Source organism: Carassius carassius, chromosome 6 (assembly GCF_963082965.1).
Source record: "Carassius carassius chromosome 6, fCarCar2.1, whole genome shotgun sequence".
NCBI classification, from domain to species: domain Eukaryota; kingdom Metazoa; phylum Chordata; class Actinopteri; order Cypriniformes; family Cyprinidae; genus Carassius; species Carassius carassius.
The window spans coordinates 17,301,716-17,373,804 of record NC_081760.1 but is presented as its reverse complement, the minus strand read 5'-3'; the positions used below and the strand labels follow the sequence as shown (position 1 = coordinate 17,373,804).

General features: G+C 38.5%; 2 protein-coding genes, 1 long non-coding RNA gene and 2 pseudogenes across 9 annotated transcripts in view; 2 read left to right on the top strand and 3 right to left on the bottom strand.

Moving 5' to 3' along the window:
- Window positions 1-5,439, top strand: part of LOC132142437 (uncharacterized) — a 53,780-nt gene extending 48,341 nt beyond the window's left edge. The window contains exon 2 of the long non-coding RNA XR_009434073.1: window positions 5,254-5,439. This is a non-coding gene — a long non-coding RNA (uncharacterized LOC132142437). The remainder of the gene's footprint in view (window positions 1-5,253) is intronic.
- The window catches only part of rasa3 (RAS p21 protein activator 3), a 120,369-nt gene extending 104,374 nt beyond the window's left edge, over window positions 1-15,995 (bottom strand). For 2 of the 6 annotated variants that reach the window (XR_009434070.1, XM_059552291.1), the window contains exon 1: window positions 15,807-15,991. Coding sequence is in view for 5 of the 6 variants with exons in the window: in XM_059552291.1 (XP_059408274.1) it covers window positions 15,807-15,861 (55 nt within the window). In the remaining variant the exon portion in view is untranslated. Of the gene's footprint in view, window positions 1-15,806 lie in introns of all 6 variants that reach the window. The other 4 variants (XM_059552294.1, XM_059552295.1, XM_059552296.1 and 1 more) reach the window with 3 other exon arrangements.
- Window positions 15,996-24,517: 8,522 nt separating this feature from the next.
- Window positions 24,518-59,404, top strand: tpp2 (tripeptidyl peptidase 2). 2 transcript variants are annotated; one of them, XM_059552289.1, is made up of 29 exons: window positions 24,518-24,765; window positions 25,609-25,737; window positions 26,494-26,589; window positions 26,693-26,797; window positions 26,992-27,116; window positions 33,231-33,394; window positions 33,469-33,623; window positions 34,832-34,908; window positions 35,165-35,292; window positions 35,644-35,892; window positions 36,808-36,923; window positions 37,000-37,171; window positions 38,433-38,590; window positions 38,670-38,746; window positions 38,824-38,930; window positions 39,039-39,193; window positions 39,309-39,425; window positions 39,996-40,096; window positions 40,185-40,281; window positions 40,408-40,545; window positions 42,567-42,811; window positions 42,886-42,964; window positions 46,202-46,240; window positions 48,092-48,240; window positions 48,319-48,415; window positions 48,490-48,620; window positions 49,742-49,949; window positions 50,029-50,148; window positions 57,927-59,404. In XM_059552289.1, the coding sequence occupies exons 1-29, from the start codon at window positions 24,601-24,603 to the stop codon at window positions 58,014-58,016; spliced, it is 3,789 nt and encodes a 1,262-aa protein (XP_059408272.1). In that variant the 5' UTR covers window positions 24,518-24,600; the 3' UTR covers window positions 58,017-59,404. The 2 variants fall into 2 exon arrangements, with proteins under 2 accessions (XP_059408272.1, XP_059408273.1); XM_059552290.1 differs by lacking the exon at window positions 46,202-46,240.
- A 7,304-nt stretch (window positions 59,405-66,708) lies between these two features.
- LOC132142094 (protein-lysine methyltransferase METTL21C-like) lies at window positions 66,709-67,686 on the bottom strand (annotated as a pseudogene).
- On the bottom strand, window positions 67,683-69,641 carry LOC132142092 (protein-lysine methyltransferase METTL21C-like; annotated as a pseudogene).
- Window positions 69,642-72,089: the final 2,448 nt, after the last annotated feature.

Below are 72,089 nucleotides of genomic sequence, written 5' to 3'. Positions count from 1 at the left end.
ATATCATCTTGACTATAGACAGATACATCTGCTTACATATCTATCATCGATACACGATACACGGCACAACCCTACTCCCTACTCCCTCAGTAGGGGTTTACTTCACTTCAGAACATGGACTGGAATTGGGAACCACTGATGTAGCCTATTGTAGTAATGTTGTCTCTGGTATTCTGGTCTGTGAGCATAAATGCATTCAGGGGGCGTGGCTTTAGACGGCGATTGCAGGGAGGGTGGGACGTTCACTTTCAGTGCTATCAGGCTAATGTTAGCATTTCCAAGATCTCCTATTGCACCTTTAAAAAAAAAAAAAAAAGGAAATAGTGTCACGGGAGGAGCCAACGACAGACACAGTGGGTGTTGCGTCAGGCCTCGGAGAGGCTTTTATTAACAGAAAATAAAACAAAGGGGGAGAGTGTCCAAAATAAACTGGGGATCTGGTGTCCTCATCGTGCTGCAGGGTTCATGTGGGTCGGGCAGTGTTCATGGAGGAAGGGTCCAGGTAAGGGGCAGAGTCCGGCGGGCACACGCGCTCCCTTCTTCGGTCTGGGGCATGACGAGCAGCGGCTCGTTGGCCGCGGCGCTTACAGGGGATGGACGACCCGGCATCCTGGCCCATCGTCCGTGTAAACGGGGGCGGATCGCGGGTCCGGCGGCTCACATCTCTGGTGGCGCAGGAGTCCCTCAACACAACCTTCCTGGACCCACGAGGACACCATTGTGCATGCCGGGGAAGAGACCTATTAAACAGCGGCGGTGATGAGGCTCCACTTTCTTCAGGTGTGCCCCATCACACGCCGCCAGCCCTGGCTCATCCAGCACCCCTCCTCTCTCACACACCCACTCCTGTCGGGAGCCTGGTGAAGGGCGACGATTTAGGACGGGGTGCCGATGATAATTAGGGAGGAGGCAGCTGACTCGTCACAATAGGCAGTAATAAAATAAGAACAAATAAAAAAAATGCAAACAAAAGCGCAAACACAAATAAATGCAAAAGAATAAAGAGAGCTATGAAACTTAGTTTTTCAGGTTAAGTAAGTTTTTAATCAGGTAAGACACCGGTTCTCAATTCTAGTCTTCGCGCCCCCTTGCTCTGCACATTTTTTTGTCTCTTTTTGTTAATACCCCTGATTCAGATAATTAGCTCGTTAGAAGTGAGCTATGTGCATGAACTGCGTTTCCATTAACATGGTTTCTACAACAGTGTTCATTGCGCCATACTCCCTGAGCAGGGGAAATCTGTTGAAGTTTACTTCACTTCTGAACATTCATTCACTGATTTGGGCTGTGCAACATCTACACAGACGGACAAGTGTGACATCATATACCTCGGTAAATAAATACAATTTAAATTCACATCTCGCACACTTCAATGCACTTTTAATGGAACGTATATGTTCGCTTCGAACTGGAATCATGGGGGAATATCCTGTGATGTCCACTTCGCAGGGCACTTACAGTACGTTCGAATAGAACAAATGTCTGAAGCATTAAGAGAGACATACAAAATGTGCAGAGCAGGGGGACGCAAGGACTGGAATTGAGAACCGCTGAGGTAAGAAATACTCCAGAAATTAAAATAAACAAATGTACATTTTTATCAAAGGTAATTTCTGTAGTCTTCATTGTAAAAATTAAATACAAATTAATGCTTACCATTAAAGTTATAAAACATATTCAGTCAAGAGCAGAAAGAGATTTTCTTTGATTAACATTACAGAAAGCAGTAGGAATAAATATACTATTTAACTTTCCAAAACTGATTATGTTTAACTGGATACTTGCCAAGATGCACATTTTGACATAATTTTGTATATATTTAAACATTTTAGCGCAGTTAGACACTCATTTTGGTATTTGTTGCTCACAAGCTGTTTGAGACTGAGCGCGGCTTGTGCACTCCACTAATAATAGTCATATAATAACTAATAATAATATAGATTAGTGGTGGTGCGAACGCTTTTCTGTAAGGGTGAAACCTTCAGAAAAGACTAAAATAGTGCGCAATACAAGCACCATTTAACTGGAACGAATTAGACGTGTGTGAGGGAGAAGTGGTCGTTGGAAAAAAGAGAGTGAGAATGCGTGGCTTACGTGACGTTATTGCCTGTGCTGCTGGCAACAAAACGGATCGGCTCGAATTTGGAAAGAAGTGAGACTGATCCGGGACAATGCATTACCATCACCTATCTCAAATGGATCAATGACACTCCCAATTGAGACTGTAGATAGAAATGCACTTATAAGTCGCCAATCTGCCGTAAAGCAAGAAGAAGAAAAAGAAGACACCTCAAGTGCAGGCTGAAGAAGAAAAGGCAAACACGCTCAGGACAGTTAAGACATTGTGATGAATATCAGAGGTTAAAAAAAACTATATAAATACTGTTCAGTTTCTTGCACAGACCCATCATTCTGTGTCTTTACACATCAATGTATCATCACGAGCCGCAGGGTTTAATTTGGTTTTGTTTGTGTATGGTGTTTTTGGACTCTCTAAGCCGTGATTCCCATTCACTTACATTATAGGACTGACAGACTGCAATGGTTTCAGTTAAAAATCTCGGTTTGTGTACTACTGAAGAAACAAAGTCACCTACATCTTGGATACCCTTAGGGTAAGCAGATAAACATCAAATTTTCATTTTTGGGTGAACTATCCCTTTAACAGTGCAACAGTTGACTAGCAGAGCGAGACATTACTGTACATATGGCCAACCAACTAGACATGAGACTTTCTGTAAAGCAGGGTGTGACAGCCGATAACATCTACCACAGACGAGATTTCACTCAGAGAATACACTGGGTTCCTCTGTTGTTTGAAGGTGTGTCGTGGAGCATCGAACCAAGACGGGACTGTGGCTACTTCTCCAAAACATGCACAATTCTGTCAAATGCTGGTGAAGCAAAAATAACAAACTGCCACACAGGGACATGTAGATGTTAGCAAACAACACTTGCAATCATAAATCAAGCACAATTGGATTTATTCTACTCATATCTATCAAAGTACAATGTAATACCATTATGGTTACTCCACCCCAAAATGAAAATTTTGTCATTAATCACTTAATCTCCCAGTTTCCATCCAAAATATCTTAAATTGTGTTCTGAAGACGAACAAAGCTTTTACAGGTTTGGAATGACATGGGGGTAAGTGATTAAACCTCTGAAGGGTGTTTTTTGGGCCTGGAGAAGTTTTGTCATGCCCTGACATTTGTGCTTTTTTCAGTTTTTTATAAACATCTAAATGGCTAAAGTCTAATCTCACTGTAATCAGCCCAAACTGGGCTATAATAATATGTGAGCAGCATGTATGTACATGATTGTGTTTTTGAGAAAACAATGTTTATGCATGGTTAGTGAAAAACTAAAAATGTTAAATCACTTGAATAAGGCCATAAAACACATACAGAAAATTGGTTCCATTGGACTTTTGAGAACTGGAGCTTGTAGCCTAGAATTTTTCTTTCTAAATTATGTGAAAATCATCTTGTTTACGCACTCACAGAAAACAATATATTGATTTACATTTTCTAAGACACATTTTGCGAGTAGGCGTCAACTATGATGAATATCATTGTGATGTACACCTGGGAAGACAAAGGCCCGTATATGAGCTGCATAATGAGCCATTCAGTCAGGTTTGACACTGAGAGGGAGGAGTTACAAAAAAGAATGTAAGGACAAAATAAATGTATATTAATATTTAATTATCCCACAAAATAATGTAATATTCACTTGCGAGTGCAGTTAAACAGTTTATTAGGAACAATCAAAGCTGACCTTCAAAGCTGAATTTTTTGCATCATTACTCCAGTCACACAATCCTTCAGAAATCCTTTTAACAATCAGATTTTCTACAAAAAAAAAAAAAAAAAACCTTTATTGTTATTATTATTATCATTATTATTATTATTAATGTTGAAAAGAGCTGAGATTATTTTTTCAGGTTTTTTGGATAAATTAAAAGAACAGCATTGTTTGTTACATTTCTTACATTTACATTTATTTGTTACATTTATATTATTCACATCAAGCTTTTGAATGGTATAGTAGTGTATATTGTTATTGAAACTTCATAATGTTTCACTTAATTATACACTTAGTCTGGAAATATAGTTTGGAAAAAGTCTAACTAATAAAACGTTTACACGTTATGTTAAAACTAGTACAAGTATATACAGTCGTGGCCAAAAGTTTTGAGAATTACATAAATATTAGTTTTCAAAAAGTTTGCTGCTAAACTGCTTTTAGATCTTTGTTTCAGTTGTTTCTGTGATGTACTGAAATATAATAACAAGCACTTCATATGTTTCAAAGGCTTTTATCGACAATTACATGACATTTATGCAAAGAGTCAGTATTTGCAGTGTTGGCCCTTCTAGTGTTGGGCGATATGGTCATTTTTCAAATCGTCATATCGTCAGCCTGTGAGATCGACAATACACAATATTATCGAGCATGGGTGGAGCAAGAGAGAGACTCTTTGTTCTTGTCATAGCATAACTATTTGGTGTTTTAAAGAGAGAGAGCCTATGGAGTCACCAATAATCAAAAAAAAAATTACTTTCAAACATACTGACTGATTTAACCAACGTTAAATATAAAAATACTGTATTTAAAACAGCTAGTTCATACATAGTCGGACGCAACTGTCATAGTAATCAGGGAAGTTATCAGGGAAGTTATCAGTCTAAATGTTCTGCAAAATCAGTCAATGGTGAAAATCAATAGCAGATTTCATTTAAAGTCCAACAGTTAAACACTAATATTGGGCATAAACGAAAAAGTTAAATATAAAGTATTTAAAACAGGTAAGTTGATATATTTGTAGTAAAGTTGAATTGAACTGATGCATCAGTCATACAGCGCTCCGGACCGCGCGCCTCATGACGAGTCTGACGCACCGTCACAGAAACAAGAATTAGATGCATTCTAACATAACTGTGGCATTAAACTAAGTTAGTGAGGGCTCGTTTAATCTATTGCACATACAGTATATAGGCCATTTAGATTACTTGTTAAAGTGCAATGAAACACCTTATATCTGCAGACGATGTATGTCTGTTTGTGGATGGTGACTTAGTAACGGCCAAAACTCTGTATTTTGCATGCATCACATTATAGTGCGGTGTGCATGAAAATAATAACAAGGCGGCAGATTGAACTTATTATCCATAGTGGTTCTCACGTAGTCCTTCTACGTCATCACCACATAGTGAGTGTTATAAGTTAAGTGATCAGTCTTTAAAGGGGGGGTGAAATGCTATTTCATGCATACTGAGTTTTTTACACTGTTAAAGAGTTGGATTCCCATGCTAAACATAGACAAAGTTTCAAAAATTAAGTTGTACGTTTGAAGGAGTATTTTTGTTCCAAAAATACTCCTTCCGGTTTGTCACAAGTTTCGGAAAGTTTTTTTTGAGTATGGGTCTGTGTGACGTTAGATAGAGTGGAATTTCCTTATATGGGTCCTAAGGGAACTTCTTCCGTAGAGCAGAGCGGAGCAGAGACATTCACTGATCAGAGCAAGAGCGTCGCGAAATGTCACAAAAGAAGTGTGTTTTTGGTTGCGAGGGCAAGACAACCCTGCACAGATTACCATAAAAAAAAAACATTAAGGGACCAGTGGACGGAGTTTATTTTTACAGAGCATCGACGGAGTTGTGCAAGTGTTTTTGTTTGTTCCCTGCATTTCGAAGATGCTTGTTTTACAAACAAGGCCCAGTTTGACGCCGGATTTGCATATCGTTTATTTCTTAAGGATGATGCAATCCCAATTAAAAAGGGTCACGATCGTGTGTTGGAACCGCAGGCGGTGAGTAAAACTGCTTCAAATATCTCTGTGTTGTTAACTTGGCTATCGGCACGTAAGCACATCAAGTAAACCTTGTACACCTTTAAAGAAAAAAAAAAGACGACAAAGTGGAACTTAGTCATTTTCCAAAACCGCTAAGCAAATATACACAGTTTCAATACATACCACATAGAGACGTCCTGCTGTAGTCATTGCTGCTGCTGCTCTCGTTCAGTTTCAGCCTCGTGATCTGATTCTGGATCATAAATAAACGGCTGAATCTGACTGTTAGCCATGGTTTGTTTTGGATGATGGTTTTTTTTTTTCAGGACCTCTGCAATTCGACTAGGCATGCTCTCAATCAACTTCTGGGCCAAATCCTGACTGATAGCAACCCATTCTTTCATAATCACTTCTTGGAGTTTGTCAGAATTAGTGGGTTTTTGTTTGTCCACCCGCCTCTTGAGGATTGACCACAAGTTCTCAATGGGATTAAGATCTGGGGAGTTTTCAGGCCATGGACCCAAAATTTCAACATTCTGGTCCCCGAGCCACTTAGTTATCACTTTTGCCTTATGGCACGGTGCTCCATCGTGCTGGAAAATGCATTGTTCTTCACCGAACTGTTGTTGGATTGGTGGAAGAAGTTGCTGTTGGAGGGTGTTTTGGTACCATTCTTTATTCACGGCTGTGTTTTTGGGCAGAATTGTGAGTGAGCCCACTCCCTTGGATGAGAAGCAACCACACACATGAATGGTGTCAGGATGTTTTACTGTTGGCATGACACAGGACTGATGGTAGCGCTCACCTTTTCTTTTCCGGACAAGCCTTTTTCCAGATGCCCCAAACAATTGGAAAGGGGCTTCATTGGAGAATATGACTTTGCCCCAGTCCTCAGCAGTCCATTCACTATACTTTCTGCAGAAGATCAATCTGTCCCAGATGTTTTTTTTTTGGAGAGAAGTGGCTTCTTTGCTGCCCTTCTTGACACCAGGCCATCTTCCAAAAGTCTTCGCCTCACTGTGCGTGCAGATGCGCTCACACCTGCCTGCTGCCATTCCTGAGCAAGCTCTGCACTGGTGGCACTCCGATCCCGCAGCTAAATCCTCTTTAGGAGACGATCCTGGCGCTTACTGGACTTTCTTGGATGCCTTCTTTACAAGAATTGAACCTCTTTCCTTGAAGTTCTTGATGATCCTATAAATTGTTGATTTAGGTGCAATCTTAGTAGCCACAATATCCTTGCCTGTGAAGCCATTTTTATGCAATGCAATGATGGCTGCACGCGTTTCTTTGCAGGTCACCATGGTTAACAATGGAAGAACAATGATTTCAAGCATCACCCTCCTTTTAACATGTCAAGTCTGCCATTCTAACCCAATCACCCTGACATAATGATCTCCAGCCCTGTGCTCGACATTATTCTCACCTGAGTTAACAAGACGATTACTGAAATGATCTCAGCAGGTCCTTTAATGACAGCAATGAAAAGCAGTGGAAAGGTTTTTTTGGGATTAAGTTAATTTTCATGGCAAAGAAGGACTATGCAATTCATCTGATCACTCTTTAAACATTCTGGAGTATATGCAAATTGCTATTATAAAAACTTAAGCAGCAACTTTTCCAATTTCCAATATTTATGTAATTCTCAAAACTTTTGGCCACGACTGTACATAAAAAAAAGACTTACTCCTGTTTATGATCTCTGCTGAATAAAGTGCTTCATTCTTTTTTTTCTGAGGAAATCCAAAACACAAATCCTGAGGTAATCCACATCACATCTTTTTGGGGTGAATTATGTCTTATTGCTCTCATTGCAAAGCAAACAGTAAAATACAAAAAACTTGAAGAACAGCGTATTCAAACCGTGCGCTTCAGTGAAACATTAGAATCTGAATAGCGCGTTCAGCGCGGGGGCGTGGTCACATTAGATATAATGAAGGGAAACGTGAAAAACGGACATCACGTTGTTTTCATATGGATTACTTTATCACAGAATATTTGTTTTCGGCAGCACTTGTTTAGTTTAAAAGTAGACATGTCAGGCTTTCTATAGATATATCTCTCAGGCCATCCTTAAAAATATTTTGGTTTGCAGTAACAGTAATTAAAAAAAAAAAAGGCTCGGTAGGTCGGTCTATTTTTTTTTTTTTTTCAAATTTCAATGTAAAAAAATAAAAGAAAAATTTTGGTGATGGTGATGACGTAGGTATGAATTTAAACAAATTAGCATATCGTGATAGGTAATATAAGGAAGCTGCCTTATGAGCCCCGGTACTTCACAGTCCGTGTTCCATTCCATCTCGCCGCGCGCACAGCCGTATCTACACAAATTTCAAAGGCGGACGAGCTCGACATGCAGTATCTCGTGTCTCATCTTTCACCTCGTGTACGCGCACCGTTCTCAAAAAATGCCCACACGCGGATGACGAAAAGGACATAATGCAGACAGTGTGCGGACGGCCGAAGTATACTTGATCTTTATCAGTGGCGCACGAGATGCGATGACGATGTATGTGGCATTGCATTATAAGGTTATGTTAGCCTATCCAGTTGAAGCCACTAAAAAAAAAAAGAATAAAAAAAAAAGAGAACATCAATGTGGAGAAGATCTTGTTTACATCAAAACTGAAACCAAGCCGTTCACACAGAACGCGTATTTCGCACATTTTCAAGAGGGACACCGTTGGACTCGCGTCTCGCACAAGAGAGCCGCATGTTTAGAAAGACATGTGGGCTTCTTCGGGTCAAAAAAGACCGAAACCATGTACGTTTTAAATTTTTAAATTTTTTTGCTTCATCGGAGGGGGATGAAACTTGGTGACTTTTGTTGTATTACCTATGTGAACGCACAAAAAAATCAAGGAGATGATTCTGATATGTTAAAGGGTCGTAAAAAAAAATTGCACACTTAGCTTCCTACGGGTCAAAAATGACCCACATAGGAAATGAATGGGAAATACAAGAAAATCCGAAAACTCAGAGAAACTTTGGTGGTACAAACTACAGATCAGCCACTGTGCAGAAAAAAAGTGTACAGCAATGAAGGGGTGACACTCTAAAACATCAAGAGTGCAAATAAGACACCCTCCCCCCCACACACACACACCCACACACACAAACACACACACACACAGAGAAATTAACTGGTAAGACTGAAACAGCAAATTTTGCTATATTTTACTATATAATCATAATAACTCCAAAACTATAGCAAGGAGAGTCAAAAGGTAGGTATCGTTTGAAAGAACTCTTTTTAAATTTTTCAAAAATATAAATTAGATTACATTTAGACATTGTCCTGCAGAGAAATTGCGGATAAAAGACAAAATATATATATAATTTGTATTATGATTTTGCATATCTTTCTTATTTGTCATGGAATAACTCAGGAAGGAAATAAGGTAGGAGGAAAATTCTTTTTTAGTGAAGTCCCCCTACATGTTAGCTGCATCTGGATAAAAAATAATAATAATTTGGATAAAGGAATCAAAAGTTACAGCATTTGGAACAGAGATAGCCTTTTTGTACAGTCTTTGACGCCCCCTCATGGGCAATTGTTTCTCCATGAAGAATATCTAGTCATAAAAGCAATAGATTATGTTAATTTTAGGCTCATTGTAATTGTAATAATATGCTGTAAAAAATGAAGTGCCATTTTCAATGATCTGTGAATGTTTCATGAGCTGTATGATGTTTTTGACACATTGCAGTACATTATTTTATAGATTATGAAAAAAAAAGAAATTGTATTTATCACCAAATAACTCAGCAATACTTAAGATTTTTTCAAAGTGGATACATTCACTGTAAAGGTCATACCCTAAGCTTTCAAATGACATCAACTTTGTGTTAATCAAGGCAATATTTTTGAAAAATATGGTAATGAATATTTTCGCAGCTAGGTGGCGCCTGCTGGCGGTACACTCGGTTTTAGAGGGATTACTCAGCACTCGTTAAGAGTTAATAAATGTGATTAGATGCATTAAAAAGCTGAGATCCTAAGCTTTAAAATGATATATAGATTGTGTTGTTCCATTCAGTGGTTGCTTAGTAATTCGATTTTTTTTCTTTCCAAATGGGAATAAAAAAAATAAATAAAAAAAAGCTATGGCAGCCTATAGGCGGTTACAGGACATTACACACATTTATTATATTTTAAAGCCACTGGATGGCGCTCTTCTCACTTGAATTTTTTTTTATTTTAGGCCTGCACTCTATTTTGATGTGCAATGGTGCATTTATTGAAAAAAAATTAAAATTAAAATAAAATAAAAATATATATATTAATTCTAATGGAAAAAATTGCTCATAAAAATATATAATTAATGCAAAGTATCATAAAAATCTTTAAAAATTCTAAATAATATACAAAAAATATTATTGAACAAAAATATATTTGATTGGTTTTCCTGGGAAAAAAAAAGTTACATTTTTAAGGCTTCGGTCTTTTTTGACCCGGAGGAAGCTAAGTGTAACCCATTTACGAAGAAGCCCAGAGGGTTAATTTAATTTTCTAAAAATATCTCGAGACTTTATGTTGGGTTTTTGTTCCCCATCCCACTGCATTTCATGTTTTTAAATGAAAAAAAATAATTCTGTGTGACTGGTTTTCCGTCCTTTTTATTTATTTAACAATGCATGTATACATGACGCTGTTTTTTTTATAGTTCTTTAAGTAACTTAATTAATAATAATTGTTCATAAAAATTATTTTAAATATTATGTTGTTTTTTCACAGTCATTTATTCTAATGCTTTGAATAAACGTGCAGTAATATTTTGCACGATGCGCTATCTTGAGCCTCAGAAGAAAAGCAAAAAGCTTTTCTTCACCCTAACTGAAATTATTATGCATTTTAAATTCGAATACAATTCGAATTTTGATCATATTTAAGTAAAAAATTCGAATTAGGTTTTTCAGCTATTTTGACAGCCCTAGGCGATTCTAGCCTGAATCTGTATCTGTATGCATGAGACTGTCTGAATACCGGCAGAATTCACATTTCTGTTGTAAAAAGAGAAACAGTGTGCAGAAGTATTATTTGCTGTTATGCGTGTGTCTGAAGCTGCAGTTGCTGTGTGATGCGTGTTCCAAAAAAAAAAAAAAAAAACCTGGACGCGCTCCGAGAGAAGGTGGTTAAAATCAATTTCCTAATTTCCTATTTTCGTTTTCGAAATTTGTGTTGGTTGGTCCAATCGATTCGTGCAATAGATTTTCGAACATAGTGAAAGACACGGTTTTAGACTAGACGAGAGAAGGAATAGGAAAAGATCTGGGCACAGTTTTTACATAACTTCGTGCCAAGTTAAAGCGGTGTAGAGCTGTTTTAATGCATTTTTTAGATGTATTATGGTGCCCGAGCCTGTATGACTGTGAACAGTGACCGCGAACATTTTGTTTACTGAAGCTGCAGCCATCATTACCAAGCGCGAACCGTTGACTCTGATAGTGAATGAGAATATGAGACGAAGCGCAGGCACAGTGTGACATCCGTTATAGACGTCACAGGTTTTTTTTTTAATTAAGGAAGATAGCCTTCGTTTGTATGTAGGCCTAGAAAATTTCTATATTTACAATACTTACTTTAATATTAGAGCTGAAACAACGAATCGATTTAATCGATTAAAAAAATAGTTGTCAACTAATTTAGTCATCGATTCGTTGCTAAATAACTTTTATTTGCCGTAAGCGGCTCATTTCGTGCATATTTCAAATCTGCGGTGACCAAAGTGTGGCAGTAATGAGCCACCGGAGGTTTTACTCAGCCAGTACAACAGGAGAAGTAGCGAATAGCCAATAGCTGGCCTTGTTTTATGTCACGTGCTTCCTGAACAGCGTCTCTGCAGCCAGAGACATGATGTCTGCAGCATTCAGCGTGATGTGGGAGTACTTTACATTGAGCCTTTAAAAAAGAAGAGTAACCTGTAAACTCTGCACTACTGCACTGTTTAAGGGGACGTTCACATATCGCGTCTTTTGCGCGCTCAAGTTCGTTATTTCCAACACCGCACCGCATCGAGTTAAAAACATTTAAACTTTTCCGAATGCCGCAACCGCACCGCGGGTCATGTGACAAGAACTAACCAATCAGCTTCATCCTTTCCCGTAACAACGTTAAAAGCTCAGTCAAGATGAAAGGAACAGCTGATCATAGTTGTATATGGATTTCCATTTTGAAATAAATTTAGTAGCAGATTTTAGTAGCACATTTTTTGAGCTGCAAATCCATTTATCCTTTGCTGAAATTTCCCCGTCTTCAAGGAGAGAGCACGTCATGGTTGCTTAGCAAAGGCAGACGCCTCAGGGGCGCTTCTGCCCGAGCGCTTTGGAAAGGAGGAGAAAGCGGTGCACCTAGCGTTTTCCACGCGTTTTTAGGCGAGATATGTGAACGGCCCCTAAGACTTTTATTTGTGCAGATTCTCCAGTACAATGTTGTTTGCAAATGTTTAGTCGTAAAAGCTGATAACATTGCTTTTTAACAGTTAACATTTAAAGCTTTACAAACATGTTCTGTGATCAGTTTGTCGTTTACCAGTTCAAAATTCAGTCGTGCAGCCTAATTATGACTGAATGAGAGAGGTAAATGTAGATATTTGAAATGCACTTTTTTTTCTAAGTATTATTCACTGCTCTTTTTCACACAGCAGGTTTTTTGTGTGTGTCCTATTTTTTTTTCTGGACAACCTTCTGATGGATTTTACTTTAAATTGTGAGTTCCATTCAGGTTTCATGCCATTGGCACTTTTTTTGAAGGATTGTTTACAATTTCACAGCAAAAGCTATAAAGCTGTTTCCCAGTAAATAATTAAATACAATGCACTGCAATTTTATTCTGTTTTATCCTTATTCTTCGTGAAAATATGTTCTGAAAGATTCCTTAATAAGCTTTGTTCAGGATGTTAAACTACTTTAGTTGATTTTCTCTAAGGACTGCCATGGTGAAAACATTATTTTAAATCTCCTTGTGAAATTTGCTAGAGTATGGGTCAGTGTTCTGATTGCAGAAGAGTTCGACAAAGGATTACTAACACAATAAAACAACTCCAGGTATATTTTTGATGAGGATATGACAGTGCAAAATGGTTAAAATCTCTTAAATCTATTTATGATAAAGACCATTTATTAATAATTTACTTGGGGAAAAAATGGAAAAAACTAAAATATAAGTACACAAACCGATTAATCGATTAATCGTAAAAATAATCGACAGATTAATCGATTATCAAAATAATCGTTAGTTGCAGCCCTATTAAATATAATTAATATTATTTTATTGCTTTTGCATTAGTAGTTTGAAGAGTTAAAAAAAAAATTGGTCGGTCTTAACGCAAATTTACAATCGGCAAGTCGGTCGGACTAAAAGCAAAAAAACAAAAAACAAATTGAGTCGGTCCTAAATTGACAGGGTCGGTCGGGTTACGGCAAACAAGAATATTTTTAAGGATGGCCTCATGTCTCTTAATTGAGTATTCACTGAGTTACAGTTCATTTTAATGACGCGTTTCTAAATGAAGATCGTCGCAGACAAAAGCTGCAGACAGCACACCTTGTTTGTTATCTTTATTTTATAAATGCACAAAGTTTGGTTGTTATTATGTCTGCATACCAAAAAGTGGACCATTTACAGATTCGATTGATGTATTGCTCTTATCTGTACGATCAAAACTGAAAGTGTAATTTAAGTTCTTTTCAGGGTTATCTGGAGAAAATGCCTCATAACGTGTATACGTGTTAATAGACTCCAAAGGGTTAATGACAAAACTTTAATTTTGGGTTGCAGTAGGGATGGGACGGTATGAAAATTTAATATCACGATTATAGTGACTAAAATTATCACGATTATCAATATTATCACGGTTTTGTTGAAACGAGATGAAAGTGTTCAAAAATAGTTGATGCTCACACTGAAAACATTTCAGCAAGTTTTATATTTAATAATCAACAAACAACTAATAAAACAAGCAACTCTATGCACTTAATTTAAAGAAAGATTAAATTCTGTGGCATTTCCTTCCTTACAATGAAAAGTGTAGAAGCATAGAAAAGCATAGAAAAGTCACTGACTCTGCATTCCTTCTCGAAAAAAACCAAAAAAAACATTGTGCGCTGCGCTTGCGTCAGACTGTTGCTGGCTGGACATGATTTAATAGTGAGTTATTAAAACCGCGATAATCAAACACGGTTTTAATGATAATTCATTTTTAAACGATATTACTAACCTTCAGCACATTTTATCATGGTTATCAATAAAACCGGTTATCGTCCCATCCCTAGGTTGCAGTATCCCTTTAATTGTATTTTAAGTAAAACATTTTTTAATGCTTTTAGTTTTAGTTAACTACAATAACCCTGGTAGAGGGTCAGTGATTCTAACACATTATGTTCAAGAACTGATGTTTGTCTTACAGTTTTAAAATAACATACTATTTCAGTTTTTCTATTTCAAAATTTCACATTTAGTTCATTGTGTTACTGATTTACAAGCCATTTCTGAGTGAAAATAAGGTGACACTTTACTTGAAGCCTTTTTTTTTTAAATAAAGCATTATGTTGTAATGCATTATATCTTTTTATAAAAAAGTTTAACCAGAGTGAGAATGCATCATAATATTTACAGATTCCTTGTTACATCTGAAATTTGTTGTTTGTCATGTGTTTTAATGCATAATACTTTCTAAAGGTGTAACTATGAATAGATAAGGTTTGGTTACAGTTATTCATGTGCTCATTATGAGGTGTGTTACAAGGCATAATTAATGCACTAAAAAACTTTTATGATGCATTATACATTAAGGCTTAAAGTTTTAGATTAGATTACATTTAACTTTATTGTCAATGTGCAAAGTACCAGTCCTAGTACAACCCAAAGTGAGTGATATTTAAATGCAGTTACTTGACCTCATATAAACCTTTCCAGCTGTACTGTGGTACATATGAAAATGAAGAGTCTGACGCTCACAGCCAAACACGTGCCCAGGCGACGCAAGCTCCTGCAGCCTGAGTGCGTTTACTGTGCCGTACAGAGATTAGATTAGACATGTGGGACTGTCTGTGTGTGTGTTCTGCTTTAATCTGAGTCAAACAACAACTCAATGACAGCAGCAAACACGCATTCACCTTTTGCATAAGACCTGTATGCACCTGAGAAACAGAACAACAATATCACATACATGCACACACGCGCGCGCGCACACACACACACCTAGAGAGAGAGAGAGAGAGAGAGAGAGAGAGAGAGAGAGAGAGAGAGAGAGAGACTTCACAACAAAAATGTTCAATTTTAAATGTCATGGACACTCAAAAAGAAATTGAAAGAGACAAATGGCACAGAGAGCATCTTCCCAGTGTTTATCGTGTTCAAACCACATGCCAGCAGTCAAACTGAGAAAACAGAACACATGTTTGTCTGTCTCTCGGACCAGTTAGACAATAACATGTATTTCTGTGTGAGTCGGAAAGAATGATTTCATCAGAATGTTCTACTTGTTGCAATGCCAGTATAAATGATTTCATATGCAGAACAAACTGAGAAAAAAAAGAAAGAAAAAAAAACAACAACCGCCGTAATGTTTTTAAGTCCTGGGCTAAAAATGCTCTGCTGCTTCTAAACATCCAAAGCTGCTGCAGGGAGACCACCACATCTGTGCACTAATCTGTGTCTATGTGAGTTAAAATATGTGTAAAACACGAATATAACGATCTGAACGCACAGATATCAGAGTTTTCACGCATCTGGATTTGCAGCTATTCGAGTCTCACTGTATTCAAACTAAACCGAAGCGTCATTCAAACACATATGAGACTAGTAACCATGTGACATGATTAAAAAATGCTTTATACATATCTGTACTGACAGCTAAATGACAATATTACGCATTCATTTGTGTTTTTATCTATGTTCACAGATTCTCACAATGGACAGTGAGCGCGCAGAGCGCGACGGTGCGATTTCAGTCAGAGTATGGAAAGCGGTCTCGCGCAGAAATGCTCGCGCAACAGAACTTACCGATTTTTATTTTGACACTCTGGAAAACCCGAAGACCTTCCTCTTCGACCGCCATTCTCGCAGCTCCAGTTATTTCCCGTTCGCTCTTCCCCTCTCTCTCACTCTCTTCTCCCTGTATTCCAGCGTGGACAGTGACTCACCGGACTGTGCAGGGCGCCGCGAACGTACAGCTCAAACGCGACCGTTTCTCGAGGGGGAAGGGCCTCGAAAAAGCTTCTCTCGTTCTGATTGGATGACAGCGCTGGCGCATCATTGAGTAGGCGTAGACTATCACATTACATGTCTACAGCTAAAGCGTCCCGTCAAAATCTTTCTAGTTTCGTCTCGTCGCGTTGATTGCTGTGTGACATGTTACCCAAATTAGTCATCCTAACAGAATTAATAATCTTCGAATGAGATAATTGTCTGTCATTTCACCAATTTATACCTTTTTTCTCAAAAAAATAAATAAATAAAACCTGAACCACATTCCTTAATTATATATTTTATAATTTGCACCAAACTTGCATTCTTTTTTTCAAATGCCATATTGCTCACTTATGTTCGCTGTAATTGAACATTATACGTTGATAATTAAGTTCAATGTAAACATTCTTTCTTGTTTGGTTCTGCACAATTCTGAGACTTGCTCTTCTGAGTTCTGCCCTAGTTTGTTACTATAAATAACACAAGCATGGTTTCGGACAAGAGTCATCCTTGCTCAAGGCGTAACCAAATATTCAGAATAGAGGGAAAGGCCAAATGTGTTATGAATGAAAACCTCATATTAATTGTTTAAAAACGATGGCATGAAAAAGAAGCATAGTTATTGTTACTGTAAAATCATAATGAATGTGAAATCTGCACAGTGGCAGAATCATTGTCTCTTGAATAACACCACACCAAGTTCCCATTTAATACAAATTACTCTGACATTGTAGTGCATACTAGTTACTCTGGTCAATTTTGTGGCAAATGTATGTGCTAGATCTAAACCTTATCAGATTTCATGGTACATATTTCACAGGCTCACTGAAAATATGCTTAAACACTAAATAAAACAACATGGGAGCAATGATAATATGATGTGCAATCCACTTAAAGTTCATCTACATTGTTACCAGTCAGTGAAATCTCATCTGGCTTGTGAAGAGAGAACGAGAGTGTAATTTAAACCTGTGAAACAGATCTCACGTCATACTGTATGTCCATTTTAGGCTACAAAGTGCAGATTTGTCCGTGAGCCTCTTACTGAAGGATCATGAAGTCCAGAGTGATGTTTTAATGACCCCGAAGCTGCTCTTATCTGGACTAGAACTGTTGGGCCTCTATCATGTGGGCTTTGCTATGCTAATTGTTGGACTAAAGCTTATTTCCCTAATTCCCTAATGCATCATCTTCAGCCGGCAGTCTTGTCAGCAGTGAAGAGGAAGATGCTGAGAATGTACTATTGTTGCTACACTGCTTTCATTAGCTGTGGCTGTAGGTATTAGTGTCTGACCCTTTTAAAATAGCACCAGGGCTAATTGAATTGCTCCAATCCTGCGCATCAGCATGCAAAAGTCACTGCGTGGTGCTTTGAGAAAAGGACTGATGTCTGCATGGATAAACTTCTGAACTTCTGAACATGAGCATGCTTTGACGTATATACAAAGCATGATTAGACAAACAATGCTTTGTCACATAAGCATCAGCCACATGCAAATGTCCTAGTGAAGGGAGTTTACAGACACACGCAGGGCACTGTGTAATGGGGGCAATGTAACCGTCTATTTGATGTTTTTACTTTAGTCAAAACAGCACTGACTACGCCCTGTGGTAAACCACCAGGGGTGTGTGTGCATGTTGGTGTGTGTGCTGCTTTGAGAAGACAGAGTTAATGCTTAAAATGCAGTGACAAATCTGCTGAAGAAATTGGTCTTGTTACTAGATCAGTATTCTGCTGTTGTATGGAATTATAAAGGAACATTTGTATTTATTATTTCCACTCACTACCTCAAATCTACATCCCCTCCAGAAGTCTGAGATTCGCTAGTGAGTGATGCCTAATGGTACCTAAACAGAGATGCTTTCCAGAACATTCTCATTCACCATTCCTGGCTGGTGGAAGGATTTTCCCACCCCTATCCAGAATGCTGAATCCCTGGCAATTTTAAAGCAAAAACTGAAAATTCATCTACTTGACTTAACTCTAAATTTAGAAGAAAAAAACTTGTCTTTCTCTAGGTAATCCTTCTCTTTCTAGCTTGTACTTATTTGAACAATGCCTAAAACTTTGTATTACAAGCACTTTCTGTGTCTGTTTGCCTCTTTAAGATCCCTTTATGTATTCCCCAATTGTCACTTTGGATAAAATTACTAAATGTAATTTAGCAGGCACTTTTATCCAAAACAACTACTTTGTGTCTGATAGGCCACATTTACACTGTCAAATGAATATTTCACTCATGGATTTTGATGATGATCAAAAATCATGTTCAGATGTGATCATCAGGCTTTTGAGGAACGTTTATTTGTTCATCTCTCAATCATCATTGTATTGCATTGCTTTATATATTTTGATTGTAAAACTAAGCATTTAAATATCATTATTCTTGTAGATATAGAGTGATGACCAATATTAATATCATTGTATGTATTGTAAGTAGTCTGCTTTACGGTTATAAAATCCGAATGATTTACATTACAAGCATTATAATTTCCATAAATATCAGCATCTGCACCATAATTTTGCTCCATATTCTCACTTTATGAGCCATAGCCTTATGATTGTTAGAATAGGACAATATTTGGCCAAGATACAACTATCTGAAAATCTGGAATCTGAAGGTACAAAAAAATCTAAATATTGAGAAAATTACCTTTAAAGTTGTCCAAATTAAGTTCTTAGTAAGACATATTACTAATCAAAAATTTGGTTTTGATACATTTACGGTAGGAAATGTCCAACATTTCTTCAAGGAAAATGATCTTTACTTAATATCTTTACTTAGATCTTTAACTAATGATTTTTGGCATAAAAGAAAAATCAATAATTTTGACCCATACAGTGTTATTTTGGCTATTGTTAAAAATATATACCCAATGACTTAAGACTGGTTTTGTGGTACAGGGTCACATATGATAATCAATATAAAACACATATACATAGTTTTTCCTTTTAGACTTTATTTTAGATATCATTCATATATATTCACTAAACTAGACTTTTATGAGTTATTTGATATATCAGACTTTAGAATCAGAATCAGAATCAGAAAGAGCTTTATTGCCAAGTATGCTTGCACATAAAAGGAATTTGTTTTAGTGGCATAAGCTTCCAGTAAACAGAGACAACAACACACAGAAAAAAAAAGTTGCAAATAAATAAATTTTATAAACAGTTGTGCTATAGATGATATTAGAATATAATTGAGTAAGATGCAGGGATGTACTAGGATGGAGGGGTAACAAATAAATATAAGGATATTGCACATTTTTATTACATAAGTGGGGAACATTTAACTGTAAATGAGGTAGACTGCCTGGGGGAAGAAACTGTTCTTGTGCTGACTGTCCTGGTATTTGCGGCTCTGAAGCGCCGGCCAGATGGCAAAAGTTCAAAGATGGGGTAACTCGGATGTGAGAGATCCAGAGTGATTTTCTGAGTCCTTTTCCACTGCAGCCACAGTGCTGTTCATAATGGTGAGTGGGGGGAGTGCAGGGGGGTTTCTTCTGAAGTCCACTATCATCTTCACTGTTTTGTGCGTGTTCAGCTCCAGGTTGTTAAGACCGCACCAGACAGCCAGCTGATCAATCTCTTGTCTGTAAGCAGACATGTCACCATCCTAAATGAGACCGATAACTTTAGTGTTGTCTGCAAACTTCAGGAGCTTGACAGAGGGGTCTTTAGAGGTGCAGTTGTTAGTGTAGAAGGGAGAAGAGCAGAGGGGAGAGAACACATCCCTGAGGGGCACCAGTGTTGATGGAGCAGCTGTTTGACATGAATTTCCCCAGTCTCACTAACTGTTGCCTATCTGTCAGAAAGCTGGTGATCCACTGACAGATAGAGCTAGGAACAGAAAGCTGGGTCACTTTGGTCTGGAGGGCTGTTGGGATGATGGTGTTGAAAGCTGAACTAAAGTCCACAAACAGGATCCTCACATAAGTCCCTGTTGTGTCCAGATGTTGCAGGATGAAGTGCAGTCCCATGTTGACTGCATCATCCACGGACCTGTCTGCTCTGTAAGCAAACTGCAGGGGGTCCAGCGATGTCCTTCAGATAACCAGAACCAGTTTTTTAAACGACTTCATGACGTCAGATGTTAGAGCCACAGGTCTGTAGTCGTTAAGTCCTGTTATCTTGGGTTTCTTGGAATGGGGATGATGGTGGAGTGTTTGAAGCAGGAAGGCACTTCACACAACCGAATCCCTTTACAGGGTTAAAATGCATTGCAAATCTGCTCAGCACACATGAAAAATTTTACTTTAATGGATAAGTCAGGATATATATATATATATATATATATATATTTTTTTTTTGAATGAATGAAGTGGAAACACTTTAATTTCTGAATTTAGCTCATGAGCATGCACTCATCTGATGTATAATAGAACACATTTACACAGTCAACCTTTTTATTCCACTGCAAATCTTGTTGCATGCATATAAACAGCGCATTTTTCACATTAAATTTGTGTCACTTTAGAATGTAATTATCTGATATCCAATCATCTGACCTAAATCTGACCTCATATTTGATTCCCATCTATTTTTATATCAATGACAAAAAAGATAAGCAGATATGCAAATGCCAGGTCTGTATACAAGGCCTTGCAATGTTCTTTGTCTCTGAATGTGTGAGGATGTAGGAGACAGATGTTCTTTTTATAAAATGATCATCAGCACATCAGTGCTTTAATTTCACTCACAAGTAAAAAAAAAACAATAGAGATGAACTGGAAATAGCAGTTAAGATCAGCATGCACACACACACACACACACACACACACACACACACACACACACACACACACACAAAACTACAGAGCTGGCTTGTCTTATTGCAGGGGTGGAAATGCCTCTCTGCGAGCACTGGATTCAGAATGAGAAAACACAGAGATAATATGTCCATGTGGAGATTAACAAGAGAAATAAAGTGGCTCTCTCTAGAATGAGGAATGTTTTGAGTGCCAAATACAACACATCCAAATGAAATGCAGAAAACACAGCAGTAAAATCCATATTCATAAAGCGTCCGTTGAGCTGCTTTAATATGTTTCTAAAATCGCTTCTGTCTCAGATTCTTAAACTTCTGTACAGCAAACACTAGAAGTCATTACACACTGTTTCGTTATTTTATTTCCCTTGCTTACATACAGTGCTTTGATAATACGAGTGCATTGCTGTGGTAATTGTGCAATTCGTTTTTGTAAACTGCACAGTTTTGTACTGATTTGTCCTGCATCTTCAAAAAACAAGCTACAGGTAGTCCAAAATGCAGCAGCTAGAGTCCTTACCAGGGCAAGAAAATATGATCAGATTACCCCAATTTTACAGTCTCTGCACTGGCTATCTATTAAGTTCCGTATCAGTTACAAATTATCATTACTTACCTATAAGGCCCTAAATGGTTTAGCTCCTGCGTACCTAACTAGCCTTCTACCAAGCTACAACCCATCACGCACCCTAAGGTCACAAAACGCTGGACTTTTGGTAGTTCCTAGGATAGCAAAGTCCACTAAAGGAGGTAGAGCTTTCTCACATTTGGCTCCCAAACTCTGGAATAGCCTTCCTGATAATGTTCGGGGTTCAGACACACTCTCTCTATTTAAATCTAGATTAAAAACGCATCTCTTTCGCCAAGCATTCGAATAATGCATCTCATAATTTGTGACTGCAGTTATATCTTGACAATTGCACATTATTATTCTTTAGCTTTGGTTAAACTAATTAATTTAATTGGTTGGAACAGCAGCTATGCTAATGATGTCTCTATTTGTTTCTCTGTTTTGCCTACAGTAACTAGGATTTACACAAGCTCCAGTCTGGATCCAGAACACCTGAGAAGAGATGATGCTGACCCTCAGAGGACCTCAGATGATGCTAACCCTGATTCAACAACAGAACTAACAAATATTGCTACAGGTGTGACTGCATCATATAATTATTATTAATTATTAATTATTAATAATGTTCATCGTCTGGCTGACTACATCTTGTATTAATTTTTTCTGAAAAATCCTGTCATACGCGCACAAACTGACAGTCACCACTTATAAGCTATTACTAAATATTGTAGAAACATAATTTTCTGTAAAGTTGCTTTGTAACAATTTGTATTGTAAAAAGCGCTATACAAATAAACTTGAAGTGAATTGAATTTGATACTTTGTAAGTCTCTCCTGTAAGAAAAGGGAAATCAGAAATGAGATCCTTTTCATTTAACTCCATTGTTCTGCTTCAAAGCAATTAGATTAAAAAGAGAAATGGAGACAGAATTATCCTGCTTCTCGGATGTTTCTCTTGGAAACAAAGACTACCATGTCACAGTAATCTCACATATGTCTCCTTCAGATATCGTAGAAGAGATCTCAGCAATGTCTCAAACTGTCTGCATTCAAATGTCATATTCTGAAGATTATGACTTTTTCATCAAAAGTTTCAACTTCAAAACACAAAAGTGCACAATCTGGCACAGAGAAAGTGAAACACCCTCTTTACTTTTGAAAACTTGATGATGGAGGTTTTTGTTGTGTATTTGATGATCAGAAACTAAATGAAAATATGATTTCTTCTAATTCATGGAAGTGAATTCACTAGCAGTCAAAAGTCTGGGCACATTGCTGAATGTATATGTTTCTGATCCAAAATTTTACACTAAAATGTTGAAACATTTCAAAACCTTTATTTTATGTACAATTTTTTAATGTAAATTTTTGAATATATAGTAGCTACTCATCATCAATACATCATCAACTGCTCACCATAAATGTAAACTCCATTAGTGATTAAAATCATCCTGGGAGTCCCAACCCCTAACTGCTGTACGTACATGTTAATACACAAACATGTTCTCTGATTCATTCATAATGATGTTCCTCTGTAAAGAGAATCAGTCCATGAATAGTGAAGTTACAGCACACATTCAAACTCAGTTATTCAATAACCACCAGTCTTTTAGAGAAGAGAAGTGTGCTTCTGAAGGATTTAACTGACCTTGAGAGCAGTAACACAAAGTGAAAGCTGCTTGTATTTAACACACATATGAAATCAAAGCAGAACAAGCTCTTTACCAAATGTGAAAAGACATGGTCGCTCAGGATGGGTTTCTAATATTTCTCACTGCCAGGTTAGCACTGGACAGACCAATGAAAGCAGTATGTTGGAAATCACCCCTCATACTTTGGGCTATGTATAATAATCATAGTGGAACAATAAAGCCATCTAGTGGTTGAACACATTTAGCCACATATCTCAGGGAAAGCTTTATAGGATTTCACTGACAGGGTTTAGATTAAAACAGGATTAAACCTAAATTGAGACATTTATTATTATTATTATTATTATTATTATTATTATTATTATTATTATTATTATTATTATTATTATTATTATTATTTTAATGTCCCTTAGTGAAAAAAAAGATATATAAAAAATGTCAGTGCAAGTTGCTTTCAGTTGAAATAGCTCAAACACATTTTAGTCTTGGACTAGGATTGAGCATCTATGAAACTGGGCACAAACAAACATTCATGAATATTACCCGCAAAATTAAAATTCTTATTTACTCATCCTCATGTCAGTGTAGATTCATAAACTGTTAAAACATTATCAAGTATCCTGACAGTAAGCCATATGACTTGTGCACTATATTCTTTGTATTCTGAAGTCATAGAATAATTTTGATTTAAGTACAGATGTTAATTTAACTACATGGTGAATAAATGCTTTTTATTTTTGTTTTGTTTTTTACTATTAGTTTCAAATGTACTGTACAGTACATGCATTCATACCCAGGTAACAAGGAAAGTCCTCAGAACTTTGACTAATGTTCCTTCAAGGTTCTCTCAAAGTGGAACAAACATTCTTCCAGTGACATTAATAGAATGTTTATTTGGTCAGTTATTTGGTCTTTAAAAATGTTCTCAAAATGTTAGCCAGAAAATATTATTTATGCATCATTAATGGAGCGTTTTATTTCTGAAACATTTCAGTCGTTTCTGTAACTTTTTTGAAATGTTACTGCTCGTTTCAGAATGTTCAGGGTACATTCAAAAGTAACATTACAATTTTTGCAACATTATAAAATGTTTCCTTAACATTTAAAAAAAAAAAAGTTGTTGAAATTAAAAAACTAAGAATAAATATAGAAGTTTTGAACATTCAGAGAACATTCAGAAATAATGGTTTCATAATTTTATTGGAATTTTAGCAAAATGTTCTTAGAACATATTTTGTTTGCTTGGTAGACTTATTTATTTATTTGTTAAAAATCTAATTTACTTATAAATGAGCATAACACAAGCTTAAATGACAATAAAGGTCAAATAATTCAAGTAATAGGCGCAGAATACCTGTAACGTTATTATTATGTAAGGTTAAACGTTATTAAATAAGTTATTAAGGATATGAATATTATGTGTGCACGGACTATTAACTAAACCAAATGAAATGTGAGATGGAGATGTGTGTGTTACACAGACTGTGGTGTGTTACCGGTGACTGTGATAATAGTGTTACTGCACCTTTAAGAGAGTCGCTCGGCTCTCTCGCACATTGTGTCTTTACCGGTTCGACGCTGTCGTGTTGTTTTCAGTCTCACTCTGTACCGTCATGTCTGCTCATTCTGCTGAAGATCCGTTCCCTTTTCACGGGCTGCTTCCGAAAAAAGAGACTGGCGCTGCCTCGTTCCTCACTAAATTCCCAGAGTACGATGGCCGAGGGGTGCTTATCGCGATCCTCGACACCGGGGTGGACCCAGGGGCCCCGGGCATGCAGGTAAATTGAGCCCGCGGCTGCGGTTCATCACTAGGCCGCAGTGGGTTCTTTTTCCAGTTTAAGGGACCACACATACCGGACATTACTAGAACTAGGGTTTCATATTTAAACAACGAAGCTCTAACATATACTAAGTAAATAAAGGTGAATAAAGCTGTAAAATACATTAACGACATATTTGAAAGGACAAGCTGTGTCATCCTCATCAATGGCTATTTACAAAGGACTAACGTTACCTTATTAATACCATCCCTTTATTCGAACTACCATGGTATTTTAAGGAAAATATTACATTATATATTCCGTGATTAACTAATATGTTAGTCATTTATACTGTTAGATATCAAAGAACCTTTAACGTTATATATGACAAAGGATGTGTTTCAAAACCTAGTGAGTTGCCTGTTACATAGACAGCTCTATCGCATTTGATAACATGTTATTGATTTTAAGGCACAACTAGTTAGTGCTGTTTTGTGTGTTATAGTTAGTGTTCACAAAAAACACATGATTTGTTTTGTGTTGTTGTGTTTAACTTGAGCTGTAAGAGGATCCAGCAGCTGTTTTGAGCTTTCACTCAACTGTCAGCAGTTCTTCTACACTGCTGAGGGATTGTCTCATTTCTGTCTGTCCATCATCATTTTTAAAAGAAGAATGATCCTATAACACTCAAATGGTAAAATGTGAGCTGATCTGTGCACTTAAACACAGATTATTTATCATAAATATACAGTCATGCGTCTTGTTTTAACATCTAAGTTTTCAAATGCAACCCGCTGTGAATCTGATATGATTTGTCTGACTCCACACTGATGCTGAAATATGTCATCCTCTTTCATGTAGACCACAACAGATGGGAAACCCAAGATTGTGGACATCATCGACACGACTGGGAGCGGCGATGTGAACATGTGCACTGTGGCGGAGGTGAAGGACGAGGTCGTGACCGGACTGACGGGACGCACACTCAAAGTAAGAGCGCTCGTATTCTGCACCTTTATATTAGGAGCCGCTGTCATTCATTACAGTTCACACAAACTTTCAGATGCTCAGGTTACTAAAACTATATCTGTGTGACCATCACAACACATTTGCATCTCATATTTCACCATAAAATCAAAGGAAAGAAAATAAGAGAGGATATTTTGGATTTAGAAAATGCAGCCTGTTACAGAATCATTAGGATTTTCTACATTGTGACATTTTCATTTTAATCCTTAATGCAAAAGTACTCAGCAAACACTTTCAAAAATGTTTTAACAGTCAACCCTACATCCATTTTTGAGTTTTCATTCAAAGTAGGGCTGTGCAAAAAATCGAATGCGATTTTCATGCACATCTCATCAGTAAAGACGCTTCTGTAATTCGAAGTATATCTCAAGAACGTGCATTCAGATCAGGGTTGCCAGGTTTTCATTGTCAGTGAATTACGGCTCGGTGTAGTAAGTTAAATGCCAACCAGTGTTGCCAAGTCTGAGGTTGTTTTTCATGTCCGCAGGTCGAAGAGACCCCAATACAAATAACGTGATATTTAGCCCCTAAAATGTGAATTTTTTACCAAGGCAACCCTGCTAAAAAACGTATATTTTAACCCCGGGAAGCAATTTTTATCGAGGAACCACCTCGAAGCGCGATTGGGCTAGTTTTGGACTAGTTTTGAGAAGCAACTGGGCAGGATTTGTTGTAAAAACCTGGCAACCCTGATCTATTTTTCCTGTTTCTCTTCAGATTCCTGCTGCTTGGGTGAATCCATCTGGGAAGTATCACATTGGAATAAAGAACGGTTATGATTTTTTCCCTAAAGCTCTCAAAGAGAGAATACAGGTAAAGCATGATGATTTGGCTGTGCTGATGTTGTGCACATGTCAGCTTCATACAAGTGCACGTTTTGGCTTGTTTATACATGATTCCATGTCTGGTGATTCAGAAAGAGCGTAAGGAGAAGCTGTGGGATCCAGCACATAGAGCGGCTCTCGCTGAGGCCAGTCGCAGGATCGAAGAGTTCGACCAGACTCACCCAAACCCATCACAGGTCAGATTGCTGCAAAGATTTGCATGCTTGAATAAGTGATGACATTTTTTATTTATATAAATATGTCTTAGCAGCTTCTTTTGTTATGTAAAGACTGCAAATAAAACATGAGAAAATAAGGTATTTTTCTATAATGCTTGCCAATTGTTTTGCATGTTGAATATGGCTTAAAATAAATGTGATTGTGTTGTCAGATGGAGAAACTACAGAAGGAGGAACTACAGTGTCACGTGGAGCTGTTAGGAAGCCTGGAGAAGAAGTACAGTGATCCAGGGCCGGTTTATGACTGTATATCTTGGCACGACGGTGTCACATGGAGGTCAGAACATTCCCTACTAAACCACCAGCTTTAAAGGAATAGTTCACCCCAAAAAGGAAAATTTGCTGAAAATGTCCTCACACTCAGGCCATCTAAAAAGTAGATGAGTTTAATTTTCATCAGATTTGGGGAAATGTAGTAGGGATGCTCGTTTTGGTTAATTTTCCCGACTGACAACTGCCACTCGTTATCCGAACATAACTTTAACATTAACTGATAAGATTTGAATATTAAATTAGTATTAAATAAATAATAGAATGGATGAGTATCTTGTGCCCATTAAAAATACACCTGCAGCACTTCTGAGAATAAGATAAACAGAATAAAATAATTCAAATAAAGGACTCTTTTTGTGCTTTCTAGGCTATAACCCATTCAGAATTTGACTCATAGATTCACTCTATGATAATCATTCATCCAGTATTGCCTTTTGTCATTATGTTGCCTTTACCACTTCAGTTAAGTGTAAGTGGAGGGGGTGCTTACACAGTGAAATATGTCTGTAGGCATGTATCGACACACCCCCATGAGTTAACAAATATATATCAGAGATTTTTCTTCCACAAGGTTGCAAACTTGAAAAAAAAAAAAAAAAAAAAAAAACTTTAACCCGTTTAACTGATAGTATTAATCAGTCAAATTTTTAACTTTTGGTTAAAGGGTTAGTTCAACCAAAAATGAAAATGATGTCATTAATGACTCACCCTCATGTTGTTCCAAACCAGTAAGACCTTCGTTCATCTTCGGAACACAGTTTAAGATATTTTAGATTTAGTCTAAGAGCTTTCTGTCCCTCCATTGAAAGTGTATGTATGGTAAACTGTCCATGTCCACAAAGGTAATAAAAACATCATCAAAGTAGTCCATGTGACATCAAAGGGTCAGTTAGAATTTGTTGAAGCATAGAAAATACATTTTGGTCCAAAAATAACAAGAATTTGACTTTAACTCAACTCAACTTTATTTATAAAGCACTTTCAACACCACAAGTGGAACCAAAGTGCTGTACAGAAAGTATAAAAGAGAAACATAAAAAACAGACATATGACATACACACTTACAAAGCATTGTCAAAAGCTAAAGAAAACAAATAAGTTTTAAGCGCACTCTGAAAAACACCCAATGAAGGACAAATTTTTACAGACAGAGAAAGGTCATTCCAAAGCCTAGGAGCTGCAACAGAAAACGCCCGATCACCTTTACATTTTAAACGCGTTCGTGGAACCACAAGAAGCAACTGATCATTCGAGCGCAGAGATCTGCTGGATTGACAGCGGCTGATTAAATCAGTAACATACTCAGGGGCTAGACCATGCAGAGACTTAGAACGTAAGTACAACAGCGCTTTGTATTGAATTCTGTATCATATGGGTAACCAATGTAACTTTTAATTAAAACCGGAGTAATGCGTTCTCTCTTCTTAGTACCCGTTAAAAGTCTGGCAGCTGAGTTCTGAACGAGCTGCAAACGGGAGAGAGAAGCCTGACTCACACCCAGATAAATACATTACAATAATCCAAACGTGAAGACACAAAGGCGTGAACAACCTTCTCCATATCATTAAAAGTAAGAATAGATTTAAATTTAGATATTTATCTAAGATGGAAGAAACTATTCTTAACAACAGCATTGATTTGCTGCTCAAATTTAAGCTCAGAGTCAAAAACGACACAAAGGTTCCTCACGAGAAAGTTATTTGCAAGCCAGCACTTAACTTTTGCCAAACATGCAAGACTGAATGGCACTTTCAGTGGTACATAAATTTGAGAATCATCTGCATAAAGATGATACTGAATCCCAAATTTCTTAAAAATAGAACCTAGAGGGAGCAAATAAAGGTAAAATAAAATTGGCCCCAGTATTGAGCCCTGTGGAACCCCACAAACAAGGGGGGCAATGGAAGAAAAATAATCCCCTAATCTGACTGAAAGAGTCCTATCCTTCAAATAGGAAGAGAACCATTTCAGGGCTAAGCCCTGAATACCAACCTGATCCCCAAGACGATCAATGAGAATGTTATGATCAACTGTATCAAATGCCGCTGTAAGATCAAACAACAGCAAGACAACACGGTTTCCAGAATCAATACCTCGTAGGATATCATTAGACACCCTCAAAAGAGCCGATTCTGTACTATGACCAACTCTAAAACCTGACTGGAATCTATCGTATATGTTATTCCTAATTAAGAAGTCATTAAGCTGCGTGCACAATTTTTTCTAGTACCCTTGAAATCAAAGGCAATTTTGAAATCGGACGAAAACTACTCATGTCAAATGGGTCTAAGCTGTTTTTTTAAAAAGAGGCTTTATTCATCATTGTGTTCTCTTCCGGGTCTGTTGTGAGTGCGTTCAGTGTAGTGATAAACGGTTCGCGTCTCCAATAAGCATTAATCCACAAACGACTTAAGCTGTTAACTTTTTAACTTTTAATTTGTAACTGTTAACTTGTGGCTGACACTCCCTCTGAGTTCAAATAAACCAATATCCCAGAGTAATTCATGTACTCAAACAGTACACTGACTTAACTGCTGTGAAGAGAGAACTGAAGATAAACATAGAGCCGAGCCAGATAACGAATGAAAGATTGACTCGTTCTCGAGTCAAGAACCAGTTGCATCGGTTTTCAGATCACCACTGAACCGAGAACTGTTTCTGTCGGATGCATCTGATTTGAGAACCGAGGAGCTAAAGATACTGTGCATGCGTGATTCAGTGTGAAGCAGACTGACATACAGTGCGTCTGAACCAAACTGGTTCTTTTGGTGATTGATTCTGAACTGATTCTGTGCTAATGTTATGAGCGCAGGTAAACCGAAGGCTTGAATGAAGGGCAATCATCACCAATGACGTCATTACGTCGAGCGCAAAAGAACTGGTGAACTGTTTTTTTTAACAGGTTTATTGAATCAAACTGTGCGAAAGAACCGGTTCGTGGAAAAGAACCGAGCTTCCTATCACTACTGCAGTGACTTCAGTAAAGTCGTAGTTTTTGTTATTTTTGGACCAAAATATATTTTTGATGCTTCAACAAATTCTTACTGACCCTCTGATGACACGTGGACTACTTTGATGATGTTTTTATAACCTTTCTAATAGGGCTGTGCAAAAAATCTAATGCAATTTTCATGCACATCTCCTCAGTAAAGGCGCTCCTGTGATTAGTATTATATCTCCAGCACGTGCTTTCAGATCAGGGTTGCCAAGTTTTCAAAACAAAACCTGCCCAATTACTTCTCAAAACTAGTCCAATCGCGTTTCATTCCGGGCGATTAAAAATACATGTTTTTTGCAGGGTTCCCTTGGTAATATGCGCATTTTAGGGGATAAACATCACATTATTGGTACTGGGGTCGCTTCGACACCCAGTCATGAAAAACAACCGCAGACTTGGCAACACTAGTTGGCATTTACTACACAGAGCCATAGTTCATTGAAAATCTACACAAAATCGATTTCAAAATCGCAGGTGATTCTTTGTCGATTTTGAAAGCACTTTTGTGTAGCTTGTCGGTGGACTACGGCTCTGTGTAGTAAAAACCGCTCCACCTGAACCAGTGTTGCCAAGTCTGCGGTGGTTTTTCATGTCCGCGGGTTGAAGCGGCCCCCTAATAACATGATATTTAAAGGAACACTCCACCGTTTTTTGAAATAGGGCTTATTCACATTATTTCCTACATTTAGATAGGTGGGCAAATGCATTTTTGTGTCAGTGCATGCATTGTTTTAGTTTGACTGGGTCGGCGTTAGCTTAGCTTAGCACAATGAATGGAATCCTTTGTTGCCAGCTAGCATGACCTGAGTAAAAGTGATAAAAAAAAACCAAAAAAAAAACCACCTAATTACTTCTTGTGGCCTGCGTATTCACAAGGAGTACAAATAGCGATCCAGATTAACACTAGGCGATTTCCTAGGCAGATATTGACTTGGGACTATATTATGGGGAAGCACAGGCGAAGCACTGCTGCTTAGGCGAAGCACTGCTACTTCGGTGCAGAGATATCACGCAACACATGAAATCCCACGAATTCCGTCAACATACCGGCGTGCAAAGCGTAAAAAAAAAACAGAAGAAGAAGAACATACCGGCGTGACCTGCACCGAGTGTCTTCGCTTTTGGATGATTTATTTTGAGAAGTTACAGCAAACATGGTTATTACCTGCATAGCAAAAGGTTGTGAGAACAAGCAAAGGACATACACGAATGTAATGTTTCACAGAATTCCACCTAATGTGGAACTGAGAAATAAATGGCTAGCAGCTCTGGAGATCTGTAGTTCAACGCCTCTCAACAAAATAAAGCAGTATCGTGTTTGCGAAGAACATTTTGCACCAGAGGACTACTTTGAAAACACAGGAAGAACAAAGTGCACATGTAAGTTGTCTTTTATTTCTCTTCCTATATAACCTATATTGCCTGTGAAAACATCAACTCTATGTGAATACAGCTATAATATGGGTCGATCTATACATGCGTCATGATTAAAATAATCACTTACTCTGTGGACAGCTGTCCATTTGGTCCATTCGGTGTGGGGCGTTTTTTCCAGTTCACTTTGTCACACCGGAAAAAAAATCGAGTACTGCAGAATGGATCAGCGTCGTGAAATCCTCTGTAGATGTGACACAACTTCGGGCACGCTCATCTTGATCTGACGTGTTGAGCCTGGTCATCAATGGCAAAAACATGTCCCACTCTCTACAGCATAGACACTCTATTTCCGTCGGCATAGATTGGCATATTCCCCCACATTCACACCACCAGTTCATGTTGGCTCTCATCACGAGCGATCCTCCTCCTGTCGTTCTATTTCCAAAGCACACAGCTCGTCTCCTGTAAACTCTGGTTCAAATAGGTATGGTTCTGGTTCTTGACTGTCTGAGAAGTCACCCTCTTCGTCTCTCTCAAAATCAGCCATGTTCATCGCCATTCGTGTACTGTAAGGAAAATAGCCAGGCAGCTACTATTCACGCCGGTATGTTGACGGAAGTCGTGGGATTTCATGTGTTGCGTGATATCTCTGCGCCGAAGTAGCAGTGCTTCGACTAAGCAGCAGTGCTTCGCCTGTGCTTCCCCATAATATAGTCCCAAGTCAATATCTGCCTAGGAAATCGCCTAGTGTTAATCTGGATCGCTATTTGTACTCGTTGTGAATACGCAGGCCACAAGAAGTAATTAGGTGGGTTTTTTTATTTTTTTTGATCACTTTTACTCAGGCCATGCTAGCTGGCAACAAAGGATTCCATTCATTGTGCTAAGCTAAGCTAACGCCGACCCAGTCAAACTAAAACAATGCATGCACTGACGCAAAAATGCATTTGCCCACCTATCTAAATGTAGGAAATAATGTGAATAAGCCTTTAAGGGTTAAATAGTCAATATGAGCATCCCTTAAATGTAGCATTACATCACTTACTCACCAGTGGTTCCTCTGCAGTGAATGGGTGCCGTCAGAATGAGAGACCAAACTGCTGTTAAAATATATCACAATAATCCACAAGTAATTCACATGACTCCAGTCCATCAATTAACATCTTGACGTGTGGTGAAGCCCGAAGTTGCGTGTTTGTAAGAAGTAAATCCATCATTAAGATGTTGTTTTTAACTTCAAATCATTGCTTCCAGCCAATCTGTAATGATGCTTCCGCCATTGAAAAAGTTGTCTTGTCTGAATCAGGAGAGAAATATGTACAGATCAAGCACATAAGAACAAGAACAAGCCAAAACCGTTCTAAACAATATATGTGAGTGGATTTTGATGTGAGAGGTCAACAGGGGATGGACTCAGGAAGCGTTATAATGGATTATGGATTAGTATTTTATCCAGAAGCAATGGTTTGAAGTAAAAAATGTCTTGATGGATTTGTTTCTTACAAACACACAGCTTTTGGCTTCACAAGACGTTAATTGATGGACTGGAGTCATGTGGATTATTGTGATGTTATTATTATTTGGACTCTCATTCTGATGACACCCATTCACTGCAGAGGAAACATTGAGTAAATGATACAATGCTACAAACTCATCTGTATATTAGATTGCCTGAGGGTGAGCAAATTGTCAGTGTATTAGTAAGATATTTATCTTGTCCTCAATCTCGTGTGTGCGTGTCAGAGCTGTGGTGGACACTTCTGAGACTGGAGACCTGTCGTCCTGCTCTGTCCTGAGCCCATATCGAGAGAGACAGGAATATGCCACACTGGGATACGCAGAGATGCTCAATTACTCCATAAACATCTATGACGAGGGAAACACTCTGTGTATTGTCACCAGTGGAGGTGAGACGGAGGATAATGAAACGTATAGAAATTGATCATTGACATGCTTTACACTGATCAGTATGTGTGTTCAGGAGCTCATGGGACACACGTTGCTAGCATTGCAGCGGGTCACTTCCCTGATGAGCCCGAGCGAAATGGTGTCGCTCCAGGGGCTCAGATCCTGGCTGTGAAGATCGGAGACACCCGCCTCAGCACCATGGAGACAGGCACCGGCCTCATACGAGCTGTAAGAGACTCAACACTCAGTCCTTATGACATCACTGCGGATAACATGAGTCCAGCTGACAGGCTTTGATACATCATCGAGAACCATTAAAACTCTTCAGTCAGGGCGAGATTAGAATTATCTTTGAACTTTTATAGTAGTTAAAAAAATATATATATTTCAGGTTTCATTTTAATTTTAGTTCGAGTAATTTTGTTATGCACTTTATCTTTTTTTTTACATTTAAAAAAACATTTCTAAAATAAAAGTGTAAATATTTTTTATTTTATTTATGATTTGGTCATTTTAATAATTTTATTTCAGTTAGTTGCCAAACCAGCATTTCTAATTTTCATTCAAGTTTTTCATGTAATATTTTGATTTTATTTCTGCTTTTAGTTAGCAAAAACAATTGTTAATAGTTTGTTTACAATTATAACACTTTAATCACATAATAAATGTCTCAGTGTTATTCATAAGATACAAAAAAAATTCAAACCATGTAAAAAAATGTTTTTGTGTTATTTGTTTTATATTATATTGTACTTTATTTTATGAATATTTGTAAGGTGTCAGAGTTTTTTTTGAAAGGTGTCTATAAAAAATGCATTATTATTTTTTTTTAAGTGATAAACAAACACACTTTGTGGTCAGTGGGTGATGGTGATCGTTAATCCGGACGTTATTGACCAAAAATGATATCTCAGTATTTTTGTGAATTTTGTTTTTTCAAAGCTGGATAAATGTTTAGTTTTACAAAGCTCCATTACAATAGTGCTTTTGCTAATACTGCTCTCATAAAACTACAATTATTTGTGTTAAATGAAGGATTTAACTTCCAACAACGAATGATTGAACAAAATTAATATTTTAGGCAGAATTAATGTGATTCGAATCTATTGTGCACCGTTAATTGACATGCAACCTCACTAATATGGAGCTTGTGTTTAGAGAAGCACTCTGTGTCCTCCTTATTTTTTAAATGCATTTGCAACATCAGTTTAATGATATATCTTACAAAGTTTGTATACCGCCCAGCCTTAGTAGTTAGTGAGATGAACGACACCAAACTTTTTATATCTACTAAAAATCACCATCTGACTCAAACATGCTGAGATTAAGAAAAGTGACATTAGTAGAAAGATCCTGTCAATACAGACACTTGATCTGATGATTAACTCCTTCATCATGGTTGCTTTATTGATGTTATTTGTGATCTTTGTTTGCAGATGATTGAAGTCATAAACTATAAGTGTGACCTTGTGAACTACAGTTACGGGGAGGCAACACACTGGCCGAACTCAGGGTGAGGCACTCACACTGCGCTTCTGATGACAACTGACAGCTGAATAATAGTGATAATAGTGTCATTATTCAGATCAATTTTTATTCTAATGCAATAGTTGTCAGTGCAGTTAAATCAGCAAACCTGATTAGTAGTTGGATTGTTTGAACCACTTGTTAATTGGTTGGTGTTGAGAAAGCTCTGATCTTGTGTTGATAAACAGCTGGATGGAGCATGACATTATTAACTTGAGCTCGATCCATGTCTGTTTCTTCAGGAGAATCTGTGAGATCATCACAGAAGCTGTACAGAAGTATAATGTGTTGTTTGTCTCGAGCGCTGGGAATAACGGCCCGTGTCTGTCCACTGTGGGCTGCCCCGGAGGAACCACCAGCAGTGTGATCGGTACTGACCTTAGAATTGTGTTTAAATAGAATATTGAATTATACACAAATCCAGCAATGACAAGAAATAAAACACTAACAAACAATGATACAAATTTCTATTCAAATGAGATCTTGACATGACATGCAGATAAAAATATAATTCGGGGGAAGTACTGTGTTCCATTGTTTTAGTTAAATCATGGCCACAGAATTGATACCCTCATTTTTGTAAATTGTGGCCATGTTGTTCTAATTCAGGGGTCACCAAACTCAGTCCTAAAGGGCCAGGGTCCTGCAGACTTTAGCTCCAACCCTAATCAAAATGTTGCATAATGCAATCAGAAAACGTTTGATGGTTCCTGGTGTGCAGGTGTTGGTGCTTACGTCACTCCTGATATGATGGTGGCCGAATACTCACTGAGAGAGAAGCTTCCTCCGAACCAGTACACATGGTCATCCCGCGGACCCAGTACGGACGGAGCTCTGGGCGTCAGCATCAGCGCACCTGGAGGAGCCATCGCCTCCGTACCCAACTGGACGCTACGTGGCACACAGCTGATGAACGGCACCTCCATGTCCTCTCCGAATGCCTGCGGAGGGATTGCTCTTGTGCTCTCAGGTACAGATGCAGTTCAGCCCGTTTGAGTTTGAGTTCAGGCCGTCAAGTTCATGCTGCTGGTTTAGACCTGTCGTGGACAGATGATGCTTTTTATATTCTTCATGCTCTGCGCAGTGGTCCGTTCATAGCAGTGACAGAAATGACCTTTTCCACTATTGGTCGATATTTGTCAGTGTAAATTGATTTCCAGGGCATTTTTTACAATGGCAATATTTTCAAAACTTATAAGATGTATGCATAATATTCTTACATTTAATATTCTTGCCGATAGATCAATTATGAAATGATTTTAGAAAAAGTGAATTACATTTTAAATTTTATAACTAAAAATAAAAAGTAGGTGGTGGCATGCTACCGTCATTGAATGTGAGTGAGTCATCGAATCATTTAGTCAACCAATTCATTTAAATGGTTTGTTAATTCAGCCACTGAATAATTTATTAAACTGACTTATTTAAAAAAAATGGATTCATTTTGTAATGAATCACCTCTGTGTGTTTTTCAGAGACGCAAAGCAGTTCTGCTGTGGTTTCATAAGGAAATTTTAATACTTCTTTAAAATTTTTTGGCAAAAACAGGCAATACTGACGAAAACAATTGTCTAAAATGTAGCGCAAAATGTTAACTTTGTTTACTGAATGATTTTAAAACCAATATGACCATCAGTCGTGTTGATATTATGAAAAACAGCCTTGCTGCTTAACATTTTGATACAAGACAAAACTCATGGTAAAATATGGCCCTGTATATCTTGTAGTTTTGGTTGTTTTAACTGCATTAAAATGGGTGCATCACACCGTAAAAGCATGAGCTATCAGGGCGTTTTGCATAATGATGTGTTTTTAGACGATGCATAGCACTCTCATAGCTCACACATTTGTACACTAAACACTGAGTTTTGTGTGTGTTTGTCAGGTCTGAAGCAGAACGACGTGCGGCCCACAGTGCCAGCGGTCCGCAGGGCTCTGGAGAACACTGCTCTGAAAGTGGACGATATAGAGGTGTTTGCACAGGGCCACGGCATCATCCAGGTACTGAGAAGCAGAGCAGTGATGCTTATGATGCATACGTCTAAGCGTTCATGGTGTTTGTATTTGTGATGCGCAGGTGGAGCGGGCGTTCGACTACCTCATGCAGCATGCATCGCTGCCTACCAGTAGCCTCGGCTTCACGGTGACCGTAGGAACACAGCGAGGCATCTACCTCAGGCAGCCGACCCAGGTCACTGCACCATCTGATCATGGGGTCGGCATCGAGCCTGTGTTTCCTGAGAACACAGGTACACGCTACAGTTCATACTGGAGCTGAATGCATTGGAGAAGATTTTTTAGAGAGAAAGCTTAATCAGGTTGATGCCAAAACAAGCAAGTTAATCACAGTTTATTATTTGACCCGTTTAACCTAGTCGGCACTAAATACGAGCTCTGATAGATCCTCATGTCACGTATACCAGGGTTATTATTGTAAAAAAATAAAAATTTTCATAAAATATACATTACCTGAGAGAAAATAAAACATACAAAACTTTATTTTAGCTAGTTGCCAAGGTGTTTAATTTAAGTTGAAATACTTGTATAACTAAATAAAATAATATATTTCATTATAAAAAATAATGAAAAACACAATTAAATTACTAAAACATTAAGTAAAATGTAAAATATGTAAATAAAATCTAATTCAATTAACATATCATATAATAGTATATTTGTGATACTAAAATAACAAATGCATATGAGATACTTGATTCAGTTTATTCTGAGAGAGATTGATTGTAAAAACCTTGCAAAACTAATGATGCGACACTCTGATATTCATAAAATTGTACAGCATAAACCAGTATTGAGTACAGTCATACTTTTTTATTAGACTGAACTCCTTTGTTTAAAAGTTTAGGATTTTTTTGGGTTCTGAAAGTCTCTTCTGCTTTTATTTGATCAAAAATACATTAAAAACTGTAATACTGTGAAATATTACAATGTAAAATAGCTGTTTTCTTTGTGCATATTTTGTCAAATGTAATTTATTCCTGTGATCAAAGCTGAATTTTCGGCATCATAACTCCAGTCTTCAGGGTCACAAGATCAGAAATCATTGAAATATGCTCATTTGCGGCTCAATAAACATTTCTGATTATAATCAATATTGAAAACATGCTTCATATTTTTGTGGAAACCGTGATACATTTTATTTTTCAGGATTCTTGGATGAATAGAAAGTTCAAAAGAATAAAGTTTTTAAAAGCATCAAAAGCATTTATTTGAAATAGAAATCTTTTCTAATTTTATAAATGTCTTAGGTGTTACTTTTGATCAGTTTATGAATAAATAGTGTTTGTTTATAATTATATTCATTCAGTGTATAAATAAATAGAATTTATTGATGAATAAATAGTGACCCCAAACATTTGAACGGTAGTGTTATTTATGACCATCATATCTCTCTCTTCTTCAACATTTCTTTCATTTCTGAAACCGACATCATTAGGATGTGTATGTGAGTTTTACCCATGTGTAATGGATTGTGTGATGTTTTCTCTGCAGAGAACTCGGCCCGTATCTTGCTGCAGCTGCATCTGGCTCTCGTCTGCAACGCTGCCTGGGTTCACTGTCCATCACACCTGGAGCTCATGAATCAGTGCCGCCACGTCAACATCCGCATTGACCCGCAGGGCCTGCGAGAGGGTCTGCACTACACTGAGGCACGTTTGCAGATCTCATCCATGTGCATACACTATTTGACTGTCCTGATCTGTAACGATCCGTGTTTGTGTTTTCCAGGTGTGTGGATACGACACGTCTGCTCTCAGCGCCGGGCCTCTCTTCAGAGTTCCTATAACAGTCATAATCCCTGCGAAGTACGTCCAACCGCTCTTTTCCGCTAGCATCTGTTTTTTCTGCATTCTGGTGTGTGACTTGTGTTTGTGTCTTATAGAGTAGCAGACAGTCGCAATCAAGAGATTACGTTCACAGACGTCCACTACAGACCAGGACAGATCCGCCGCCATTTCATTACCGTCCCTCAAGGAGCATCATGGGCAGGTAGTATTTGAGTGAATGAATGATGCATCACTGCAGTTTTGTGCACCCAAACATCACTCAGATATAGATCTGTGATCTAATTATTCAGTGCATCCATGTCTCTTTCAGAAATCTCATTAACGTCTCACTCTGGAGATGTGTCGTCAAAGTTTGTCCTGCATGCAGTTCATCTGGTGAAGCAGCGAGCGTATCGAGCCAATGAGTTTTATAAGTTCTCATCTCTGCTCGAGAAAGGCTCACTCACAGAGGCTTTTCCTGTGCTGGTACAAAATACGCATACTCTTATATTTATTTCTGTGGTTATTTTACAAATGTGATTCAATCATAGGTTTTCTGTGTCTGTCAGGTCACATGTTCTTCTGTGTGTGTCTTTTTCAGCCAGGACGGACTTTGGAACTCTGCGTTGCTCGCTGGTGGGCGAGTCTCGGTGACGTCACCATTGATTATGTTATTTCCTTCCACGGGCTGGTGACATCACCCTCTCCTCTTCATATTGTGAGTATCTTCTGTTTGGAGTCTGTAAGAAATTAATACTTTTGTTCAGCAAAGATGCATTAAACTGATGAAAAGTAAGAGTAAAGACATTTCTAATGTTGCGAAAGATTTCTATTTCAATTTAATGCTGTTCTTTTGAAGTCTCTATTCATCAAAGAGTCCATGACATTCAAATGCATCATGGTTTACACAAAAATATGAAGCAACACAACAGTTTTCAACTTTGATAATAATCAGAAATGTTTCTTGAGCAGCAAATCAGCATATTAGAATGATTTCTGAAGGATCGTGTGACACTGAAGACTGGAGTAATGATACTGAAAATTCAGCTTAGATCACAGAAATAACATTTTACAATATATTCACATAGAACACAGCTCTTTGAAATTGTAATAATGTTTCAGAATATTATTGTTTTTATGGTATTTTAGATCAAATAAATGCAGCCTTGGTGAGCAGAATAGACTTCTTTCAAAAACATTAAAAAGTCTTACATGGTTTCATGGTTTTACTTTCAGCAGCATCTGTCAGATTCATTAATTGCTCTTGTTTTTGTGTTTCTGTATGTAGCATGCCTCTGAAGGGATTTCAAGTTTTGAGGTTTGTTCTCCGTTGAGATATGAAGATGTTTCTCCAACAATCACAATGAAGAACTGGGTCCAGCCTCTCAGGTAAACCCATACATCTCACAGATCATACATTAATAATAATACTTTCAGCATGATTAATCTCTCTACTGTGGGTGTTTCTCCTCCACAGGCCTGTAAGTGCTAAAATAAAACCCCTTGGTGCTAGAGATGTGTTACCAAACAACAGACAGCTCTATGAGATCGTTCTCACGTATAATTTCCATCAGGTGAGTGTGATGGTACCTGTATGTCCATGCATTTTTGATAGTGAATGATATTTTTGTTTACACTGTTTCTGTGTTTTCGTTGTTGATTTATTGATGGTCGTTGCATGACTGCTCTTGTGCTTTCAGCCTAAGAGTGGCGAGGTGACCCCCAGCTGTCCGCTGCTGTGTGAGTTATTATACGAGTCTGAGTTTGACAGTCAACTCTGGCTCCTGTTTGACCAGAACAAGAGACTCATGGGCTCTGGAGACGCCTACCCACACCAGGTGACCTGCTGCACAACCTTTAATTTATCCCCAGACGCAGGGTTTTATGATGTGATTTCAGATTGTAATAGAAATACGTAAGCAGCATTCAAACTAAAGAAAAGTTTTAATAAAAAATTTAGAAAATTAAAACCATTCCACGATGGAGCCTTTTCCACTTTCAAAAACAACTTTTCTTTAAGATTTACAGCATTCAACACAATTTCTGCTAAATTGGGCTGCACAATTTCACCGTGAAGTCTAATTATTATTATTGTAGTTGTTATTGTTTTTAATTTGTACTTATACAAATTAAGACCGCAATTAGGGCTGGACGATTATGGCCTAAAGTTAAAACCTCGAGCACTTTACCTCGATTACGATTAATGAATGATTATTTTGGTTCCGTTTTGTTTTTTTGCCCTCATAGTTCACTTACAAGGTTTGTACTGTAAACAGGGCCATAGTTGGGGTTTGCGGGGCCCTGGTTCAGGTTGTACCAGTGGGCCCTGTTTGAAAGTGTTTAATTTGTATGTTCGTTCAGTTTTTTTTTTTTTTGTTAATCAATATGCCCGCCACGTCCCAGAATGCAACGCGGTGCCCAAGCCCCATTAGGCGCAGTCACTTTAAGAGAAAATGAATGCATCCAATATAATACACATACGATTTTTTTCTCAACTCTTTACTTTAACTTAAGACATAACCGACAGTTTTTTCGAACATACTTTCCAAGACCGGTATTTTCACACATTTTTTATGTATTTGTTGGTACAAGATCAAAAACAGACAAATTCGCAGACACCTCTCTCTGCGTGAGCCTGAACACCAGAACACCGCGGTGCTGAAGTGGGCTCTTACACACACTTTTCTGTTTGTTTAAACTGCGATTTGTTTTTGTTCGTTGAAGTGCAGGAGGAACTTAAAGGAAAACTTCGCAAAGAAGAGCTCGGTTCAGTGTTGCTGTCTGTGAGACGTGGCTCTCTCTTCACGTGCGCGCTGAGCACAGCGCGTGAGTAACCAGATACTCAGTTCAGCTTTTCCGCGTCTTGTGTTTGAATGCTTTGAAGTCTTTTGAATGGTTACATTTGCAAGTGGCAAGGCTTAATAACACGTGAAAATGATACGCTTTCGTGTCGACACGCAGCAGCCAACTGTCCTGAGCGTCTTTTTAGACTGGCCTCAGCCAGACGGTCGAGATCGACTATTAAAGATGGGATATTTTTTCCTATTGAAAGAACGATCATAGCTCATATCTATGTTTGTAACATTTCTTACATATTATTGCTCGGTGTAATAGATAAATAAAGATTAAAGGTAAACAGTACCAGTACGAGTGATTGCGTGTGTGCGAATTAGTCATACTGTCTCTATATTATTGTGAAGCTGGGGGTTGTAAATAGCCTAGTTCCTTTAAAAGTAGAAAAATATGCTATAATAAGTTTTGAGATTCTAAGATACTTTAGTGATAAATCACAGGACAGCGCTGACAACTGCGTTCCTCTGTGCACGCGATCTTCACAGCTATGAGTTTTCGTGCCACAATGCAGCTGCGTGAACATGGTAGCTCGATATAATAATACACACCCGATCGTCAAAATACAACTGACAAAGTTTAGTGAAGATGCTAGGCTCGCGCGCCATCACTATGTGTTGAACCGGCGTTCACCTCCCTGTTTTGCTTTTATGCCACTGACTGGCAGAATCATGTGGCTACACACGCTTTTAAGGGGGAAGTATTAACAGGAAATAACCGAAAGAACCGACATGGAAAAATTACGTCGGTTAAAGGTTCTAAATTTCAGTTTCGATTACTTTTCGATTAATCGTCCAGCCCTAACCGAAATATTACCATTGTACTGAGAGGTAAAAAAAAAATATATTTTTATTAAATACGTAAATTAACTGTCAGAACAGAACACTTTCTCATTTTGTAAAAGTCAGTTTTAATTCTGTGTGATTACTTGCAGATGTTGTGCTATTTATGTTGTGGACACCTATTGTACCCTGTAGTAATTATTTGAGATGTTGTTCCTCTGTGGCAGTACTCTCTGAAGCTGGAGAAGGGTGACTACACGGTGCGTCTGCAGGTGCGTCACGAGCAGCAGAGTGAGCTGGAACGCTTGAAGGACCTGCCGTTCATCGTGTCTCACCGTCTGTCCAACACGCTTTCGCTGGACATCTATGAGACGCACCGCGCTGCCATGCTGTCCAAGAAGAAGGCCAACTCCTTCACGTTGAGTCCCAGTGCGACACAGCCCTTCTACATCACTGCCCTGCCCGACGACAAGTGAGTGGCCATCCAGCCGCTGCTGTTGAGATCTGATCCATCAGAGGATGCAGATGTTTGTCTTTGTGTTTCAGGATACCTAAAGGTGCTGGTCCAGGCGGGTACATCACTGGCTCTCTGGTTCTGCCCAAGAGTGAGTTCGGCAAAAAAGCAGTGAGTCACCAGTCTCCTCAAACTCGATGTTCATTCAGCTCGTCTGTAGATCTGCAAGCTGCTTTACTGCGGCCGATGCTGCCACTGCTTTTTCTTGTGTTTTTATCACTCAGTGTCTCTCATGTGTGAGGGTTTGCGATATTGGCAAGAATGACAACTTAATATTGTATGCCATTTTGTCTATAATGTTAGATGATATTTTGCTATGTGTGGTTTTGGTCCGTCGTGTCAGCTGACTCCCAAAGCTTTTCTTATCATTCTCTACAGTGCTTTGCTTACTGCAGTGACAGAAACATTTTAATTGAGCGGTGTCATTTGCTATCTTAAATTAAATTCTAGGGCATTTTTACCTTTAATTAGATGTATGCATCATCCTTTATTAAATTCTTACATTTAATGAATATATTCAATTTAAATAAGACCGTATAGACTGTTAAAATCAAATGAAAAGGCTGGTTGCATAAACTTAGCCACCATGTTAAGACTGTGTTTTAAGGACCAGTTTGACCACCTAGCAGTTGCAAAGGGGTAATCAGTGTTACTTTTCAAATACAAGTAAGACCAATCTACCTTTTCATAACTGAATTAAAGAAGTTATGACCAGTCTTGAAGAAAAAAAAATAAGATGTCTAATTTTTAAGACTAGTCTAAACAGTTTATGCAACCGGCCCCAGTTTCAACATAATCCATCTTTGCACCGCAGAAGCAGCACAGAATCTGCATCCGAAGCTGTTTAGAAGTATGTACACGACAATAACAATTGAATAAATAATGTTCTAAAAATAAGATTTTGAATATTGAAATATGAAATGATTTTATTTTTAAGTGAAATGATACTTCTGTGTCTCAGTAAGGGAGTCACTGAATCATTTCACTCTATTGATTTGTTCTAACAGCCAATTCATTCATGAACAAAGCAAGTCACTGTCTTAATGAGCGAGTCGTTGAATCATTGACTCAACTGGTTCATTCATGAACGAAGCAAGTGACGTTTTTATGAAGTTAAGTCTTTATGAATCGATTATTGAATTATAAATTCATTCCAAAATACAGATTTATTGTAGCTCTGGTTGTAATGTAAAATATTGTCATCTTGTTTACGGTTTAAAATCAAAATCACATTTGCAGTTGTGCAGATATTGAGAAAAACAGCTTGTCTTGCTTTTGTGATATTAATTAACTATATCATAAATAAACATAAACATTTTGGCCCCATATATTGAATTTTTTTTATTCATCTATTTTTGCAGCATGATTAACAGACTCAGTAATGTCAGCTTCCACATTGTTGAAACAACTATTATGATATTGTCATAGACTGTGCATATCGCACACCCCTACTCACACGTGTTCAGCATTTGGTTCTATTCTCTGTCTGATCAGCTGGTGTCGTCATGCTTCACTCATCCAGAGACTCTGATCATTGTGTTCTGTGCTTCACAATGACTCCAGATGATTTGAGATGCTGTCTAAAGCATGTTACATGTCTAGTAACAAGAAACAGCACTATAAAACAAAAGCATGTCTATTAGCTTTATTCCTTTCCACTGTCATGGTGCTGGTGAACAATCAGACTAGTGTAAGCTAGGGCTGTCACTTTTGAGAAAATTCGAACGGATATCGAATATCTTGCAATGTATTCGAATATATTCGAATATCTACGTGCCCCCCCCCGCATAAAAAAACCCCCTGTAGCCTAATGGAGATTCAATCACAAATGTATTAACAGCGAGTCATAAACAGGTCTAGCTGGATTATTATTATTTTTACTTAATGTTTTAAACAGCAGGTTATCAACTTAGAATAGCAACTTATATGAAGTGCCACTATGCATATCCCACATTAGGCTAAATGAAAAAAAAAAACACACTCAACAGGCACAAACAATATCGTGACAACTTAAACAGCAGCAGGAGTAAGGCATATAGCCAAGCCTAATTCATTTCTTAATATTGTTTGCAAGAAACACCAATCTATCAACTTGATCTGGATTAAGTGCGGCTCTCTTTTTATTTACAATGTTCCCCGCGGTGGAGAACAGAACACACGTTCAGAGCGCACAGACGTCCCTGGCTACTAGCCAGTGTTGCCAGATTGTAAATGTCCAAGTATCGTACCAGAAGTTCAAAATTATCGTATTTGGAAAAAAATTATCGTACACGAGTCAAAAGAGTTATCTATTCTAAACCAACTACATTTTAACACGGCCTGCAAATTACCAATAAGCGATAAGCCGTATGGTTGGATGGAAGCAGTACAACAAAATACTATCCCATTATTTTCAGTGACTGTCTGCATCGCGGCGCATATTAAAACGATTTTAACATTTGCTTTGTCACGTCCAGTGTAGGCGGAATTTAGCTGTTGCGGTGTGGCGCAGTTAACTCATAACTACACATCTGAGATGTTGAAGGATTTCTTGCTGTCATGGACCGCAACATAGTGCTCGTTGGCTTTAAAGGAGGACACCCACCCTCCCTGAGGTGCACACGAACACATTTAGAGTGTCTGTAATGAGCCGATTAAGTGTATGAGTAAAGAAGCCCTATGACTGCAACTGTCATCATTTAACTTTTCATAAAATTCTGAAATTATCGTACATTACGGGATTTTTTTCATTATTGATCGTACATCGTACAGAGGTTAAGATTATCGTACAAATACGATAACTATCGTACGTCTGGCAACACTGCTACTAGCTTTTATTCGCGTGACTTGGTCATGGGCCTATGCTACAATACGTCTAGAGTGCCCTCTACTGGATAAGATGGCAAAGAATAAAATAAAAAAACAAACGGTCTAATCATAGACTGTAAAAAATACGCTAAACATGGCGTTTAAAAAACGGATATTTTATTTATAGTTTGATTACGGATATTTCACGTCATATTCGAATATCGAATAAAAAGTGACAGCCCTAGTTTGAGCTGTCTGTGTTCTCCAGAGCAAGTTAAATTGCATCTCAGTTACCTTTGTCTTCTAAGATTGTCTACTGATCGTCCAGCACCGTTTCAGTGTCTGTCTGTCTTTCTCTGAGTTTAAGGGCTTATTTACTGGGGGTTTTACTCTCACTGTCCTGTATATAATCATCCTGTCATTGTCAACTGTACTGCTGCACCTTGCAGTGAATCATGATTATGTAAAGGAGTAGAGAGCAGAGTATAGTGAGGACAGAGTGTGTGTGTGTGTGTGTAGGTGTGAGATTCTCTCTCTGATGTGTGTTATTCTGACCAGCAGGGACAAGCATCAGCCAAACGACAAGGAAAATGTAAAAAGGTACTGGACGGGTAGAGAAACCCAGAACTAGACCAGAACTTCTGCCATGTAATATATTTATATTGCAGGGGCCCAATTTAATTATTCATTTATGACAATATTACGTGAATAATAGAAATAAACCCTAAATTTACACTCACACATTAGTGCTGGGCAGCATGACCAATATATTGTTTTTGCTGCAAAATGATGTATTCACTTAACACTTGTTACTGTTTATTTGTGATTAATTTTTTTGTTTTTGTTCTGATTTTAATGGACTTTAATCAAATCACGCTCATTAGCCGCGTTTCCACTGTCGAGCTTAAACCCGGCTTGCTAGTGCGTGCCAGGGCCAGTCGCGTTTCCACTGTCACTTCCGGGGCTTGATCGTGCCTTGTTGGGGCTTCCTCTGGACCAACGGCCAGGGTTTTTTTGCCCGACGAAAACCTTGGACCAAAGCGGGCCAGCTGGAGCTAGAGGAGGGGTTATGAACAAAGGCGGAGTTTCTCCGTGTCTGGAGAGCATCAGCACCGCGGATCATGAAAGATAATGGCTTTAACACCGGTATTAAAGACTTTTTAAAATAAGTTAAATAAGTAAAAATAAGAGCTCAAAACTCACTCTTAGTTAGTGGCAAGTGTTTGAAATAACTTGATCCGATGTGGAATATAATCAACATATAAGGCAGAAATATTTATACGTGATGTAAAAGACTATGCACGCTAAACATTAACGTTACCATAGTAAACATGGTAAATATGACCGCTTGGATAAATCATACGTCAGCTTCTTTTTCTCTATCACAATTGTGTATTTATTAAGTAACATTTTATCTGTCGTCTCGTTTCGTGAGTTTAGCTCCACGTTGCATATCATCAAAATATAATAATGATTTTTGTTCGGGAGCTTTTATAAAAATAGAAAATAGAGAGATCATCATTCATTCTAAATGTGACGTAAAGAATATATTTGAATATATAACAAAGCATGCAAATAAACGGCAGCTTTTATCATGTTCGTTTTGTGATCGCTCTAGTTCCAGTGACTTATTTCTTAGTTTTCTGATAAGTTCTCTTTGTCAGTGAAATGATGGGGTTGCATGACGTTGTTCTGAGAGGTGTGTAAAGGGCTTGTTTTAGTAACGCGCAGCGGAACTTCAGGCTCCACTGTGGAACCCCTCGCTATTCTGGCCTCGGTGCTACTGGCCCGAGGCTATTAGCCCCACCCGGCCCACTTTAAGCCCTGGCTCGCACTGGCCCGACAGTGGAAATGCGGCTATTAATGTAAATTAGTGTTTCTCCACCAGGAAGCCTCAGTAAATTTCCGGAGGGGCCACAGGATGACATAAGTATTTAAGTTAATAAATTAATATATTAAATTCACTCTAAATTAAAATGTTAAAAAGAAAAAAAGTTTATTTTCCATCCGAATAACTATTGTTAACAGTGTTTCTGGAATCACAAAATTCCAGAATTGGAATATTATTATTATTATTATTCCAAAATCAATGAACTCTGTAATATTAAGAATATGTTAAATATTAAATAGTATTTGTAATATTAAAAGTTTGAGAGCCACTGATATGAATCTTGTAAGTCAGCAGGCTATACGTATATCATCATACCGCCCAGCCATCACACACACACTCACACTCTCACACAGCCTTTATTTCTCATGTCAGTCATTTACTTGTTGCCATCTGTTTAACAAATTCAAAAATGATGATGGGATAATAGTCTGGCTGTTTGAGATTAGTCTGTTGATGTTAGTCAGCTGCATTCATCTACATGAACAGACAGTGCAGATGGATTTGAGGGATTGTGGATGATGTGATTCAGCAGTCACATCTCTGGTGTCGTTCTCATGCAGGATATGGTGCCAGTCTTTTACCACCTGGTTCCAGCTCCTAACAAAAACAAGAATGGGAAAGAGAAGGAGAAGGATGCAGAGAAGGAGAAAGACGTGAAGGACGAGTTCACTGAAGCACTGCGAGACCTGAAGATCCAGTGGATGACCAAGTCAGTCACACTCATTGCTTCGCACTCATTAACTGTGTTTTGATCTGTGAATCACTCTCTACTCACTGCTGTCCTCAGGTTGGATAACAGCTTGTTGTATGAGGAGCTGAAGGAGGTGTTCTCCACACACCTGCCATTGCACGTTCAGAGACTCCATCAACTGGACTCAGAGAAGGTACGGCTCACACATACAGCTCATTCTGCCATCGCTCACACAGACCTGTATGACGGACACTCCTATCTCCCCAGGAGCGTTTGAAGCGCCTGCCAGAGATCGCTGCTGCAGCGGATACAGTGCTGTCACACATCGACCAGACGGCACTGGCGGTCTACCTCACCATGAAGACGGACCCGCGGCCAGATGCTGCCTCCATTAAGAGGTATACAGAAATCGTTCATCTGTGAAAAATAAAAAATAACTTTTTAAGATTTCCAACATTCAACAAAATAAATGCTCATTTAAGCTTCACGATTCTCCAAAAAACCTAATTGGAATTATTTTTATATACTGTGATTTTGCAATTCAAACAATATTATTATTATTATTGCTGTGTAAACAATGTTTTAAAAATGAATACAGCAATATATTACCAATGTACTATTATATAAAAAAAGTAAAAATATTATTAATACACCACTTTTTTTGAAAATGGGCTTCATTTTCTGTCAGTCTTAGTACACGATGTAACTACAGAAGAGTCAAGTTTTAAATAGGAAAAATATAGAAACTCTTTGGTTATTTTTGAGCTTGATGCTAACGGTCTAATAGGATTCAATGATCTATGCTAAGCTAAGATAAAAGTGCCATTGCCAGACCCGGAGATCAGATGAATGGATTGGAAAATGCTAAACTCAACTGTTTAACTCTAGGGGAGTGTTCCTTTTATTATTATTATTATTATTATTATTATTATTATTGTATTAAACAATGTTTTATAAATGAAGATTATATTGTATTATAAATGATATAATTATCATTTTGCTGTAAAAGTATAACAAATATATGATAATAATAATAATAATTAATTATATAAAACAATGTTTTTAACATTAAAAAAAGTAAAAAAATTTAAAAAAAGTTTATCATTGTTTAAAATTAATTGTTCTTAAAATTAAGACTGCAATATATTACCATTGTAATGTTAAATAAAACATTTAATAGTTACTATAATTATTTAAACAATGTATAGAAATTAAGACAGCAATATACTACCAAAGTAGTTAAGTAAAACATAATATTTGATAATTATAATTTAAGTTTTGATTTACAGGACGATAGTAAAATTTCAGTACTAATATTTGTCTTTAATGTTGTTCTTTGTAATTTGTCAAAAGAAAACTTTTATTTTGACAAAACTGATTATGGAAACATGAAACATTAATTTCAGGATTGTTGTTGTTGTGTAAAGCAGGTATAATTTATAGTTGAAGTCATAGTTCACACACGTGATTATGTGGCACATGACAGAATGCAGAATGAGCGTGTTTCTTGTTCTTGCAGTGACATGGAGAAGCAGAAGGTGTCTCTGCTAGATGCTCTCTGCAGGAAGGGCTGTGCTCTAGGGGATCAGCTGATGCAGCCAGCAGCACAAGAGGGCGCCAGCGCAGGTGAGGTGGGCAGCTCTGATGACGAGCCGCAGAGCGTGGCCAAAGCATTGACTGACACCTTCTGGGAGGTGCAGAAGTGGGCTGAGCTCACTGACTCTAAGGTACGGAGGTCAGGCATTTACATGTACATTAGTAATTTGATTACTATTGTTTTATTTGACATGATGATTTTCTCTGCAGGTTTTAACATTTTCCTACAAGCATGCGTTAGTAAACAAAATGTACGCAAGAGCCTTGAAGTACGCTACTAAGATTGTCGAGGAGAAACCCAGCAAAGACAACTGGAAGAACTGCATACAGGTAAGAATATCCCATGTTCCTTGCATCTGCAGGGATGAAAACTTGCGCTGAACTAATTTTTTTTTTCCTGAGTAAGCTCAGTCAGTTATGCTACAAGGGGAAGCGCCCATTGCTTCTATTCCCCCTAATCCACTCACAATTTAAAGAAAAGTTTTGTTTGTCTAAGAGAACCAAAGTATACAGTTTCAGGAATGATAAACGTGAGTGAATTATGTGAATGAATCTGATAAATTGTTCTGCAAGTCATTGCTTTGATTGACAGTGATAAGTGTAGCAAAGAACGGAACGAATGACAAGCTGATGTCAAAAACAGAGCTGTGCATTAAGTGATTCAGTCTAAAATCAGATCAACAACAGCAACAGGTCTGTTGGCTGAATATATTTAGCAGCTTCTATAGGTAAAGATAAAACTTAAAACACTCTTTTTGATGTCTTTTTAAAGGCAATGTTTTAAAAAATATATAGTTTTAAAATTAAATATTAATATATATATATATATATATATATATATATATATATATATATATATATATATATATATATATATATATATATATATATATATATATATATATATTTCATGCAATACTATTTAATGAATTATGTAATTTATTTAACAGTATAACTTCATACTTCAGTATAGTAAAAAAAAAGTACAAAAAGTACCTCTTTGTCACCTTTTTCATTCATGGTGAGTTTTCATTCCTGCATCTGCAAGTCTGCATTTATTTGACTGAAGCATTATTACAATTTAAAATAACTATTTTCTATGTGAATCCAGTGTAGAAAGTAATTTATTCCTGTGATCAAGATCAAGAATTTTCAGCATTGTTACTCCAGTCTTTAGTGTCACATGATCCTTCAGAAATCATTCTCATATGCTGATTAATTGTTTAAGAAACATTACTGATTATTATCAATGTTAATAGCCGTTGTTCTGCTTAAAATCTTTGTGGAAAGTGTGATATGTTTTATTTTTCAGGATTCTTTTAATATATAGTTCAAAAGAATATAATTTATTTTAAATATTTTGTAGATTAATTATAAATGTGTCAATCAAATTTATGATATACAAAGATGAAATTATGATATAAAAAAATCAATTATGACAAGCAGTGTTCCCTCTATTTTATTTCTTGCTGAGCTCTCTATTTCTCTATTGGGCAGACATTTTGGCTACCTGAGCAAAAACATTCTTTATACCAGAACAGTACAGCGCACACACAAAAACTAACTTTTAACTTTAATGGGCTATTTATGTTTGGTTTGATCCTTGTTGTAACTAAATGATTCACATTTTAGGTTACCCAAGAAAACATTTTTTTTGCAGTGCTGTTACCAAGAAATTGTATTTAAAAAAAAAAATCATTAAAAAAGTCTCACACAGAACAGTTAAACTCTTATATAATAATAATATATATATATTTTTTGTTTTTTTTGTTTCATAAACATTTACATTTAGTACTTTATCAGACGCGTTTATCCAAAGCAGTTTACAAATGAGGACAATAGAAGCAATCAAAACTAACAAAAGAAAATACAATTTAAAATTTAAACTAAATTAAATTTATACATTTAACAGACACTTTTATCCAAAGCGACTTACAGTGCATTCAGGCTATCAATTTTTACCTGTCATGTGTTCCTGGGGAATCGAACCCCCAACCTTGCGCTTCATAGCGCAATGGTCTACCAATTGAGCTACAGGAACACAAAAAAAGAACAGTATGTAAGTGCAAATGAAAAGTCTCGGTTATCCTAACACAGTACACTTAGCAAGGTATTTTATATATACTCACTAGCCACTTTATTAGGTACACCTTGCTAGTATCCATGATGCGAATCTCCCGTTTCACCACATTCCAAAAGATGCTCTATTGGATTGAGATCTGGTGACTGTGGAGGCCATTAAAGTTAAGTGAACTCATTGTCATGTTCAATTAACCAGTCTGAAATTATTTGAGCTTTGTGACATGGTGCATTATCCTGCTGGAAGTAGCCATTAGAAGATGGGTACACTGTAGTCATAAAGGGATGGACATGGTCAGCAGCAAACACTCTGGAAGGCTGTGGCGTTTAAACAACTCAATTGGTACTGAGGGGCCCAAAGTGTGATATTGCCCAAAGACAATATTCCCCACACCATTACACCACCAACACCAGCCTAAACCGTTGAGACAAGACAGGATGGACATTTGAACAGATTTGAACATTCCACATTCAAAGTCACATAAATCCCCTTTCTTCCCCATTCTGATGCTCTCAGCAAGTCATCTTCACCACATGTAGATGCCTAATTGCAGAGTTGCTGGCATGTGATTGGCAATTTGTGTTTCCAAGCAATTGAACAGGTGTACCTAATAAAGTGGCCTGTGTGTGTGTGTATGTAGAACCAGATAACTAACGTACACGCCCACTGCTGGAGCGTTTCTCGTTCTCGAGTCAAGAACCGGTTGCATCGGTTTTCGGATCACCAGTACACTGAAAGTACACCGAGAAGCGTTTCTGTCGGACGCGTCCGATTCGAGAACCGAGGAGCTGATGATACTGCGCATACGTCGATCTACAGCGATATCGTTGACTTGATTGCAAATAAATGCACAGACACTATTTTTGCATCATTTTTGCATTATTGACACTGTTTTCCTAATGAATGTTGTTCAGTTGCTTTGACGCAATGTATTTTGTTTAAAGCGCTATATAAATAAAGGTGACATTGACATACGTGATTCAGCGTGAAGCAGACTAACACCGAGCACATCTGAACCGAACTGATTCTTTTGGTGATTGATTCTGAACTGATTCTTTGCTAATGTTATGATCTCTGTCCACTGGAACGCTATCGCTTTTAATTTAAAACGGGTTATTTAAAACAATTACTTATCAAACAGATGGAATTAGAAATAAAGGCCTGCCTCTAATAAAACCTGCTTCAAATAAAAGCCTGTTACCTTCTGCAGTTCAGGTAAATAAAAGCCCCGGCTTTTATTTGAGAGGAATTACGGTATATATATATATATATATACACACACACACACACACACACACACACACACACACAGTCAGGGAGAAGAAGGGTTGGGAAATTGAAAATCGATTCTTAAAGTCAGGGATCGGATATTTGTTGTCAAATTAATTTCGATTCCTACTATCTTTGATAGCTAAACACGTTGCAAGAGAGGTGTCAACACCAACACGACAAAGCACTTTAATTTAATAGATCTTTAAGATCGCGAACACGATTCAAACACCTTGATTCTGTTTCTAAATTACAACGTTTCATCTGTTTCATTCCTCAACCTTGCGATTGCGATGTGTGCGATTACAAATTTGTAATCACTTGTTGGTTCATCTGTGCGGTGTTACAATCAAATCATTGTGATTTGAAAATTTTAATTTGCGTTCGCGCTACCATTGACCTAAACTGCTTCATAGTCTTTTCAGCCACAAACATTGTAATCACAAACATTCTAATCACACAAGTACTGGGGTAAAAGTTTATAGTTCAGATAAAGATTATACTGAACAAAATTATAAACACACTTTTTTTTTATGAGCAGAACTCAAAGATCTAAGACTTTTTCTATTAATATTGTTCACAAATCTGTCTAAATCTATGTTAGTGGGCACTTCTCCTTTGCAGAGATAATCCATCCACCTCACAGGTGTGACACATCAAGATGCAGATTAGACGGCATGATTATTGCACAGGTGAGCCTTAGGCTGGCTATAATAAAAGGACACTATAAATATGCAGTTTTATCACACAGCACAATGCCACAGATGTTGCAAGTTTTGAGGGAGCGTGCAATTGGCATGATGACTGCAGGAATGTCCATCAAAGCTGTTGCCCGTGAATTGAATGTTCATTTCTGTACCATAAGCCATAGAATCTGTACCATAGAATCCCGGTTTTCACTGTACAGGGCAGATGGCAAACCGCGTGTATGACGTTGTGTGGGTGAGCGGTTTGCTGATATCAATGTTGTGGATCGAGTGGCCCATGGTGGCAGTGGGTTATGGTATGGGCAGGTGTATGTTATGGACAATGAACAAAGGTGCATTTCATTGATGGCATTTTGAATGCACAGAGATACTGTGATGAGATCCTGAGGCCCACTGTTGTGCCATTCATCCACAACCATCACCTCATGTTGCAGCATGATAATTCACGGCCCCAAGTTGCAAGGATCTGTACACAATTCCTGGAAGCTGGAAAGATCCCCGTTCTTGCATGGCCAGCATACTCACTGGACATGTCACCTATTGAGCATGTTTGGGATGCTCTGGATCGCCGTATACGAGAGCGTGTTCCAGTTCCTGCCAATATCCAGCAAGTTCGCACAGCCATTGAAGAGGAGTGGACCAACATTCCACAGGGCACAATCAACAACCTGATCAACTCTATGCGAAGGAGACGTGTACACATATCCCAATGTACATCTCACACAACACATTTCCTAAAAACAGAAAAAAAACTCTTATACACCGCATAACCACACTGAATCAGACTTATTCATATAACCGATGTTACCACATCTCCCAGCTCCCTCCCACTGAAAATGGAATGACCTTTAACTACAGGAACACTAGGGATGGGTTATACCATTTCTTTTGTTTTTCGTACGATACAGATATAAAAAACGATACGACACTTCTAAATACGAACTTTTAAATTATAACATTTATTCAATTATTAAATTACTTAGAGTAAAATGGGTAATGATATCCACTTAACTTTATATTTGAAACACATCTTTCTTGCTACCAGCATTTCCACCAGTTCTGGGAACCACGGCTGTTTGGGCCATTTCGGTCCTACTAACAGAACAGATTAACTTTCCTCTCTGATTTTGCAAAGAACACGAGGCAGAAGTTTCATTGGAGGAAAAGCATACTTGCGTACTTTCGGCCAGCTGTGAGCTAGTCCATCCACTCCCAGAGAAGAGTGTGTCAGTGAATAAAACAGCGGGCAGTGAGTGTTCTCCACCGATGCGAAGAGATCCACCTCCGCCCTGCCAAATACACTCCACCTCCGGGGACATGTACTGCCCGAATGGAGGGGAGGTGTCAATCTGCCCACAGAAGAAGGTCTCTTGCCAGCCGTAGCGACGGCTGCGAGCTAATGCCCCCTTGGTGATTTATAGACACTCCCAATGTCATGCTGTCCGTCCTGATGAGAACGTGGAGAATGTCCAGGAGAAAGCATTCGAGCACTAGGTGTACAGCACAGAGCTTCAGACAGTTTACGTGCCACAACTTCTCAGTTTCTGACAACGTCCCGAAGGCATTTCAGCGGTGGAGAGTGCCCTAACTTTAAGACTGTGAGAGAGATCATCACTTTTTGTGAGCACTCCTTTGACAGACACGCTCACATATTGATTGAATTCAGCTCTACTCAAATAGGAGACATTCTGGCATTCCAGCATGCTCTTTTGCATATTCACAGTCAGCCCTAAGCTCTGAAGATGAGCGAGGAGTCTGAGCTTGTCGCTTAGCAGTGCGTTCTCTGATTTGGCTAAGACTAGCTAATTGTTGAGAGAGTTCAGTATTTGCATTCCGCTCTGCTTCAGAGGAGATAGAGAGCAGCATCCATGTATTTCGTAAACGTATGAGGGGCCAGGGATAAACCAAAAGGTAGGGCCGTGAATTGGTACACTATCCCCTCGAATGCAAATCTCAGGAAACAGCTGTGGCGAGGTGTTACCTGAATGTGAAAATAAGCATCCTTTAAATCCAAAGAGATAAACCAGTCTCTCGGTCTGATGTGTTGAGAGGTTTTGTCTCAGCGTAATAATTTTGAACAAATGCTTTGAAATCACGCGATTCAGCAGTCTCCTGTCCAAAATTGGGCGGAGTCTGCCGTCTCTCTTTGGTACCAGAAAATAAAGTCTTCTAGGGGCATTGTCTTTTTTTTTTCTGTTTTGCGAGGATTTTGTGTATTTCCTCTCGCAGAACTGAGGCATTCCACTCTGCTGAAACAGGGCGGCCTGCAGAAGAACTGAAGTGTGTAGCCATTTTTTTTTTATTGAGTTCATAACCCTCTTTGATACCCCTGGCAGTCCCTGACATGCTTCTGTGAACTGTGACAGTGGGCAGGGCAGACTGCACACCGTGAGGGATAACTCGCTGTTGGGGGGTGGGGAGGTTAATACCACACAAGTGTGAGAGTGAGTGAAGAGGGGAGTGAAAGTAGGATAATTGCTCTGATATTGAGGTGAGTTTTGTTTTTCAACTTTATTGCACTGCATAGTTGAACAGTCAAAACACAAACATGACAAGTGCTCTCGCTGCCCTCAACATGTAGTGGGTTTGGTGAACAACAACAGCGGTGCGAGCAGACTTTTTCAGTGGCTCATCTTTGGCTCTGGGTGCAGATGTCCTCCACCAAGAGACAGCATCCGGAACGCAGCTCTGATTAAAGTGCCAGTGGTCTGCCATCTCTGTCAGGGGTATTAATCGTCCAGACGGCTTCTGACCTGCTCGACAGGAGGCGCCCACTCCAAACCGAGCTCATCAGCTGCCTTGGAAGGGGCTGCAGAAGAAAAGTGCGGCAGGGATTTTTTGGCAAGTTCATCACCTTGAACTATATGGTCACATGGAACTTGAGAGTCCGGAGGCTCATATCTCTGCAGTGGGGGCAGTCCGACCCAGGCAGAAGACGCACGACTTGTGGCTCTCAGAGAGTTCAAATGGCTCTGCACAGGAGAGGTAATTGCGAGTCATCTTTGTTTCCGAAGCTCACCGGAACTCGTCAGGGGAAGAGAAGGGTGTGTCCACTGAATCGTGTAGATCACTGTGAGTAGTCTTGTTGATAGGCTTCTTGCTTCACGTAGAAGTTTGGCTGAAGAAAAAGATTTTGAATGGAAGACGAGCAAGCACTGCTTTATAGAGTGGGAGCCCTTCATATTTTGCGTGCTTAACGTATAAATATATTAAAAAAAATTATTCTCTACAATACAATAAAATACTGTGAAACACACTGTCTCTTGTTGTTATTGCTTCTAATGTATTATCATTACAAGTCAACAGAAACAAAGCAACACTTACAATACACAGAGGCACTGAGCGACGTTCACAAAGTTCTTGATATTCACAGACAACATAAGACAACACTTTAAAAACATTGCTTCCTTCCCCCCACAGCCACAAGACCGACAGATATTAAGCTGGCAATTTGGTGATGACGTCATAATCTCGATTATCTCACACACAAAATATAAGATAAATGGATGTTAGAATTTAAAAAAATAAATAATAATAGAATAATAATATAATTTAATATAGCTAATATTAAAAAATGAAGCAGTTATTGTTCGTGAATTCTCTTTTTGAGGTCAATATAATATTAAAAAAAAAACAACGTAAGAAGTGTGGCTGGTCAAGCACACAGCATCGAGGGAACACTCATGGCAAATTGAAATTGAGATACTATCATAATAGCGAGAAAAAGTAAAAAATTATATAAAAAGTTGGAGTTAATATTTAATCAAAATTATGAGAAAGTCATGATTATGACAAGTCGAAACAGTGATGTACCATGTCATTATAATTGTCATTCTAAATGTCGTCTTTCTAATGAGATCTCTAACTTTTTCACTGTAATTAAACCCTTTCTGCAGAATTACACAGCTTTTTTTTGGCTAAATTGATTCAGTAAATGTGGATAAAATGCATAGATTTAAATCAATGTTTTCAGTAAAATAAGATAATTAGAGTTATTGTGGTAATTATGTGATTGTCTGATATGCTGTGATTGTGTTGTCTGTCTCCTGCAGCTGATGCGTTCTCTGGGCTGGATGCACTGTGTCTCGTACACCGAGAACTGGCTGCCCATCATGTACCCGTCTGACTACACGCCCTTCTAATGTCCTTTCGTGTGACACACACACACAGACACACACACACACACACACACACACACACACACACACACACACACACACAGACAGTTGTTTTAATGCCTTCTGGAAACCATCAAGAACCAAGCACCTCACATCACATGGTCCTTCATGGACCCCATAATGCCTTCCTGTGTGGATCACAGCACTGAACAAACAGTTCTCATCCTACAGCTTGAATCTTTATCGGTGTATTTCACTTGGATTTTTCATCCTACTCAAATGACGCTTCAGTGTTCGTCTTCGCTTTAGGGAACTTGTATAAAACCTGCATTATGTTGTTTGGAATTTGATTACTGGGCATTTGCTTGGTGGACATTTTTCCCCTCAACAACAATAACGGTTTCGGTTAAACTTCAGATGAACTGCTGAATACAGATAATGTCAAGGCAATATGATGGACATCCAGTGGAGTTCTGTGGGTGAAACGTCCAGCTCTGTTTCACCATAGAATCAAAGGAAAAATATTTTTAATTTTTGTTTTGTGATTGACCCTTATATATGTCAAATGTATGCATGTTTTATAAAGACACAAGGGTCATGTTCATGGCTTTCAATATTGTGCCGTTCTGAAGAAAGTCATAGCTCGTTTGATTGAAAGTCATTCAAGTTTTTTTTTTATTCTGAGCCTGGACTCAAATGTATTTCTGAATTTGTTGTTTTGGTGTACAAGTGAAAAAGAGATTGTAACTTTCTTTTAGAGTTTAAATGTGTGCACTTCTCTTGTGTTCATTAAGGGTTTAGACATTGAAAGCGGGTCATCTCTATTTTCCTTTGTGAAGGGGGATGTTTGAAAGTAAGAAACAAAACCAGCAATTCATGCCACAATTTTTCACTAGTACACGGTGTAAAAGGAACCATTACTTCCAGAAGATACGTAATTTCACACTAACTCAGAGGGCTTTTGCATTGGCTTGGAAATGCATTTTTGGCATGATCTTCCCCCAGTTTCTTCAGTTTTCTATCATGTGTGTTTGTGTTGTTTGTTGATGTTCAGGGCTCAGGTGTCTTGAATGGCAGGTTCTTAAAAAATGGCCTTAAATATTCACAATCTTCAAACCCCATCCACCTCTGCATTTCTTCAGGAAATATCACATTATTCTGGATCAAAAACCCTTGAATATCTTCATATATATATATATTTATGGATGTCTTGTATTTATAAAGTATAAATGAATACTAGGTAATGCCAATATTTTAAAGTCATTTTATTTCACACATAGAATAGGTAGGTGTTATTTTATATCCATTACTCCTCGTGAGATATTTCAAAAGTAATAGCCGGTTATTTTGTTAAGTTAATGTGCTGAACAATGTATTTGATGAAGATTCTGAATAAAATTATCTGGAACTGACCATATTTTGCTCATTTTCATGACAAACAGGTTTTGAGTTATTCATGCCGAATGTGCTATTGATAGAATCACATTTTAAAACAGTTGTTAAAAATGTAAGTATTAAAAGTTTACTTTTTAGATTTACATGAGATTGGGTTTACTGATATGATCAACAATATTTGTAAGATCATTGTCATGTATGGCTAATTTATGTGTGGTTTAATGTAATATTACAATTTGCAGCAGCTACTACTGTCCTTCCCTAACTACTCATTCTTTTCCCAGATGCAACTTTTTTTTTAATGGTCCAATAATTATGCCTGTTTTAAAGCTACATTCACAAACCATGATCAAATTCCAATCTGAAATTGGAATTTAAGCATTTCCATCTATTTTAGCATCAGCATGGCTTCAAGTCGCTGCATGCCATCTACATTCTGAGGGAACTCAACTGTGCAGCTGACATGCTTTCACGGCAGCTCACTTTTCCTGGAGAATGGCAACACCATCCCCAGGTGGTTCAGCTGATCTGTTTGCTTCACACTAAAACTCCCACTGCCAGTTGTATTATTCCCTAACCTAAACCCCCTTTCAGGATGGACACACTCGCACACAGCTGGCCCTGGGGGCCTATGCAAGTATGTATTTTCCCCCATTGAACCTCCTCACACAAGACTGGCTGTGGCCCACTTGTGGTTGTGGTTTATACTATCACTCAAACCAGAGCTCCCTTTACCAGGCAAGCTTATGCCTTGAAGTCCAGACAGGACTTCAGAGGGTTCCCTTTGAGCCTCTGGAGTCAATTGAGCTTAAGATCCTGTCTCTTAAGACAGCACTCCTGACCACGTTCACTTTCATCAAGATGGTTGGGGATCTACAAGCATTTTAGTGCCAGCACACTCTCATGTTGTCCTGAGATCCCGGTCTGGATATGTGCCCAAGGCTCTCACCACTATCTTCTGTGACCAGGTGGTGAGCCTGCTAGCGCTGCCCCCAGAGGAGGCAGATCCAGCCTTGGTATTTCTGAGTCCCATAAGAGCCTTGCGCATGGTGGACTGTACCTGGATGTCAATCCCATTTTGTGACAATTTTTTCTGCCGGTGCAACTAATTTTTTTGAGCAGTCGCACTGGCACAACTTAGAAGCGCTCCCATTTCTGTTGCATTTGCGAAACATCAAACGGCAAAGGAAACAAAAGCGAAATTAAACCACACTACATTTCAGCTGTGCAGGACAGACCGTTTATCAGCTCGGACCATGACCATGAAGCTTTGCTCGGGAGCCAAAGTTGATTTAGCGACACTGTTACTGCACAGATTCAACAGTGTTGCAAGATCCAGTGAGAAGCGTTTAAAGGGTCACTCCACCTATTTGCATTAAGAGGTCCATTGTTAGAAAACCAGTCATACTATTGAATGGTTGTGCAACATTCTCTCATTTTCCCCTGAGACGAGAGAAATCCACTATTTACCTTTTTCACTTCCTCCTACAATGACGCAAAAATCGTCATTTGACGTCATTGTAGCAGGAAGTGTAAAAAGGGTGGATTTCTGTAAAGACTACAAGCACAAGTAGTCTGCCCATAGGGGATTGTACCTAATGCGCTAACAGACCTATCACACATCAGTGCCCGTGCGTTTGATTTCACCGGGAGAAACTTGGAGGAAAATACTGATTTTTCAGACGGATGCATTGGGGAGGATTTTGATTTAGACGAAGTTATGTTAGAAACGGATGTTCGTGGCTACCTTTATGAGCCACAGTACAGCGACGAGCAACTCATGAAAAGCGTCAAACTAACACAGTAAAACATGGTTGATTTACATCGATAATAGCAAACTTATATATAACTTTTAGCTAAGTGTCTAACGTTACATTATTACGTTACATACTAACTTTACTTACACATTTCTTGACAAGTGTAACGTTAGTTACTGAGGCAGACACATTAAAACAAGCGAGCAAAACATACAAGATATTTAGTTCGTAAACAGAAAAATCATAGGAGATGTGTTTCTTTACAGCAGACGACTATGTCAGTGTGTGTTCTCAGTAGCCACTAGCTGCTAATAGAGTCTAGTCAGAAATAACATTACCTCCAGGCAAATGCGTTTAGTGCTGCTAGAGCTGGTGGTTCCTGACGTTCCTGGCTTTTCGTCGTCGTCGTCTGGCAAGGAAAATACTGAAGGAATTGCGTTTTTCAAAAGCGCGGGTCTCTTCAATCCTAGGGGGTTAGGCGCATAATCTTCGGGCTTGAAATGTAAACTGCACACCGTCTGATTTTTTAGTGCTTCAAGTGTTGTGTCCTCACCGAACTTAGGGTTATTGATAACGTTAGCCCGTAGCCACTTTTTGCACAAGTCCGTATCTTTCGGGAATCTGTGAATACTTTTCCTTGTTCTTGAACAACATCCCGGTACTATGCAAGTGCACACCATTTTGTCACAAAAACATTACTTGCTCTAAAAAGTTATTTTCTGCCTTTTATAGGCCCAGAAGGACCAAAATAAAATAAAAAATGATACTATTCTACTACATATATGACCCACTTTCAATACACATTCATGTCTCCACGGGTGGAATGACCCTTTAAATCAGGGCTATTCAATTGGCGGCCCGCGTGCCACATGCGGCCCGCCAATCATCTCCATGCGGCCCGACGGCACCAACCTCCCTCCTCCTCTTTTTGCTCCGATTGACCTGAGAAACGTTTTACGTGTGAATATTTCAGCAGTTATTATATGTGTCCCGAATTTATGTCGACTGAACCAGCGATAGGCTACCAATCCTTCGTGAATGAATCATTCTTTTGGTTCGATTCTTTCTAAACGCGCTTGCATAACGGTCTAAAACTATTCGGATTCATTCGGACCGCTCCGTAACTGAATCATCTGAAGCGGTTTCTCGTTCAGTACAGTTACAACAAATAGCGATGTTTTCAGTTGTTTCACTAGTTGTTTAAACACGGCCCAGCGCGGAGTTGCGTTTACTCCCGGTCCCGGACACACTAATATTAAACAGCGTTGCGACAACCAGTGGAAGCGTTTCAGTTCGACAGAAACATTTCTGTTACAAACCACAAATCACTCGATGATTTAATTAGTATTAAATCGGATGAAACAGCCTCAACATTCCCAACAAGACTGATGAGGAAAGCAGGAGAAACATTGTGGCATGACCGAAATTAGAAGACTTTAAATCCCCTAATCACCCTTACAAACATTTACCACATTTACTGTAGTAATTTACCATGGTTGGGCAGAAATGTGCAATATTTATATTGAATACTATGTAGTAATAAATAAATATAGTAAATATATACTATAATATTATTTAGTTTAATAGTAAATATAGTGATTTATATTGCATTAGTTTTATTAGGTGGGTAGAGGAATATATATTTAATGCTTGTTATGAAATTATGTCAGTTTCTTTGTAAAGGTGCGTATAGTTTTTAACTTGTGTTTAGGCATTTTTTATACAGTGGGAGCCTGTGGTTAACAAGTCTCACTGTCAGAATATTTTCATTTAGGCATAACAATTATAAATAAAATAATTATTATTTCTCACCAACAGCTATAAGTTTGTATAAATAATTTATTTGTTCCAAGGAAAATAGTTGTACACAGCTGTAAATTATCAAGTTTTTATTTATTATGGTTTTATATATTTGCATACTGTTGGGTACCACATTTCCAAGTAAATACCACACTTCTTTAGGGTTACTTTAGCTTATTTATTGAAACTGTTATGTTTCAATAAATAAGATAAACCCCCAAACCAACCCACCGGCCCACCTCAACTTTTCGATTTGATAATGCGGCCCTCGAATGAAACTAATTGAATAGCCCTGCTTTAAATTGTTCACACAATGATAAGGTTGCTGCGAGATTTACTGAGAAGCATTCAAATTCTGCACAGAAATCTCTGTTATAAATAGCATTGACATACATCAGGAAACCAGAAGTGGTAACGCTAACTGTAGTCTTGTGTAGCCAATTTATAGCAGCTTTCATTGGCCAAGGTCTGCCTATGAGGCCATTTGACCAGCATGTCCAGACCGTTGTGTAAACTCTCGGGCATATGTTAAAGATTCTATGCTGCAAACTTTAAATATTTCACATACATTTGAAAATCCAGCGTTTAGTTGATCCTGATTAGCGCTGGTCGTCACCGTTGTAAACTGTAGAACTGTTGACAGGTGAAATCCTGTCAACCAATTCAACCAATCCGATAACGACTTTGACATTCCAGAAGTGTTTCCATTTTTGTGTCCCATATGCATCAGATATTTAGACAACGGTTCATGGGCGTGACGTATGAGACTGAGACTACGCTAACTTTAACCATGTTGTTGTGGTAGAAATAGTTGAATGCATCCAATACATCGTTCCATCGTACATCCGTACAGCAGCAGATGAGCACTTATCAGTCATTCATTTCTACTTTTCCTCTATATTTTGAAATTATAAAGTCACTGTTATAAAATATCAAATCATCAAGAGATCAGTTTTTTTTTCTCCAAAATTTTACACTTTCTTGACTAAGAAGTAAGAAAAGTCAACTTTTCTTCAATTTTCTACTAAATCACACATAATCACTGAAGTTGGTAAGTTCCATATGCTAGAACAATACATTTAATAAGAGTGGAATATATAAATAGTCTGTTAGTAGTAGCTCCACCCCTACTCCCAGGTAGATTCCATATGTAGTACTGCCCCTCTGGGGTCAGTCCATATTAGTATCTCCTCATATTACCTCCCTACTGGTAGGGTATGGTCTCTGTAGTGGCCTTATTCCTTGGACTTAGGCATCTGAAGCAAGTCTGTTTATAGAAGTTGAAATTGTTCTGTTAAATAATTTCTGTGGTCGGAGCAGTAGCATGGCCTTCTCCGGCAGTGATGTACTCACCATTGGCCCTTCTCTGCACCAAGGTCAGTGAATTTACTCTGGGGCATTGGAAAGGTTATAAATTATGCATTTGCATTTGCGTTGGCATTTGCCTTGACGTTATTTGACGTTATGTCCCCTAGCCAAAAAAACGGAACCACTAACTGAGTGTGGGGAAACGTTCAATGCTCCTCAGCATAAACCTGAATGAGTGGATGCATGTGATCATCTTATATACATGGCTCACATACAAAATCCACTCGCCAATTCTCATTGGCATTTTCTCTTAAATCTGATTGGGGCTGATTGAGGTGATTGGGGCTCCAAAGTAAGACCCCAAATGTCGTAATGACATAACGTCTCTGTTTCCTCCATCAGGGAACGAGGGTTACCTATATAACAGAGACGTTCAGCTGCTAATCCACAAATTTTTATGGGAAACAACTAAATTTTTTGAGAGGAAACTGTATTTCTTTTGCAACTTATAATGATAAATCAAAAGTAAAATAAAAAAGCACCTTGAGGACCAGATCGAAATAATGGAGACGTATTTAAAATAAACTTTTACAGAACAGAAGAGTATGATTTTGGAAAGTGTAAGATCTGACTGCAAGGCACTTTTACTAAAAATTATTTTTTGCTTCATCGCAGCTCAATTACTATTTTAACGGAGAAAGACCCAACTAAATTGCTGACTTTAATGCTGAAAAATAGTGGAGCTTTGTCCTCAATAACAGCCATTATGGATAGTATTGGCGACCTTCATACTGCCCCGGATGAGGTAAATGCTATATTTAAGGACTTTAATGAGCAGCTTTACAGTTCTGAAGTGGGTTTGGATGAACAACAGAGAATTTAATTAATATCAAAATCAAATCTCTTTCACCTAAGTGACGAAACATAATTTTTCTTGAATTAAAAGAGGCTTTAAAATCAGTGAATAAGGGTAAGGCCCCTGGCCTGAATGGTCAGAGACGATTTATTAAGGGATGCTGTGCCATGGATAATGTTCGACGTCTTCTGAATATAATAGAAACACCCAATCTGACTTAGGATCAAGGACCTGTTCTCTCACTAGACGCAGAGAAAGATTGTGTCGAGTGGATGTATCTTTGGTCAGTTTTGAATTGTTTTGGCTTTAGTCTCCGCTTTTTACATATGATATGAACTCTCTATAGCAATGCTTTTGCACAGTTGTTGACAGGAATGGGATGCTCAAGTGTTTTTCTGCTGGGCAGAGGTACAAGACAGTGAGCAACAAACAAACAACCCTGATGGCTTTTTCTGAATATCCTGTGACTACCATCACACCACCATCATACCAATACCGAAGAAGTCACCTGTGTCCTGCTCATAGGACGATGCCATTTCCTCCACCCTCCACCTGGCTCTTATCCACTTAGAAAACAAAGACTCTTGTGTTAGAATGCTGTTCATCAGCTTCAGTTCAGCATTAACAGAATAATCCCACAACAGCTTATCAACAATCTAAACCTGCCGGGCCTAAATACCTCCCTCTGTAATTGGATCCTGGACTTTCTAACCAGAAGACCACAGGTAGTCCGTGTCAGCCACAACACCTCAAGCACTACCACACTGAGCACAGGTGCTCCACAAGGCTGTGTGTTCAGCCCACTGCTCTTTACGCTGCTGACCCACAACTGCACTGCCAAGTTCAGCTCCAACCACATCCTCAAGTTTGCAGATGACACAACTGTGATAGCTCTCATCAGAAACTATGAGGACCAGAAAGTAAGTGGCACAACTGGTTGAAAGGTGTAGTGCAAACTTGCTTAAAAGTCTCTGTCCCATCCTCACCACATTCTATAGGGGAACCACTGAGAGTATGCTGATCAGCTGCATCACTGGCTGGTATGGGAACTGCAGTGCTGCTGACCGCAAGACCCTACAGCAGACAGTGAACACAGCAGCAAAGATCATCGGTGCCCCTCTCCCCTCCATTCTGGACATTTTGCTTTCGCCATCAGGAAGATGGTACTGGAGCATCAGAGCCCACTCTACAGGACTGCTCAACAGCTTTTTCCCCCAGGCTGAGAGCCCTCAATTCCAATTACCTCAACCCCCTCTGAAACCTCATCCATAATCCTAGCTCCTGAAACCAGGAACCTCTCTTCCCCCATCCCACCACACCACATGAATACTGTTGAAAACCTCAAGAACACTGTGCAATTCTGAGTGTGCTACACACAGGTGAGTGGGCTGGACAAACCACCTGTAGAAAAACACACTCTTTCCTCTCAAATAATAATTGCTCTTAACATCTAGTGTTGTATGTTTATTTATGTAGCGCCGTGGTTCTGCAAGATACAACATTTCGTTCCACTGTATGTCCACACGTTGCGGAATCTAAATAAAGCTGAACTTGAACTTGAGATAACTTGTTACTGTTATTTATTTATTTACTTGTTCATCTATTGAACATTGTCACCTTCCTGCTCTGGTGTCTTGCTGGTTGCTACATAAATCCTCACATCATCCAGCTCTTTAAGGAGTGTAATTTCATAATATCTAAGAAAGTTGTTGATGAAGTCCAGATCTGAGCCATAGCGAACCTTGTTTGCCCAGACTAGAGTAGTTCCTGGTGACGCATAGTGACCAGCAGCTTGGCCAGGAAGTTGTGGTGATAGACAACATCAGTCGCCAACATTTAATCATATTGGTGTGTGGATCTGGGGAAGGTCTCATCCAGCTTGTGACCCCAGTAGAGTTCTGCTACCAGGGGCTCATGTCTCCGTCGGCCTCTCATGTTCTTGTTGAGGTTGTATCGCAGATTACTTTGAATCTCGGGTAAATCCGTGGCTATTAGTTTGGCACCTATAGAGCAGTTTGCAACAAAGAATACCCATTAGAATAACACCTGAATTTTATCACAACACTTACCCAATAACGTGATGACAACGGAAAGTAAGCCAGTTCCAGCCCCAAGTTCAAGAACTGATTTGTTGAGTAAATCAATGTGTTGGCGACCCTGAGGTGATTCCAAGAATCGGCAAAGTGCAACTGCCTATATGAAGGGAACACAAACAACATTTTAAAGGTGCACCATGTTTGTTTTGACTGTTCTTGACTGATCTCTTGGATTTTATCCTGGCACCTATTTTCTTGAATGCTGCATCACACAGTTCTTTGGTTACTGATGTATTATAGATATACTATATATTCACATTTGCATTCAACTCTCCTGATTCATTAATTCTGCAGCTGAAGGTGTCTCACCGCTGGCCATATAGTAGCACTGTAAGAATCAATGGACTCCTGAATTGTAATTTCCTGGCCCTCTCATCTTTGATATCGATCAAATTTCCATCCTCCAACTTTTTTCCTTATGGTTTTCACATCAACATACCCTTTAGCCTGTTCTTCTCTAAATTGTTCATCTTCCTTTTCATATTCTTGAACCTGTTGTATAAACTTTTGTTCTGTCTGTTTGATCTTTCCTTTGTTCATCTTTTTCTGTCTTTTTATTGACAGTTTCATACTCATCCACTCCTTTCCTTGCAACCCCTTTAGTCTCTTCTGACATCACTAGTCCACTTTCTTCTCTTGTGGTGACAGAGTAAATGTTGACCTCTCCGCTGTCTGCCAGCAGGGTGGTGTTGAATGTTTTTTTGAAGTTCTCCTCAAACACCAGATCAGTATCAAAGCGTGTCTTGTTGGCCCATATAAGGGTTCTGCCCTTCTGGCAGAAAAAGCGCATAGTGACCAGTAATTCTGCTAGGTAGTTATGATGATAGATCACATCAGCTGCTAATATGTAGTCGTATCTGTATGAGGGAATGAGGGAATGAGGGAAGGTCTTATTGAGCTCATAACCCCAAGAGAGCTCTGCCACCTGCAGCGTGTGTCTGCAGCGGCCCCGTGTGTTTCTGGACAGGTTGCATCTCAAGTTTCCGAGGACTTCAGGCAGGTCAGTTGCTGTCACCCAAGCACCTGGAGATGATTATACAGTTATGAAAACTCATAACACAACCTTATGCTAATAACATGTTTATGAATAATCCAAAACCAGTACTTACCCAATAGACTGGCCACGATGGACACAAGACCTGTGCCAGCTCCAATTTCTAGCACCGCTTTGTCAACGAGATCAACTGTTGCTTGATTGGACTTAAGGTATTGACACAGAGCCAGAGCCTAAATAATAATTCAGAAATTGTTTCACAATTATGAATATCAGTGATAAAACCACTGTAAAAATGGTTAAAGGTGAACTGAGTCATTCTTTGTTTCTTTGGAGGCATCACATGTAGTTTTAAAAATAATGAACTGTTTCAGACTATGTGCCCATCTTCGTTTGCCATTGGTCAGTCAGTCAGATAGCTCTGCCTCAGATGAGTTTATTTCTTCCTCAGATTTAAAGAAACTTGCTCACCAATGCTTTAGCTCAACATGAGTCCAATGGGTGCCGTCAGAAAGAGAGTCCAAACAGGTGATAAAAACATTACAATAATCCACAAATAATCCACATGACTACAGTCTATCAGTTATTGCCCTGTGAAGACAAAAGTTCAGAATTTTTAAAGAAACAAATCCATCATTAATGTTTTTAACTTCAAGCTGTTGCTTAAGGCTAAAATATGAGTCCATAATAATGCTTCCTGTGGATTAATTGTGGATTATTGTGATATTTCTATCAGTTGTTTTGACTGTAATTCTGACAGCACCTATTTACTGCAGGTAATGTAATGCTTAATTGATCCAAATCTGATCTCAAATGATTGGTTGAGTCAGAACTGACAATCCAGAAAGAATTTCAACATCTAAACTAATGACACACTTTAGCTTATATATTTTGAATATGCAATGAACTAATTGTCTCACTGCTGGCTAGATGACAGAACCAAATGAATCAAGAGACTCCCATATGCTGATTTCATGCCCGGCAAAACGATTGTAGCAGGGCAGTCTAGGTACCGCCCTATTAAACGTGGTTTTCACCTGAATGACAGGTGCAACAGCTTATTGGCTGCCGCTCCGGGTGTATGGCATAGTTTGTCATAGGGGTGGTGAAAAAAATTAATTATTGATTAATCGCTAGTATGTTATGGACGAGTATGAATCGATTATTAAATTTTCAAAAATCAAATTTTTATTTATTTTTTTACATTATTTTATTTGTAAAAAATGTTATACTGGGAGTTGAACGTCACGAATGCGCCCAGTTACAGTTAGCAAGCGCGTGTAACGGCAACCAGAGCAGGTGTGTAAAATGGAAGAACCAGGAACGAGCAACCAACCGGTCCACCCAGCTCCATCTGGGCTCAAAGCAAGCGTGTGGATTCATTTTGGTTTTCATGGCAGGAGCTCTAAACATGTTGATAAAACGCATGCCGTCTGTCGACATTGCCACACTAAACTGAAGTACTGCGGCAATACGAGCAACTTGAGGGCCAACATTTCCCGCTTTCATCCAGAGGAGGCAGGGTGGGTTAAAGACGACTGCCTGAAGCCCGTCATCCCACCGAATCAGCGCACTCTCCACGATATGACAAAATTGGCCCCGGGCTCGGAGAGAGCTAAGAAAATCACAACGTCGATATCTTATTTTATAGCTAAAGATATGAGGCCATACAGTGTGGTGGAAAACCAAGGCTTCCGCTACATGGTCCACAGTATGGAGCCAAGGTATGTGATACCATCCCGGAGCTTTTTTACACACAAGTCGATTCCTGTTCTTTACAAGGAGACAAAGTTTTTAGTGCAAGTGTCCCTCAAGTCTGCTCCCAGGGTAGCAATAACTTGCGATGCCTGGACCTCCAGAGCCACCGTCTCATATGTGACCGTAACAGCTCATCATGTCAACAGTGAGTGGAAGCTAATTTCATACGTGCTTCAGACGAGAGCTATGGATGATAGCCACATGGGCGCTAATATTTGCGAGTTTCTCAAAGCTGTGGCGGACGAGTGGGGGATAGAGACACACGACCTGGTTCTAGTCACCGACAACGCTTCCAATATGAACGTGGCTGCAGAGCTTGGCAACTTTCTACATGTCCGTTGTTACGCTTACACCCTAAACCTCGCCTGCCAACGAGCGCTGAAGTTGCCCGCTGTAGCCCGACTGTTGGGTCGAGTCAGACGGATCACTGCCTTCTTCCACCGCAGCACCACAGCCAGTCATGTGCTGGAACAAAAGCAGGCCCTACTCGGTAAGCAAAAGGCTTAAAATTAATTTAAAAAATAAAATATTTACCTTTGTAATAGAAGTGAATCTATTTTAACGGTTGGATTCAAAGCAAGCTTTTTATTAGTTTCTAAATTACCAGTAGGCTATTTAAAAATATAATTCCTTATATAAGCTACTAGTAATTAGCTTTTCTTCTTCTTTTTTTAATTTTACCGGAACTGCCTAAACACAAACTGAAGACAGATGCTCCAACAAGGTGGACAACAAGGTAGTGGCTTTGACATGGTTGATCGGTTCCTTGAACAGCAGCCTGCCATCTGCGTTGCGCTCCTCTCCCCTCAAGTAAGTATTGGATTTAAGATTTAAACAGACCTAGTAGCAAGCCAAGGTTTGAAAAATATTTTAGTTAATTGAAATAAAAAAAAAAAATTTTTAGAATAAAAATATTATAAAAATATGATATTGTGTACACACAAAACTAACTAAAAAAATATATATATATACTGAAAATGTCTTTAGTTTTGTTTGTCAATTTGACACGACAGCCTTGAGGAGGCACTGGTGCATGTGTTTGAGACAGTCTAAATGACTGTGAGTCGTTGTGTTGGCGTGAATGGAGAACTCTTATAGCATACAGTGTTAATTCCTTTATTTTAACTTTTCCTGTTCTTTATTCCCATCATCCTTACAGGTGAGGAAAGGTGCGCATGACATCTGCACACTGAGTGAGGGAGACGTGTCCGGCGCTGAACACCTTGTGAAGACCCTCAAGCCCATGAAATTGGCCACCACCAGAATGTCTGAGGAAAGCATGCCTACTCTCTCAATCATCGCCCCACTACACACACAGCTCCTGGCCGACTTCACCCCTGCACCAGAGGATGATCCGATGACCGGGAAATCAAGCATGCCATCCGGGAAGATTTGAGGAAAAGATACACATCTACAAAAGAGAGGCACACACTCCATACAGCATCTTGCCTGGATCCTCGCTTTAAAGCTCTCCCATTCCTTTCAGAGGATGAAAAAGTGGAGACATACAGCAGAGTGACTACAGAGGCTGCATCATCCCTCGAGGTATTCTCTCTTGATATTAATAATTCTACTTTTTTTAGAGAATGATTAATTAATGATCTGATTAATAGAATGCTTTGTATCAGTTGTGTGCTTTGTATGCTTTGTGTCTTATTTCACTGCTTCCCTGTGTTAGGTGATGAGACAAGAGGCTGAAGTCCCTCAGGGGGAAGGTGATGACTTGGCTGAGGGGCATGATGACGGTGAGGAGGATGATGCAGTTCAGAAGGTTTGCGATGAAGCCCTGAAGCTGGATGAAGATGGCCCTTCCACGCCCTCTACCTCAAGACCATCTTCTCTGACTGCACTGCTGGGCCAAACATTTAATGTTGCTGTCACCACAGCAGAGCCCAAGTTGGCACACACCAGGGCTAAGGAAGAGGTTCGCATGTATCTGGAGGCCCCTTCACTTCCTCTCACCGATGACCCCCTTGAGTGGTGGAGCACCAATCATCAATTCAATTCAATTCAATTCAATTCAATTCAAGTTTATTTGTATAGCGCTTTTTACAATACAAATTTACAATACATTACAAAGCAACTTTACAGAAAATTATGTTTCTACAATATTTAGTAGTAGCTAGTAGTTTG

Coding starts and splice junctions, on each gene's coding strand:
- tpp2 (XM_059552289.1), top strand. CDS start 24,601: ATGTCTGCTCATTCTGCTGAAGATCCGTTCCCTTTTCACGGGCTGCTT. Junction 35,893..36,807: donor GATTGCTCTTGTGCTCTCAG/GTACAGATGCAG, acceptor TGTGTTTGTCAG/GTCTGAAGCAGAACGACGTG. Junction 40,546..42,566: donor GAGACGCCTACCCACACCAG/GTGACCTGCTGC, acceptor CCTCTGTGGCAG/TACTCTCTGAAGCTGGAGAA.